The following is a 72,089-nucleotide window of genomic DNA, read 5'->3' on the forward strand; positions in this document are numbered from 1 at the left end:
CAACATCTAAAGTCCAAAGGACTCTAATGTCCTTTCATCTCTTTCCAAGGACAAAGACCACATTTTCATAGTGCTAATCTCTTCCTAAAGAACTTGGCAATTTTCTCTGGGGCATATAAGAGAAGCCTAAACACTTGAGTCCTTCTCCATTAGCACTGAAGTACTCACCCCATCCCCACAGCATTCATTAAGTTCTTGTCTTTAAACGTTGTTGATTCCCCTACTTTTATTCATTTTAGTCTCTCTATCCCCAACTGGATCATAACCTCTCTGAGGACATGGATTGTGTCTTGTCTTGTCTTATGCTGTCGAGTCATCTCTTACCCATAGTGACTCCATGGATACATCTCTCCCAGAACGTCCCACCTCCATCTGCAATCATTCTGGTAGTGTAACCATAGAGTTTTCTTGGTAAAAATGCAGAAGTAGTTTACCATTGCCTTCTTCTGCACAGATGACTTGAGTCTCCACCCTTGACTCTCTCCCATGCTGCTGCTGCCCAGCTAGGGTGAGTTTTGATTTGTAACAGATTGCCTTCCACTCTATAGCCACTGCCCAAGTTAGGAGTGGTGGGCCTCTGCTTGACTTTCCCTCCCATAACCAAGACTGTTAGAGTGCTGGAAACTTTCTAGGTCGGTCCTGAGAGGGGAGGGATTGTGTCTACTTAACTCTATTGTGGTTTCCTAAGCACTAGGCCCAATGCTCTGCACAGAGGAATCGCTCAATGAATACCGCTGATTTGGTTTGATTGTGGGACTAGCTTAGTGTATCATCTGTGATACAGAGGTTGTCAGACCCTGGTCAGGCCAAGCAATGGAGAGGGTGAGGCCATAGTCTGGGATAACTCACAGGTTACTCATGGTTTCTTTCAGTTCTCATTTTGGCAATGGATAAAGAGACTTGGCCTTCACCTGGAGCTCTGGTAATGTAACTCCTGGAGTTACTCTTCCACCTGAGACCCAGTGGGCCCTTCACTCATGATGAGATGTTACAGGCGGATGAGCTGTAGTAAATGAGAGAAAAAATTGAAAAGAAGCAGGCATTAGTAAATTGGTTTTGATTTCAGAAGGGTGTGCTCAGTCAATGAGCAATTTGTGTAATCAAGAAACAATTAAGGAATTAATAAACTCACTAGAGCTGAAATTTACAAAACTTGCAACAACACAAGAGACTGCAAAATGGGGCACTCCTGAATACCAAGGGGTAATTATAGAGGAAATTGAGGCTTGACGGTACATAAGGGTCTGTTTAGAGACACCACATTTGCACTTTTCGATCCTTTGAGCAACCGAAATATGACCGTTCTCAGCCAATCTGTTGAGCATACAGTCCAGGGTTTCTATTTAGGTTTTTGCATTCCAGATGAAAAGCTGTCTATTGGGTGACCATGTCAGGATTTGAATTATCTAGGATGATGAGACTGGCATATCCTGGAAAGAGGAATATAAATAGGCTCATTTCTGATGTCTTCCTACCTCCCAAGTTCTGGAAAAAAACAACATTTCAAAGGCCACATTTTTTTCAGGAAAATACTGAGATCACTTTTGATCAGAAATCCAAATAACTTTTAGAGATTTTGAGATGGGGTATAGAAAGCTAAAGAGGAGTTAAGAACAAAACTGTTCTACTAAAAAGGCCCTTAGGAATCATTTCCCTTTATCTCATGGATCATCAGATTCATTTTAGCATCTTTTCTTGCCATCTTATGTGGAAGAAAGAGAGGAAAAGACCTCTGTATTAAATGAATGCAGCGAAACAACAAAATGCGGCCAAATCCATAAATCCCTTTGCTTAGCGAAGCAATTTGTGCTTTCTGCAACAGGTGGAATCAATCACCACTCAGCTCGCTTTCATATGGTAATATCTGCAGAGTCTCAACTTTTCCCTTGGAGTCTTGGGAACAAGGTGATTGCATGCGATAGAGGGGCTGAGAAATGGTAAAGAATAGGTTGATCTCAGATGGTACCACTGAAACAAATCATTAGATGGTTACCCTGGGGTTGATGATAAACTAATCAGGCTGGGCTGGGATATATTGTGTCACTGGGACCTACTGTCTAGGCAGCAGTGTCTCCACAAAAACCTTATCACTTTGTTTCTCAGTAAGATGGAGAGTGGGGAGCCTGGCGTGCTTTCCTCCCTTGTCAGCTTTTTGTCCATTTTATGAGTCACTGTTGTTCATGATGCAACTTATAGGTTTATGAGGGCTCTGAGCAATGAGAAGGATGCTTGCCAAGGTGGAGTTGCTGCTAGGGAAGACAGTTGGCACTAGAGCCCACCAGCAACCAAGCTTTCACTTGAGCACTAGAAAGTTTCACATTCTTTCTAACGCTGGGGCAAAAGGTATCCCAAGCCATGCTTTCACCTGACACTCCTGGGGCCTGCCTGACTTTAGATATTAGTTCCTTAATAGTCATCAATCATTCAATCAATGTATTTATTGAGTGCCTGCTATGAGCAGAGCACAGTACTAAGTGGTTGGGAGCATACAACACCACAGAAAATAGCTGATAGGATAATGACCTTACAGTTATGCCCAGAATTTCTATCTTCAAAAGAATGTATGTTAAACAATCAGTCGGAAGTAATTTCTGAGTGTTTACCCCATACTAAGGAGTGTACTAAGTGCTTGGAAGAGAAGAATCACAACATGATCCTTGCCCTCTAGGAGTTTACAATGTAATGGGAGAAACAGACACTAAAATTAATTAGAAATAGGGGAAAGCAACCAGGTTTAAAGATATGTAAGGAAGTGCTGTAGGGTAAGCGCTACCTGGGAACTCAATGCTGGGTATGTAGAAGGGGGAGAAACAGGGTGGGGAGATGATAAATTAGTCAGGGAAGGCTCTCAGGAAGAGATGTGATTTTAGGAAGGCTTTGAATATAGGTAGAGTAGTGGTCTGCCTGACTTGAAGGGGAAGGGCATGTTGGGCAGGTGGGAAGACATGAGCAAGAGGTCATTGGTGAGAAAGATGAGAGTGAGGCAAAAGTAGTAGGTTGGCATGAGAGGAAAGAAGGGTATGGGCTGGGTTGTAGTGGGAGCGGAGCGAAGATCAGCAGAGGGAGAATGCTGACTGAGTTCCTTGAAATAGATCCTGGATGAAAAGAGGAGTCAGTGGTGTTTTTTGAGGAGAGTCAATGGTGTTTTTTGAGGAGAGGACATGTACATAGCTACAAAGAAGTACTTCATTTTACCAATCCACACATATGTTAACCAGCCCACCTATCCCTCAAAGGGATCAAGATAAATTGCTGTCCGTTAAGGTCCAAAGGACCAAAAAAGGATTGGTCCCAGAGGGGGTTCTTTTATCACATTCTGCCTGTTGAAGGGATTGCTTAAAGGGATGCTCGCAGGCTGCATCCTCTGATTAGTTCCCTGGTACAGGATCTGATTGGCTGGGGGGAAGAAAACCTTTGCTCTGTAGCTCACTCCCATCATGGACAGTGGACAGCAGCTGCACTAGGACTCCCTGGAGTGGCCCCATATTTCAGACTTGCCAAAGCCAAAGTCCTGGGGATTTAGTCTCTGGAACAAAGTGCTGACTGAGAAGGGTTGAGGGCCAGGGGCCAAGCCCTGATGCAAGTGTCCACTCATCATGGGCAAAGGTCTCCAGTGCAGCCAGCGAATAAACGTATGTGTGTGCTTGTATATGTCAGGGAGGCAGGGATATTTTCACTCAGGGCTTTTGACTTGCTCCCTTTCTTCATTCCCCCTCCCAGCCCCACAGCACTTATATACATATCTGTAATTCATTTATTTATTTACTCACATCAATGTCTGCCTCCCCTCCTAGACCGAAAGCTAGCTGTGGTCAGGGAATATGTCTGTTTATTGTTAGATTGTACTCTTTGAGCGCAGTAAGTGCAATAAATACCATTGATAGATTGAGAGCTTTTCAGTTTTCATTCGCTGAAACTTTATTAAAATCCATATGAAAGAAGTTAAAAGAGTGCAGCTCACCCTCCCCCAGCTAACTCCGTAAGTCACAGGCCTGAACAACTGATGCTGCCAATGCCTGGCTCCTCATAGCCTAGTGATTCCATAAACCATAAAGCAGGAGGTTTGCTCAGACCTTGGAGTAGTTTTCATGGGAGAGAAAGGGCCAGAAACCCAAGAGGCCACACCTAGTCTGCCCTCACCCCACCGCCCTGACAAAACTCTTTTGGAAAATCTTCACAAAGACAGCTTGGTGAAGGAATGGCCAATAAAATAATGTGGCATGTAATCTGATTATTTTGGGGGAGGTGGACCTATAGCAGGATTGCTTCCCATAAAGGTGGCATTACTTCATGGAACCCCCTCTAAAGGGACATTGGACGAAAGATAAATGAATGAAACAATCAGTTGATCAGTGGCATTTATTGAGTGCTTAATGGATGCAGAGCACTGTACTAAGAGCTTGGAAGACTATAATGCAACAGAGTTGGTAGCAAACCATTTAACTTCTTGGTACTGCAGTTACCTCATCTGTGAAATGGGGATTAAGATTGTGAGCCCCATGTGGGACAACCTGATTACTTTGTATCTACCCTAGTGCTTAGAACAGTGCTTGGCACATAGTAAGCACTTAACAAATACCATTATTATTATTATTATTATTTCCTGCCCATAACGCGCTTACAGTCTAGAGAAATCGGATGCCTTTTCCACCCACCCATTCTTTACTTCCCTTCAAAGTGTAAGCTCCATGTGTGTTTGTGTGTTATTTGTTAAATCCTTACTATGTGCCAAACACTGAACTAAGCACTGCCTAGATACAAGTTAATCATGTTGAACACAGTCCATGTCCCACATGTGGCTAACAGTCTTCATCCCATTTTACAGATGAGGGAACTGAGGCACAGAAAAGTGAATTGACTTGCCCGAGATCACAGAGCGGACAGGTGAGAGAGTTGGGATTAGAACCCAGGTCCTTCTGATTCCCAGGCCCGTGCTGTATCCATTAGGCCAAGCTGCTTCTCCTGGTGTGCAGGAAAGTGTCTGTGTTTTTATTATTCTTCCCAAGCACATAATACAGCACTTTACATTCAGTAGACACTCAATAAACACCATTTCCAGTATTCTACTAATCCCAAGGGTGTGGGTGAATGGATAGCAGAAAAAATATTTGAAAACACAGGTTTAAAATATGAGCTCAGATTGAGAAAAGAATGGGATATTTGTCTTTTCATATATTGATTTTCAATTAATTTCCCCTTCTAGGGTTATTGCTGTTTGACATTTCTAAAGAATTTTTTATTTCACATGGTTTTCAGTCATTTCAATTCATTATTTCTCCAAGCTATCCAAGTGAATTAGTTAAAATGCATTTCCCTATTTGACTGAGGACATAACTGAGGCCTAAAGAGCGTGAGAGATTTTTGTTCTTTGAGAAGAATTAGAGCTCATAGAACAACTCTGATCAGCTCTTTTATCAAGCTTGTCCCTCTCTCAGTTTCTCTCTCACATACCCAGTTTCTATGACTTCTATTAGAGGTAATCTTGATCTCCAGTTCACCATGATGGAAGATTTCCTGGATTAGGTGCCCTTTTGGATTCTGATCAATGTTAGAATGGCCATTTAAAGTAACTCTCATTCCTTCAAGTCAGAAAAATTTTATATGGACTGCATTCATTCACCACCATGAGAAAACCTGAGCTCTAGCAATAACTAAATAAATTTTGCTGCCCTGAGAAAGTCATCAAGATCATGAGATTATTCCCAGACAGTATCGTCTGTTGAGTCACATATGGCGTAACTTTGGGATAGTAACAGAATTTGGCAACAAGCAGACATCGAGCGGCATACCAGCTGTAATGGCATTCGGTATAACCTGGAACTACCACTCAAACACATCAGCTTCTTCAGCAGACACAGCAGTGTTACTGCCAAACCTGCATTAGCAAACCTAAGTCAATACTCGTTGCAAGGAAATAGATGATACAAGACTCCCACTCCTCCTTTTGGGTCATTTGAAGATACATACACATATTATAGAATGGGGTGTCAATCAAGCAACAAAGTTTTCAACTCTAACTGTCCAGATGATTAAGACTTCTCTATCACCGTGGATGGCACGACCATCCTTCCCGTCTCTCAGGCCCGCAATCTCAGTATCATCCTTGACTCGTCCCTCTCGTTCACCCCACACATCCTATCCGTTACCAAGACCTGCCGGTTTCACCTCTACAATATCGCCAAGATCCGCCCTTTCCTCTCCACCCAAACGGCTACCTTACTGTTACGGGCTCTCGTTATATCCCGGCTAGACTACTGTGTCAGCCTTCTCTCTGACCTCCCTTCCTCCTCTCTCGCCCCGCTCCGGTCTATTCTTCACTCCGCTGCCCGGCTCATCTTCCTGCATGAACAATCTGGGCATGTCACTCCCCTTCTTAAACAACTCCAGTGGTTGCCTATCGACCTCCGCTCCAAACAAAAACTCCTCACTCTAGGCTTCAAGGCTTTCCATCACCTTGCCCCTTCCTACCTCTCCTCCTTTCTCTCTTTCTACCGCCCACCCCGCACGCTCCGCTCCTCTGCCGGCCCACCTCCTCACTGTCCCTCGGTCTCGCCTATCCCGCCATCGACCCCTGGGTCACGTCCTCCCGCGGTCCTGGAACGCCCTCCCTCCTCACCTCTGCCAAACTGATTCTCTTCCCCTCTTCAAAACCCTACTTAAAAATCACCTCCTCCAAGAGGCGTTCCCAGACTGAGCTCCTCTTCCCCCTCTACTCCCTCTGCCATCCCCCCTTTACCTCTCCGCAGCTAAAGCCTCATTTTCCCCTTTTCCCTCTGCTCCTCCACCTCTCCCTTCCCATCCCCACAGCACTGTACTCGTCCGCTCAACTGTATATATTTTCGTTACCCTATTTATTTTGTTAATGAATTGTACATCGCCTTGATTCTATTTAGTTGCCATTGTTTTTACGAGATGTTCTTCCCCTTGACGCTGTTTATTGCCATTGTTCTTGTCTGTCCGTCTCCCCCGATTAGACTGTAAGCCCGTCAAACTGCAGGGACTGTCTCTATCTGTTGCCGACTTGTTCATCCCAAGTGCTTAGTACAGTGCTCTGCACATAGTAAGCGCTCAATAAATACTATTGAATGAATGAATGAATTAGGATATCACAATAAGTAGTACCCTCTTCAAAAATGAAGGATGTCTGTAGGCAGTCATTTGTAAAATGACTAAAGTAACCATGACCCTACTCAAAGTGGGAAGAACAAGACCTAAAAAGTTCTGGAAGGTATTCAGCTGCGAGGTGCTACAGAAATACTTAGGGGTGTCATGGAAACTCATTTTATGGCATATTTTAAAGTTATTTCAAACCCTAAAGAGCGTATATATTTATAAAAGCCTCTGGTGTTTCTTAATGATGTTCTTTTTTGTTAATAATTTCTTTGAGTTTATAGTGACTACCCTGCTGTTTATTGTTCTCCTACTTTAATTACGCAGTATTTTGAGCACCATCCCCAGGGGTGTGTTGAGGTTTATACACTGCTGTGCACTGTAGGTGGGTGAAGTACCTGGGGTAATGGCTTAACCCAATCAGCGGCCCAGGAGAAGGAGAGAAGGAGGTAAAAAAGGAGAGCTTCGGGAAGACTTTCTTAGCTGCTTGAGTTGGATGATTCTAGAGAATAGTCTGACCCTTGCCCAGTGAACTGCCCTCAGGCACAGTTTCTGGTACCAGGAGTATGTCCAGGAGCTGGAAGAAATGAAAAGTTACTGCTGGGCTCTGCCACTGACACTGATTGGCAAGGGGTGACCCTCCCATCTCTGCCACTGACAGATCAGTAGATCCTTAAAATCAGGCTACTCACACACTCAGGGTGTTGAGGTATGCTGCTGCTTGCTCCCTTATCAGTGTTTGAATGACCATTGCCCCTCATGCCATTTCCCCATGTGCAGTGATGGGCTGGATTGTAAGCTCCCTGTGGGCAGGGATCTATAATGTACTCTCCCAAACACTTGATACAGTATTCCACACTCAGTAAATGCCATTAAGTGATTGATTGATTGCTAATCCTATCCCTGCTCCAAATTCCAGTAACCACCAGCTGGATAGTCTACAATAGCAGCAATACCCTGGGCTTCATCTAGTCCCATCTCTTAGAGATGTTCTTTAGCTGACCTCAGGCCCTCAGAGCTTGGGGTGCCACCATATGACTTGGCATCCTGGAAATTTTCGTACCCAGCTGGGTGAAATTCCCCATTAGCTGGACCCTTTGTATTACTAGGGTGCGTGGGAGGATTGGAGAAGCTTGCAATGTCTGGGCCCAAGAGCAGGCCTGAGATAGTGTCTAACAGAAGGCAGTATGTGCCCACAATGGCTTGCTTCCCAGGGGGTCAGCTCATTTCGGCTGTTTAAGGTGTTCTTGCCTTTTGCAACTCCAGACTGGGGAAGTTTAAAGACTAGAATCACCCACCTCTGCAGTTAGTTTGGGACAAAGAGAGGGAGGGGCGGTTAGGTTCACTGAATCAATCCATGGCTCCAGGGCTCAGTCTGAGGAAGACCTACCTGAAGATGGAGCAGACCTACTGGACCAGCCCTACTGGACCAGCAGGTAGTTTACTGTTATTTGAATTTTCTTCCTTTTTACTTCTCTTCCTCTTAGTGTAGACCTGTGAAGCAATGGTTTGTCCAAGACTGCTGAACTCCTAATGCTGGCCCTATTGTTTAATGGGAAGCAGCATGGCTCAGTGGAAAGAGCCCGGGCTTCGGAGTCAGAGGTCATGAGTTCGACTCCCAGCTCTGCCACTTGTCAGCTGTGTGACTGTGGGCAAGTTACTTAACTTCTCTGTGCCTCAGTTACCTCATCTGTAAAATGGGGATTAACTGTGAGCCTCACGTGGGACAATCTGATTACCCTGTATCTACCCCAGCACTTAGAACAGTGCTCTGCACATAGTAAGCGCTTAACAAATACCAACATTATTATTAATGTGGAAAGGTTTATATGGGGAGAAGCAGTTTGCAGGCTTTTGGAAATGGATCTATTGATATTTTATAAAGAAGAAGGAGTTATTTTGAAATTTAATCCCCTAAAATTTCCTTCTTTGGAAGCCCTATCCAAGGTTGTAATGATTTGTTTATAGTTCTTCCCCAGACATTTCATACCAGTTAGGGAAAGGAGGGAAGATGATATAAAAGAGGGAAATGAAGGTTGTAAGTATATCCCAGGTAATGGAGCCTAAGGTCCCAGGGAATTAGCTTCTCCTTGAATCTAAAATGATGGTATTTGTAAGTACATACTACACACAAAGTACTTTACTGAATAGTGGGATAGATAATCGGATTAGATGCAGTCTCTTTCACATATGGGGTTTACTGTCTAAAAAAATTGAAGAGTTTCTAAAATGCAAGATCCATTAGTAAGGATATAGCCTAAATAGTTTCAACTCCTATAATGGCATGTGATGGGGTAATCAGAGATAAAGCCATAAATTAAAGTGATAAATTCTATTTCCCATAGTTCAAAAATTTTTAAGCTACAAAAATTTGATTTGGTCTTCAAAGACTGTACACACAACCACACCACATAATACACGTTACCACTTCTAGTCATCTACAGTTCCTTCTTCAGTTCCTTTGTCAATTAGGTTGAGAGATTCCAAACATCAGGAACAGCAAATTTTCACAAAGTTCCCCAAAGCACAGATTCCCAGAAAAACCAAGGAAAATATGACTAGAAAGGAAAGGCAGGGCAGAAGGATCACTCCCTGATTTTCTTTAATCCAACTTGTTTAATTTTAAGTACTAAATGAGAGGCTTGGTACTTGTTTTTCCTAGCTGATTTAGGTAACTCTGTAGATTGAATCTGAGACTGTGAACTATTCACAGGAGGAAATTGCTTTCATGGTCTTCTTCATATGTCCCGTCAGGATTGGTCTATTCCCCTCGAGAGCATTTAAACATGTGCCCGGTGGACAGAAGGCATGTGTCACACTTGGCAAAGGAAATGTGGACAATAGCAGCAATACACTGGACTTCATTCATTCAATAGTATTTATTAAGCGCATACTATGTGCAAAGTACTGTACTAAGTGCTTGGAATGTACAATTCGGCAACAGATAGAGACAATCCCTGCCCAGTAACAGGCTCACAGTCTAAACCGGGGAGAGTCCCATCTCTCTTGGAGCTGTCCTTCAGCTGATCTCAAACTCTCAGAACCTAGGACTCCACCCTAAGGCATGGCACCTGGGAATTTTCCCGACTTAATTAATAATTACAGTATTTGTTAAGCATTTACTATGTGTCAGGCCCTGAACAAGCAAATCGGTTTAGACACAGTCCCTGTCCCACATGAGGCTAACAGTCTCAATCCCCATTTCAGAGATGAGGAAACTGAGGCACAGAGAAGTGAAGTGCCTTGTCCAAGGACACACAGCAGACAAGTGGTGGAGCTGGGATTAGAACCCATGACCTTCTGACTCCCAAGCCTGTGCACTATCCACTTCCCAGGGTCCCTAAACCTGGATTGTGAAAGCTAGTTTTCTGCAGAGTTTGGGAATGCAGACAATGTTATAATCCCGTTCATTAAGCAGAGAAACCTGGGTCCCCGGAGAAGGTTAAGAAATAGGGGAGAGTCTCACATGAGTATTAGCTATGGGAAAAGGGGAAAGGATGGAGTGGAAGCTTTCCTCAGTAAACTCGGCTGTAATCTCCGCTAGAATAGGACGGGCAGTTTGAGGATCCCTGCAAAACACTTCCTTTCTTAAAGTTTAGAGGGTCTCTTGTGCACCTAGAAAGAAAGAGGAAAAAAATCTAGCCTAGGTCTTCATTGTCTTGTACATAGATTGGGTCCTGCCTCAATGGGTAGGTTCAGTGGTTAATTCCCACCAGTGTACTCTTTCCCAGGACTTTGTATGATGCTCTGCATAAGGTAATCACTTAATCATTAATGCTATTGAGAGAGTATAAAACAACAGAGTTCCCTGCCCACAAGGAATTTACCGTCAAGACGACTAGTGGCTTAATAAATACTACTACTAACGTACCTTAGCCTAAACATCACAGAAGGATCCAAGTCAACAACCAACTTTCTGTAGGAATCTTTGCATTTTTATATGAACAATTTATTTAATGATGTCACAGAGAAATGTTAACTAATTTCACTTTTAATTAGTTTCTGAGTGTTGAGGAATTAAGGGGTTATATTTAGAATGCATTTAATTAAAATGGATAAACCATATTTCACGTGCATAACATAGATAATCTTGGTAAGTTCCGCTCTTGGATATACCTCTGATTTAATTAATAGGAAGAGTTGCAGCATATTAAAAGAAAAGGCAAGAATTACTTTCTTCCTTTATTGTGATCACAAACCGCCCCGATGCTCTAGATGTTTTATATAAATGGATAGTTGATATGGTAGGCAGGAAATGTTTATTATTCAGTGCAATATGCCATCCTGACATTTCTTATCATTTCAGCAAAGCTGTGCCAGAGGGTCTGTAAATAGTATTTGCCGCTGGCAACTTTACACATTCATAATATTCTTTGATGCCTGGGCTTTGCCCAGCTGACAGGGCCTCAAGGCTATCTCTGTACTTCCAAAAAGTTGATAAACCTTTCTGGGGCTTATAGAAAAATCAAAACAAAGCAGAAGAATTGCATTCAATAATTACTGAATTCATTTTGTCACAAGAAGGGAAGGATAACTGGTTTGAAGGTTAAGGAAAAGAAGTTCAGAGGAGGAAAACATCCAGTCTGTGGCCTTTTGGAGGATTTACTTTTTTTATGGTTTTCATCCCTTGGTGAGGGGAGACACCTTTTGAGAGGGAGGAGTCACACTTAGGAATACAGCTTACTCCCAATTGCACTGATTTTCTATCATTAATTCCAAGCCAGTGACAATATTTCCAAAAACTTAGCAGGATCTGGGGAGCTTCTGTTGAATGATATGACATAAATTAAAGAGTATATTATAGGTTAACTGTTGGCTGCTTTTACTAATGGTAACCAGCAACAATTTTACTAATTGTTAAAATATTTGCTTAAGATTTAAGCACCAATAAGGTTGAGAGATGTATTATGAACACTGGTGTCCATGCCATCCACTGAGCCACATTGCCTTCCTGTTTACATTATTGAAGTAATTCATTCATTCAATAGTATTTATTGAGCACTTACTGTGGGCAGAGCACTGTACTAAGCGCTTGGAAAGTACAATTTGGCAACACAGATAGAGACAATCCCTACCCAACAATGAGCTCACTGTCTAAAAATGATAGACAGACAGCAAATACAAATGAGAAGCAGTTGTGCCTAGTGGGTAGAACATGGGTCTGGGATTGGGAAGGTCCTGGGTTCTAATACCATTCTGCCACTTGTCTACTGTGTGATGTTGGGCAAGTCACTTAATTTCTCTCTGCCTCAGTAACTCCATCTGTAAAATGGAGATTAAGGCTGTGAGCCCTATGTAGGACATGAACTGTATCCAACCTGGTTTAGCTTGTACTGAGTGTTAGGGCAGATACAGTGCCTGTTTCAGAGTAAATGCTTAAATACTATAAAAAATACACATACAAGCCTCTGATTTCTTTAAGCAAAACCTTCATTTTCTCAGACAGTATCAGGCACATCAAAATGTTATTATTGTCATTGTTATTGCATTTATTAAAGGCTTACAGGTGTTCCATGATAGTAAGGGAAAATATTTAAAGAGGCTAGATCCTGCTGAATCTGCTAACTCAGAGAAAAAAGAAATGATCCAGTTAAGGGACTGGTAATCAGGCTACTTTTCTCTTACCTTGGATGGAACTCCAAGAAGCAGAATGACCTAGTGGAAAAATGTAGGCCTGGGAGTTAGAGGACAATACAGCAATAAAGAGAGAGCAGTCATTGCCTACAATGGGGTGCCTATATTCCTTCATGGTGTACTTGGCTATATCATACTTAACTGTAACTCCAGAAGATAAAATCTGTTCCCTATTGTCATGTGTGTACTTTGTACACACCAACCACTTAGTTCAGTGCTCGGCACACAATAAGAACTGAGTAAATCTGATTGATAGCAGCCCTGAGACATCAAAAGGAGTCTCATAGAGTGGTGTGTGGAAAATGGAACATGATATTGGAACTGGTGTCCAGTACTCCAATACAATCAATTGAAAAGTGTCCCTAATTTCTTTAGTAGTAGAAACCATAGCATTTATTGGCATGGTGCACACAGTTTCAGGCATTTTGGGAAGTTTGGAATGAAAAAGTGACACTTTCTCTGACCACAAGTACTTTACACAGAATCATTCATTTAAGTTTTGTGTATTCAGCTGTTTGCTTTCTAAGTTTTTGAATTTGTAACAAAAGGTCAAAATGCAGTGACTGAAAAGCTCCTACTTAGATTGTGAGCTCCATGTGTGACAGGTACTGTGCCCATCCTGATTACCTTGCATCTACCCCAGCACTTAGTACAGTGTTTGTCATATGGACTCATGGAGTCTATGGGAGGTCATAAATTTGCATTTTGGGGCCTTTGCCTAGAAGTGATCTGAAGTTCATTCACCTCAGGAAGAATATTTTATTTTGTGTTAGCACCTTTCATTCATTCAATAGTATTTATTGAGCGCTTACTATAGGCAGAGCACTGTACTAAGCGCTTGGAATGAACAAGTCGGCAACAGATACAGTCCCTGCCGTTTGACGGGCTCACCTAAATCCTTAGTCAAATAAGCACCTTGTAGGCCGGTAATGTGTCTATCAGCTCTATGTTGTACTCTCCCAAATGCTTCTGCAGTGTTTTGCACACAGTAAGATTTCAATAAGTATGATTGGTTGATTGAAGTTGATTGTAAGAATTAACTTTAACTTATTAATTGGCTTGATTTTCCAATAAATGCAGTGTTGCAAATTCAATCCTTCAGTTTTAGAAACATTTTAAAAAATCACTCAAATTGGCTGGTTGCCTAGCAAGTTTCTTTAAAGAGAAATGCCTTCGGTAGCTGAGAATAAGTATTTTCAACCCCTTGAAAACTAACAGCGAAAACGTTGTTCTGCTATTCTTCCTCCCCAATGAATATTAAGCCTCTTTTTCTTGTAAGGAAAGAACAAATCAAGCACAATATTTTTCATTTCTCAACTTCATGTTAGTGGCAATAGCAGGTCTTAAAAGTGTCTTTAGGGGCAGTCTTGATACTTGTTTTTCTCTCTGAGAAAAACTGTATTAGACAAAAAAATGCCCCTGAGATTTAATTATCTTTCCATATTATTTTTCACTACAAAGACACTTAGTCTTTTATTATGTTGCTCTGCTGGAGGAAAAAAAACTTTAGTAGATGCATCTTTTTCCTAATGGTAAAGGCATAGTAAGTTCAAAGATGATGAATTCTTTCTTTATTTCTCTTTGGGACGAAAGGTTGTTCGGTTGACAAGTTTCAAAGGACGTGGTCTCAGGAAGGACAGAAGCATGGAACTGGAATATCTACTTTTCTCAATTTATATTGATCCGAAAAAGCAGGGAAATGTTTAAATAGGGCATAGCATGAGAAGCTTAACTGTTTTCTGATATTTATTTTTATTTTATGTAGGTATTTGTTAAGCGCTTACTATGTGCCAAGCACTGTTCTAAGCACTGAGGTAGAAACAAGATAATCAAGTTGTCCCACATGGGGCTTACAGTCTTTATCCACGTTTTCCAGATGAGGTAACTGAGGCACAGAGAAGTTAAGTGATTTGCCCAAAGTCACACAGCTGACAAGTGGCGGAGCAGGGTTTAGAACCCATGACCTCTGACTCCCAAGCCTGTGCTCTTTTCACTGAGCCATGCTGCTTCTCATAATAATGCTTCTCATTGATTAATAACTACCTTTGATAATGGTTTCCTTATTATTATTCATACAACAGATCTCTAGCAAAGCCCAACACAAGTAATCATCACATGATTTTGGTTATTTTGTTCTGAAAATCAATCAGTGGTATCAAGCACTTACTTTGTGCAGAACACTGTGTAAGTGCTGGGGAGAGTATAGTACAAGAGAATTAACAGTTACATTCTCTGCCTATAATGAGCTTACAGGCTAGAGGGAGGTAACAATATTATCCAACAATACCTATTTAGAAATGCACTGGGAAGCAGTGTGGCCTAATAAAAGGAGCCTGCTCCTAGGAGACAGAGGGCCTGGGTTTCTATCCCATCTCTACCACTTGCCTGCTGTATGACCTTGGACAAGTAACAACTTAGTTTCCTCATCTGTAAAATGGGAATTAAATACCTTTTCTCCCTCCTATTTAGACTGTGAGCTCCATACATGACAGGTACTGTGCCCATCCTGATTACTGCCCATCCTGATTACCTCCCATCTACCTCAGCACTTAGTACAGTGTTTGTCATATAGAGATGACATCACAGCCCTGAGCATAATTAGAGTGCCTTAGACTAGCTAATAGTGGTAAATAATACTAACTATGCATTTAAGTGCTAAGTACTGTACTAAGTGCTGGGCACATAGAAATTTTTCAGGAATGACACAGTCCCTGCCCCAACCTGGGTTCACTGCTCAGGTATGCGGGAGAACAGGTGTTGAATCCCCATTTTACAGATGAGGAATCCAGGGAGCAGAGAAGGTGTGACTTCCCCAGGGTCACACAGGAGGTAAGTGACAGAGCTGGGATTAGAACCCAAGTTCTCTGACTTCCAGGCTTGAGTTCTTACCTCTGGGTTCCTTTTAACAGTTTGCAGACCTAGGTCTTTTAATTAGAGAATGACTTGTTCTTAGTCTTCCAAACTTATCCAAAGGCATTAATGTTGGTATTTGTTAAGCGCTTACTATGTGCAGAGCACTGTTCTAAGCGCTGGGGTAAACAGAGGGGAGTCAGGTTGTCCCATGTGGGGCTCACAGTCTTAATCCCCATTTTACAGATGAGGTAACTGAGGCACCGAGAAGTTAAGTGACTTGCCCAAAGTCACACAGCTGACAAGTGGCCGAGCCGGAATTCGAATCCATGACCTCTGACTCCAAAGCCCATGCTCTTTCCACTGAGCCACGATTAGTGATCTTCACATCACCCAGTGCTTAATCCTAACACTTAAATAGAAGCAGTATGCTAATACCTGCACATAAACTAATAGTCTGATGGACTCATTCATTCATTCATTCATTATGTTTATTGAATGTTTAATATGTGCAAAGCACTTTACTAAGCACTTAGACGAGTACAACAGCAGACACATTCCCTGACCACAAAGAGATCACAGACTAGAGACTCCAGTGAAGGAAGATCTACATTGATCTCAAAACAATGATGCTTAGGTTATCATGTTGGGAAGTTTCAATACATGTGTAATAATGACAAGAATTGTGATTTTTTTAAGTGCTTACTATATGCCTGACATTATCCTAAATGTGGATAATCAATTTGGACAGTCCCTGTCTTACATGGGGCTCATAGTCTAAGTAAGAGGGATAATAGGCACTGAATTCCCATTTTACAGATGAGATAACTGAAACACAGAGATGTTAAGTGACTTGCCAAAGGTCACACAGCATCCAAGTGACAGAGATGGGATTAGAATTTAGGGCTTCTGACTCCTAGGTTTGTGCTCTCTCCCCTAGTCCATGATGATTTTCTAGCAAGCAATATTGAAACTTTGGAGAGAAAAAAAGTCATTGGACCACATGAGAAGGGAAATTTATTAATAGTATTTCTTGAGCATCTTTTGGGTGCAGAGCATGGTATTAAATACCAGGTTAAAAGACAAACAGTTTTTCATTTTACTGTGTAAGAGAAAGCATCTTGGAAGCACCCTGGAGCTAAGCAGTGACTATATCATTGTACACAATGAGACCAGAAAGATGTTCATATTTCTGTGGCTAAACATGTTGCTCAATGCTGGACTGATTGCTTCTTGATCTTTCCAAAAATATATGAATGCTAAAAACAATATACCACAAAATGACATCCAAACCATCCAGAAAGCTTAATGTCAGAATCTCAGAGAGTAAAGATATCTGCAAGAAGCTTGGCTATAGTACTGAATCAGCTATATTGGCAGAGGAAATCCCATCTGTTTCTCCCAAGGCCATGAGGAAATGTTTCCTCTTTGAAATACGTTCAGGCTGCAGTTAAGGCTATTAGCAGACTACAACTGGACTGGCTTGATGAGAATGTCTCTGAGCTCCCACAAAGTAAGGATGCATTGGTTTCACTGATGCTAAGGTGTATGCCTAAAAGAACTGATGATAGCATATTAAATGAGTTGAGTTCCATTTCTAGTAAATAAAGGAGAGTCAAGGTTACAGAGACCAAAGCTAAACAAAGAACTCCTCATCATCCCAAAATAGTCTATATATTTGTTATATTCCCTTGCTAACAAGTGTAAGGGGCTCCACCCATATCAGAGAGAAGGCAGTGGACCTGCCCTTGGTTTTGAATGTTATATTGCTGCCTCCAACTTTTAATAGAGTCTCCACTGCAGTTAGGAAGAATGGTGAAGTCCCCAAATTTGATGGCCTGCTTCCAAGATCTATAAGCAAGGGAGAGTACCTGATCAGACTCATCTTCAACATACAGAATGCTGAGGAAATGTTCAATCAATCAGTCATATTTACTAAGTATTTTCTGTGTGCAGAGAACTGTACTAAGCACTTGGAAGAGTACAGTAGGACAGAGTTGGTAGCCCACAATGAGTTCACGGTCTAGAGGTAAAGACAGACATTAATATAAATGAATAAATTATGGATATGCATTTAAGTGGTGCGGGGATGAGGGAGGAATGAATAAAGGGAGCAAATCAGAGTGGACAGAAGTGAGAGGGAAAAGAGAGAAGACCTCGAAAGTGAAGAGAGTAATTGTCTGTGACATGATTAGTGAGGGCATTCCAGGCCAGAAAAAGGATGTGTGTGAAAGGTCGGCGGTGAGATAGACAGGACGGAGGTACAGTGAGTTGGTTAGCATTAGAGGAGTGAAGTGTGTGGGCTGGGTTATAATAGGAGAGCAGTGAGGTAAGGTAGAGGTGCTTTGAAGTCAATGGTAAAGAATTTCTGTTTGATGCATAGGTGGATGGGCAACCACTGGAAGTTCTTGAAGAGTGGAGAAATGAAGACCAAATGTTTTTGTAGAAAAGTGATGTGGGCATCACAGTGCATTATGGACTCGAGTGGGGATAGAGAGGAGGCAGGGAGGTCAGCCCGGAAGCTGATATAGTAATCAAGGTGGGATAGATAAGTGCTTGGTTGAATGTGGTAACATAATTTTACAATAAACCTATTAACATCTTTAAGAAAAACGGGGATGAAACTGGCAATTATTTGGGGATCTCCTCACTCTCCAATCCTGGCAAGATTATAGCTGAAATTTTCCTGGATCATTTACTAAAGCTCACTAACCATATGCTTCCAGAACTGTAATATACTTAGATCACATCAGGGTCCAGGAGGAATGATTTTTGCTGCAGGAGTAATAAAGGGGAAAACAGGATTCCTACATAGTGTCATAGAGCTTACAAAATCACTTTGTAAGTATAGTGTAAACTCCTTGTGGCAGGGATCACGTCAATCACCTCTATTTTACTGTACCTTTCCAAGTGTTAATCACCTCTATTTTACTGTACCTTTCCAAGTGATTAGAACAGTGCTCTGCCCACAACAAGCACTCAATAAATACCACTGATTGATTTGTTTGATACCATCAGCTGGACTGGAGTATCTGCCTATCTTGGAAGTTTATATTATTCTAAAGATATTCCACAGTGATATAGTTTGAAAATTTTCAATTTTTTTTTCCAAATTTGAATACATCTTTTCTGTTTTCCCAATAATTAAATAAAATAATGTTGTGTATTAGGTCTAGACCTAAGCTCATTATGGACAGGGAATGTGTCTGTTATATTGTTCTTCTCTCCCAAGCACTTAGGACAGTGCTCTGCACACAATAAGCACTTCATAAATACAATCGATTGACAGATCTTTCCTTATTCAACATATGCTATGTAGCCATGCTTTAGAACCCACTAAAGAATCTTAAAGTTTGGCTTAGAATATGATTCAGGTCCTCTGGGAAACTGTTTAAAATCAACAAGCTAAGACTATAATTGAATGCCCTTGAATTAATCATACACAAACTCCTACACACTGATGACTTTGCTGCAATAGCACTCACACACAAAGACCTACAGATGAACAGCTTTTTAGAATTAGCAAACTCTTTGCCTTGATAATTGGTCTCAGGATCAAGGTTATGTATCAGGTAGCCCTTGAAAAAGTGTGACCCACAAACAAAGATCTCCATTAGTGACCTAGAGTTAAATGCCATGACTGAATTCTGCTATCTAGGAGCCCACCATCCAGTGAGAGAGAGGTAGATGAAGAAGTAGAAATTGAAATCAAGGAAGACTGCAAGCTCTTTAGAGGCTGACAAAGTACCATTCCATTTTGACATCAGGCCTCCAACCAAACTGAAGATCTACTGAGCAGTTTAGAGTTTGTTCGCTTATCAAACCTAGACTTATGGCAGACTCACATCTGACTTGTTGTGAGACACATCCTGCCTTCTCTGGGGTGGAATGTTTGGAGAATGAATGACAACTGGATACCCAGATAGTGGCTGAGCAGTGAACTGAAATGTTTGGGAGGAAAATGAGGGTAGAAGGTATATTTTTAAAACATAGTGAAGTGGAGCTCATCATACGGAGTCATAGAATCCAGAAAGCAATGACAGGAATCAATTAGGAGACATGATCTTTCCAAAGCTTCAAGGAGCTCAAGTCAGCAAGTGCAGGAAAAGACTGTCTTTGATGAGTCTCTGATTGGGAATAATGGATGAACCTTAGTCCTGGAACTTTAGAACAAGTAATCCAAGTGAAGGAATTGGCAACTGTTAGAGTTGTTTGTGCAACATCATTCCCACTTTCTTGTCCCCTTGTGAGTGGGGATCACATCTATCAAATGTCTTGTACTGTACTTTCTCAAGGGCTTAATACAGTACTCTGCACACAGTAAAATACCTTTGATTGATTGATTGTCCCTGCTATTCAAGTTCCCACAAGGGCATGGAGTGCCACAAAAGAGTAGAGGGACAGGAGTGCAGCACATTTCAGAGTTCATGAAAAGGTTTTTTATTGATTTGTTTTGTTTTGTTTTACATGCAAGACCCATTTATGGCCAATATGATTGCAGCAAAGTGCTGACGCATTGATAGATCACCATGACCCAGTAGGAATTGGCTTTAGGAGCAGCAGGAGTCTCCAACACTCTTGATAGTTTAATACTTTTCCTGGGTCTGTCCCACTCACTAAATGATCTAGGTTCATCTATCCAAAGGCTTTGCTGTGGATGGCAGAGCCCTAGCAGACACTCCCCTACCCTAAGTACCAGGTTTAGGCTATGGTCTGAGTCCCAGATCTGTGCTCTCTCTACTGGATCCACAGCAAACAGAAAGAAAAATCTTAGCATGTGCCTTGAATGAAATTATGATGGCATTTGTTAAGCGCTTACTATGTGCCAAGCACTGTTCTAAGCACTGGGGGGGATACAAGGTAATCAGGTTGTCCCATGTGGGGCGCACAGTCTTAATCCCCATTTTATAGATGAGGTAACTGAGGCACAGAGAAGTTAAGTGACTTGCCCAAAGTCACACAGTTGACAAGTAGTGGAGCTGGGATTAAAACCCATGACCTCTGACTCCCAAGCTCATGGTCTTTCCACTGAGATGTTTTGTAGACTGTAGGTGCCTTGTGGGCAGGAATTGTGTCTACTAATTCTATCATATTTTACTTTCCCAAAATTAGTATAGTGCTCTGAAAAGAGTAAGCCCTCAATAAATACTATTACTTGATTTGTTGGTAGGCCATATGTTGGTCTTATGAGCCACTTCACACACACAGATAGAAAATCACTACCAGTAGCATCAAGCTCATACCAAAAGGACAGTTTGTGTATATAATAAGTCTGGTATTTAAGTGCTTATTATTCATTCATTCATTCAATAGTATTTATTGAGCGCTTACTATGTGCAGAGCACTGTACTAAGCGCTTGGGATGAACAAGTCGGCAACAGATAGAGACAGTCCCTGCCGTTTGATGGGTTTACAGTCTAATCAGGGGAGACGGACAGACAAGAACAATGGGAATAAACAGCGTCAAGGGGAAGAACATCTCGTAAAAACAATGGCAACTAAATAGAATCAAGGTGATGTCCAATTCATTAACAAAATAAATAGGGTAACAAAAATATATACAGTTGAGCGGACGAGTACAGTGCTGTGGGGATGGGAAGGGAGAGGTGGAGGAGCAGAGGGAAAAGGGGAAAATGAGGCTTTAGCTGCGGAGAGGTAAAGGGGGGATGGCAGAGGGAGTAGAGGGGGAAGAGGAGCTCAGTCTTGGAAGGCCTCTTGGAGGAGGTGATTTTTAAGTAGGGTTTTGAAGAGGGAAAGAGAATCAGTTTGGCGGAGGTGAGGAGGGAGGGCGTTCCAGGACTGCGGGAGGACGTGACCCAGGGGTCGATGGCGGGATAGAGACCGAGGGACGGTGAGGAGGTGGGCGGCAGAGGAGCGGAGCGTGCGGGGTGGGTAGTAGAAAGAGAGAAGGGAGGAGAGGTAGGAAGGGGCAAGGTGATGGAGAGCCTTGAAGCCTAGAGTGAGGAGTTTTTGTTTGGAGCGGAGGTCGATAGGCAACCACTGGAGTTGTTTAAGAAGGGGAGTGACATGCCCAGATCGTTTCTTCAGGAAGATGAGCCGGGCAGTGGAGTGAAGAATAGACCGGAGCGGGGCGAGAGAGGAGGAAGGGAGGTCAGAGAGAAGGCTGACACAGTAGTCTAGCCGGGATATAACGAGAGCCCGTAACAGTAAGGTAGTCCTTTGGGTGGAGAGGAAAGGGCAGATCTTGGCGATATTGTAGAGGTGAAACCGGCAGGTCTTGGTAACGGATAGGATGTGTGGGGTGAACGAGAGGGACGAGTCAAGGATGACACCGAGATCGCAGGCCCGAGAGACGGGAAGGATGGTCGTGCCATCCACGGTGATAGAGAAGTCTGGGAGAGGACCGGGTTTGGGAGGGAAGATGAGGAGCTCAGTCTTGCTCATGTTGAATTTTAGGTGGCGGGCCGACATCCAGGTGGAGACATCCTGGAGGCAGGAGGAGATGCGAGCCTGAAGGGAGGGGGAGAGGACAGGGGCGGAGATGTAGATCTGCGTGTCATCTGCATAGAGATGGTAGTCAAAGCCGTGAGAGCGAATGAGTTCACCGAGGGAGTGAGTGTAAATGGAGAACAGAAGAGGGCCAAGAACTGACCCTTGAGGAACTCCAACAGTTAAACGATGGGAGGGGGAGGAGGCTCCAGCGAAGGAGACCGAGAATGACCGGCCAGAGAGGTAAGAGGAGAACCAGGAGAGGACAGAGTCCGTGAAGCCAAGGTGAGATAAGGTATGGAGGAGGAGGGGATGGTCGACAGTGTCAAAGGCAGCAGAGAGGTCAAGGAGGATTAGAATGGAGTAGGAGCCATTGGATTTGGCAAGAAGGAGGTCACGGGTGACCTTAGAGAGAGCAGTCTCGGTAGAGTGGAGCGGACGGAAGCCAGATTGGAGGGGGTCTAGGAGAGAATGGGAGTTAAGGAATTCTAAGCATCGATTGTAGACGACTCGTTCTAGGATTTTGGAAAGGAAGGGTAGTAGGGAGATAGGATGATAACTGGAGGGGGAAGTGGGGTCAAGAGCGGGTTTTTTTAGGATGGGGAGACGTGGGCATGTTTGAAGGCAGAGGGGAAGGAGCCCTTGGAGATTGAGTGGTTAAAAATAGAAGTTAAGGAAGGTAGGAGGGCAGGGGCGATGGTTTTAAGAAGGTGAGAGGGAATGGGGTCCGAGGCGCAGGTGGAGGGGGTGGCACTTGCGAGGAGGGAGGAGATCTCCTCTGAGGATACTGCAGGGAAGGATGTCCGAGGCGCAGGTGGAGGGGGTGGCACTTGCGAGGAGGGAGGAGATCTCCTCTGAGGATACTGCAGGGAAGGATGGGAAAGTAGGGGAGGGGGTTGGTGGAGGGGGAGGGGAGAGGCGGAGGGGTGACTTTGGGGAGCTCAGACCTGATCGTGTTGATTTTCGTGAGGAAATAGGTGGCCAGATCATTGGGGATGAGAGATGGGGGAGGGGGAGGAACATGGGGCCTAAGGAGAAAGTTAAAGGTCCGGAACAATCGGCGGGGGTGACGGGCATGGGTGTTGATGGTGGAGGAGAAGAAGCTTTGCCTGGCGGAGGAGAGGGCAGAGTTAAGGCAGGAAAGGATAAATTTGAAGTGTGTGAGGTCGGCCTGGTGCTTGGACTTTAGCCAGCAGCGCTCAGCAGCTCGAGCATAGGAGCGTAGGAGGCGGATGGAGGAGGTGATCCGGGGCTGTGGGTTAGTGGAGCGAGAGCAGCGGAGGGAAAGGGGGGCGAGAGAGTCGAGATGAGTAGAGAGGGTGGAGTTGAGAGCGGAGACCTGATCGTCGAGAGTGGGAAGAGAGGACAGGGTGGCAAGGTGAGGAGAGATGCTATTGGAAAGACGGATGGGATCGAGAGAGCGGAGGTCTCTGTGGGGCAGTAGCGAAGATTTGCAGGGGGAGGGAGTGTGAGAGATGAGGCAGGTGAGAAGGTTATGGTCAGAGAGAGGGATTTCAGAGTTGGTGAGGGAAGAGATAGTGCAGCGGTAGGAGATGACGAGATCGAGGGTGTGACCGAGTCGGTGAGTGGGCGCGGTATGGTGGAGGAGGAGGTCGGCAGAGTCGAGGAGGGATAGCAGGCGGGCGGCAGAGGAGTCGTCGGGTACATCCGTATGGATGTTGAAGTCTCCGAGGATCAGAGTGGGCAGAGAGAAGGAGAGAAGGAAGGTGAGAAAGGGGTCAAGGTGGTTGAAGAAGTCGGAGGTGGGACCGGGAGGGTGGTAGATGACGGCGACAAGTAACCGGAGTGGGTGGTAGAGGCGAATGATATGGGCTTCGAAGGAGGGGAAGGAGAGGGAGGGGGAGGAGGGATAGTGCGGAAGCGGCAACGGGGCGAGAGGAGGAAGCCGACGCCTCCTCCCTTACCGGTGAGTCTGGGGGAATGGGAGAAGGAGAGGCCTCCACTGGAGAGAGCGGTGGCGGAGACCGTGTCTTCGGGAGAGAGCCACGTTTCCGAAAGGGCGAGGAGGAGGAGAGAGCGGGAGAGGAAAAGGTCATGGATGAAAGGTAGCTTGCCTGTAATAGAGCGGGGGTTCCAGAGGCCACACTTGAAAGTAGCTGTGGGTGCAAGGGGGGGAGGGGGGGAAGGGCGGAGGGAGGGGAGGGTTTGGATGGGAAGGAGGTGGCGGGGCCCTGGACGGGGAGAGGGGGATGAGGGATGGCGGTGGGACAAGAGGACTGGGATGGGGCATGGGTGGGGAAGAGAGAAGGGGGGAGGGGGTGAAGAGGGGGTTTGGTGGGGGGAAGAGTAGGGGGAGGGGGAAGAGGGGTAGCGCTGGTAAAGTGGGGTTCTAGGGCGGGCGGGGGGGGAGGAGACAGAGGAAAGAGCGGGAAAGAGCTGAGCGAGAGAGGGGAAGGGGAAGGGTAGGATAGGAAGGAGCGGGGGGGGGGGGAGGAGGGACATGGCGAGGCCAGAGAGGTGGGTGGCAGCACGACCGCCACAGGGTTATTTGGTCATGAGCTCTGGGACTCTCTCGGCCGCTGGCCGCTTGACTTTGAGTCTGATCGGGTAGGGTCGGCTCGTCCCCCGACCCTGGTCATCGCCTGCTTATTAACACTATTGTAGGGTGCCTTACTGTAGCATGTTGCTATATTAGCGATCTCGCTTGTTATTGTTTATTGTCGTCAGACTTTGAATTTGATCAGGTCGCCCCTTAATCGAGTCTACCCCCGACCCTGATCATCACCCCTTTTATTAACATGACTATATTGTATCATACTGTATCATGTTGCTATATTAGCACTACTGTATTGTATCATACTGTATCATGTGCTTATTATGTGCCAGTCACTTTACTAAGCACTGGGGTGGATACAAGCAAATTGGGTTGGACACAGACCCTGTCCCATGTGGGGCTCACAGTTTCAATCCATGTTTTATAGATGAGGTAACTGAGGCACAGAGGAAGTGATGTGACTTGCCCAAGGTCACATAGCAGACAAGTGGCAGAGCCAGAATTAGAATCCATAACCTTTTGACTCCCAGGTCCGTGCTCTATCCATTATACCATATATGCACTCAGAGATGCATATGAACTTTAAAGGGATGTTTAAGGTCCTTAATATACAGAGTTCTTAATTTTCAAGCAAGTATTCCACCATTTCTATATACTGGACTATTCAATCTGTCAATAATTTCTGTGATTCACAGAATCATATAAGTAGAAGAACCCAGCTCCCTTAATCTTTCCTTTATAGATCCATTACATCCATGTCTGTTGCTCTTTTCCACACTCAACACCAAAACTAGAATGGAGATAATGAGAGCCCGACGGTGTTAGGAATATTGTCTCAAATCTGATCTCAAATGATTAAACACTGACAAAGCTAAATATTGGGTTTAATCCCTCAGCTGGTGGTTCTGTCACCCCTAGTCTGGAGCCCTGGTTGTTTCCAGGTCAGGATAATAGACTTAGTTTCCTCTCACAGTTTGACTGTTGATACCCTCCTTGTCTGTTCAAGAATTTCAATGATTTCCTTGGGCAAGGTAAGACCAACAAAGCTAAAATTAGGTACCACAACTCCATCAATCATTCTATCAGCTTCCAAAAAACACCTTCCACCACAGTTAAAATAAGCAGTTCTAGCTTCCTGATTATAGGCCTAGAGTCTTAGGGGAGACTTCTCAAATCTTTGCCTTAGTGTCTCAGTGCAATTTGGATAAAAGGGAAATGGAAGTCATCTTGGGAGAGCAATCCTAAGCTTTTTCTGTGCTGGAGGTATTGGTAGTTATTTGTTGCCATTGTTGTGTAGATAGTTGGAAAATTTTGAAAGATAAATTTTACTCTTTCAATACTGCATTCTATATCTCTTTTTTCTCCCTTTGCCTTGAAATGTTGAGTAGGAAACTTAGTGGGAAATATATTTTTCAAACAAATGCATAAAGGATAAAGACCTACAGAACAGAGAAAATAATTTTGCTTCTAGCTGACAGTAGCATTAGTTTATGTTAGTAATGCACTTGGTAACTGAAAAGCTCCACATAAATGCTAATTGCTATTATTAGAGTTTTACATGAATGCTGCAAATCTTTGTATTAACTCCCAGGTGTAAGTCGAAAGTGCTACAGCTTAGTCACTTAACTTTGTGAAAGAGATGATGAAACACTAAAAAAGAAATCCCTTCGGCTTCAGAGGTTAACTCAAGAAAGATAGTACCAGATTGACCTTCCACTGTAAAATACAATGCAAATCCACTATAACATCTATTTTGAGGGAAAGGAAAATACCACCACCACTTCACTTGGACTTGACTTTTTTTTTCCTTAAAATGAAAATGGTATGGCTGCATATTTAGTAGCCTGATGTTTTTTAAGTTCTCAACCCTGTTGTGCTAATGAACACTTTTATCCTTAAAATAGGTTTAAAAAATGCAAAGAGATAAGTGCTCCATTCACAATTCAGTTACCTTCCTATGGAGGGAATTCTTAACTTGACTCAGGAGGTCCATCTCTATATTTTACAGGAAGTGTCATTTTTCACACTGTATTGCTGTCTACTTGCCTCCTAGAGAAGACAACACTGAGGCACGGGTGTTGAGTGCAAATACTTGCCTTCTACAGTTTCAGAAAACAGTGGGAGTCAAGCTGAAGAAATGAGATGGAAGCAAAGAATAGCAGTGCGTGCCACCAGATACTCTGTTCTTGTCTTCCTACCCAGCCCAGTAGATTAGGCAGATGACAATAATGACAATACTCTTCTTGGGCAGACTGGTATTTTATAAAAGCAAAAAATTTTTTATCAGAAAATGGAGAGTGGATACAAAATGATGGTAGAGGAATAATAGAGTATTAGGGCTCTTTGAGGACTTTTTTCATCCATCCCAGATGTTTGTTTTCCCTAGTCTTGAGGATCTAAATTCCTTTGGTAACTCTTCCCAGTATTGTTACATCACTTCAGGTCACAGTGTTCTTTCATTACATCTACCTTAGGACCTTTATGCTGTTAATGCAATTAAATTTCTTCAGTAGAGCTTAAGAACACATGGTTAACACCCATCTTCCTTCCAGTAACACTTTAAGCCCTTAGAGGTACCTTAAAGGTGCTCGCATTAATTGCCCCTCTTTTTTGGCACACATTTTGTACCATTAAAATAGGTATTGGGCTATTCTGTGGGGCACATAAGAATTCGGTCTAGCAGTGAAGGCAAGAGAAGTAAAAAAAAAAAAAGAAATGCAGGAGGGAAGGAAGAGGAAGTTAGCACTTGAGACTGTTTATCTTCTGTTTCAGTTTCCCAAGTGCTGCATACAAATGGCATTACACCTCCCTCCCATTTTCCCATCCTTTCCACTCTGTGATGCTATGTTTTCACTCTCCTTGTCCCCAGATTCACGGCCATCATTGCTAAAATTTAGTGGTATAAAAAAAATACTCCTTTCCTTTTGAAAAATTGAAGTGGAGCATTATGCAAGAAAATATGGTAGCTACTAAGTTTTTGAGATTTTTTTTGGTAGGCATACACTGTGACAGAGTTCTAGGATCTTGATTAATGGGAAAGATACTTTAAAGTGGTCAGGACTAAGGGAGCAGTGATGTAGAAAACCAGGCAGAGAGTATCCTTCTACTTTTGTTTTTATTGTATATATGCAATTTGCTTCTGCCTGGGTCCTCTTTTAGGTTGTGAGCTCCTTGAAGGCATGAACTACTCTTTACTTCTAGGATATGTTCCCAAGTGACTAATAGTACAGTGCTCCATAGGTAGTCATGGGAGCAAGGAAGATATTTATGTTATAAATACTGTCCCCAGTGACATCTCCAAACAGTTGTGTTGATCCTTTCTTTCCTACTTCCTCTCCCCGACACCCCCTGGGGTGCAGACATGTGCATACATGCACACACACACACAAAAAAAAAGGGAGGGAGAGAAAGAGGGAGAGAAAGAGGAAGAGAGGTAGGGAGAGAGAGAGAAAGAGGACACAGAGAAACACACCTCACAACCATGCTCAGACCAGGAAATTAGTAATTCCAGGACTTTTATGTAGGAAAAAAGTCAATTTTCTTTATTGTCTTTCCTTCAAGGTAAATATTCCCTTTTTCTTGAACCTTTTCTCACAGTTACCCAATCTATTAATTTCACTCTACTGAGAGTCACTTAAAACATCCCTTGTGTTAATTACTATGGCTCTGCATCTTAGCTTTTTGAGAGGCAGTGGGACAGAGAGATATATTGTGACCCAAGAAAAGGCCTTAATTCTTTGTTTTTAACTCATGGAGTTGAATAAGAAATGGACACAGGTCCTTCTAACTGTGATTGTGGTTTCGAAAACATTAGGTAAGTGCCTGGAAGCAATGTTTACCTAATAGCCACTGGGTGTGTACCATGGGAAAATTCTGGAGGGTTTCAGGCATTTACTTTGTGGGCAGTGTCTTTCCACACTACTCATGCCATCCTTTGTGTAGTTGGCACAGAGGACTGAGCTTGACTATCAAGTAGTTAAGACTGTGTCTGCTTACTGGCAGGAAGGAAGTCATTAGCTAGACTGGTAAAGAGAAGATCAGTTCCCTCTACTTTTGGATGGGACTTCCTGGGTGCTTCTGTCACCTTGGGCTCCTCCATGGCATGATGCCCTGCCTCAGGAAACTTGGAACATGGTGATTTGGGGGTTAGGTTCAAGATGAGCAGGAATGGGGTTTGCCTTAATGTACCAAGAGGTCTTATTCATCAACATTTGTTTTGGTGTATAAGATATTTATTTTTAAAGTATTCATTTATAAATCTGGTTGTATCTTTGGTTGCCTCCTGGGCCCCAGGTTGGGAGTGACTTACTGATGGGAATCGTGTTTGATTCAACTTTGCTTTGTTTATATCCAAATTGCCTGGTTCGGAGTTCCACACATAGTTTGAGCTCAGTTACCATTCATAATGATGATGATTGTGACACTAATGCTACTGCATAGGTTTTCTCTTTACCTTTTTCAAGAAATTCATAGATATCTGAAATACTATCTTCCATAACTTATTTTTTCAAAGAGTTAATAGTTCTCTAAGATGCCCAGTTCTCATTTGCAGTCCAAGCATGGAACCTGGGAAGTTGTGGAACACCATGAAAGGGTCGAAGGTGAGATTCAGGACATCACTCCAGGCTTATGAAAGAGACACTTCCCTCTCCTGCAACCCTGGACTCTTTTGGAAAATAATTTGTTTTGTATCCACTTCTACTCTTACCCTTTGGCTGCAGGAGAGGAATATCATCATTAAGAATAATAATAATAATAGCATTAGTTAAGTGCTTACTTAATGTTAAGTATGTTTTAAGTATGCTTTAAGTATGTTAAAGCATTGCGGTAGATACAAGGTAATCGGATCAGGCATTATCCAAGTCCCACATAGGGCTCACAGTCTAAAAGGAAGGGAGAACATATTTTATCCCCATTTTACAGATGATGAAACTGAGGCAGAGAGGTTATAATACTGTTGGTATTTGTTTGTTAAGTGCTTACTATGTGCAGAGCATTGTTCTAAGCGCTGGGGTAGATACAGGGTAATCAGATTGTCCCACGTGAGGCTCACAGTTAATCCCCATTTTACAGATAAGGTCACTGAGGGACAAAGAAGTGAGAACATGACCTCTGACTCCCAAGCCTGGGGTCTTTCCACTGAGCTGTGCTACTTCTCTATGTGACTCTCCTAAGGTCACACAGTACAAGATGAGGAAGCCAATCTCAGAACCCAGATCTCCTGATTCCCAGTCCAGTGCTCTTTCCACTAGGCCCTGCTACCTCTCTATAGTATATAAAGGTGAAAGAAAATTCAGATCCTAAAAGATTTAAATAGCTGACATTCAGATATGAGAGTTTATACTATGCATTTGCAGCTGCCACTTCCGATAGAGATTGTGTCAAAGTGGGAGTGTGTAACTGATGGAGCAAATGGGCTCAACCAGAATGCATTCACATAAAGGTTTCCTTCAGTCTTTATCTGCTGAATGTGTACTCTGTGTCTGTTGAATTGGATGTTTCCCCCAAGCTGTTTTTTTTTAGCAATCAATGAAATACTAAAGAAATAAAAAGATTTCAAAGCTACCTTTATCACCATTTTTAAGAAGAATGGTGAGTGTGCAGTTGCCTGTGGGAGTGTGCAGTTGCCTATTGTGGTATTTCACTGCTTGCCATTGCAGGCAAGAGCCTCACTGGCAACCACATGTTCGTAGAATCATAATGAGACTTTAAAGCCACAGCTGATATGATCTCTGCAGTGAGCAACAAGAAGCCCTAAACCAGGAGAAAGTTAATGGCTAATGGAGTCACTGTAAGTGGTGCATCGTTCGTGCTTCTGTTCAGCTTAATCACTCTACCTTAATATTGTCTCTCTCGTTGCTGACTCCTTCCCCATGTCCTCCATCTGGCCTTCACCTCCCTCCTCACTGTGACAGACTACCACTTTCCCTACCTAAAATCACATCTCCTCCAAGAGGCCTTCCCCAACTAAGCCCTCATTTCTTCTATGTCCTCTCCCTTCTTTATCATCTTTGTACCTGGATCTGTACTCTTTAAACACTTGGTAGCCACCCCACCCTCATCCCTGCAGCACTTATGTATATATTTATAATTTATTTTCATTGGTCACCTCCTCTAGTCTGCGAGTTCCCACATTCCCTTGTGGACTGGGAATGTGTCTACTAACTCTGTTGTACTCTCCCAAGTGCTTAGTATATTGCTCTGCACATTGCCACCACTCTAAACATTGTTGATCGATTGATCAATCTTTTCTCCTCAACATCATTTGAGGACACAGGGAGGACTCTGGAGGCCAGTGTTAGGATATAATTTCAATATATATATATAGTCTGAAAGATCTATTCTTAAATGTTGATTTTTCACTGTCATTGCTTGTACAGTGTGTCCACTGGTTAGGTAGACCCATAGAAAAATTTGTGATCTGGTTAAAAAAATGTAATTAATAGCGTTTTTAATATCCATGAGGTTGAGCTAAACCTCTCTTGAATAATGGCACTGGACATTTGTCTAGCTTTGTTCTTGGGCAAAGACCTTCCTGAATATAAACATGGAACCTTGGGCTGGGAGGGGGCTTACAAGGTCATCTCAGTCATTCTCCTACCTTCCTCCCAAATCACACCCACACCATTTCAGGTAGCACTGAATACTCTCTCAGAAAGAGAGACGCTCCCTTTAGAAGAAAAAGTTCCTCTGTCTCTCAGCCCTTCATGTGTGGAAGTTCTTCATAATGGCTGATATATTTATCCTACCTTGCTAAAGTTCTCTGGAGGAAATTATGCTAAAAGAGAGGGGAAATAGCATCGCTAAAGTGTGATAATGACCAAAAGATGTGACCGCTTACATGCATCATCTTGGGCATTATTCTTTGTACTGATGCTCTATGTGTTGATTTCTCTGACAGAAACAAGATTTAGTTTTCACATCTGTGCCAGACTGATTCAGCTCTGGAAGAGCCAAGAAGAATTCCGTTCTTTCTCACATCTCATCAATCTGCCCATCAACTAAGTTATGAATGTGGGACCTAAAAGAAATCATTGTATAAAAAGCTGAAGGGGAACAGATGGATTTTTAGATCTCAGGTTACATTTGTGAGTCTGGGATTCAAAAGAGGAAACATCTCTTTTCCTAGAGATTCAGCCCTTGACTCTGAAAGTCAGTTAGAGCAAATCAATATGGAACCTCATGGAGGTTTCTGCCCATTTCCATTCCTTAAGGGATACAGTAGCTGGTTCTCCTAAGAGAAAATTTGAAGCAACTTTCCTCCCCCACACTTAAAGCAAATTCAAACAATGCTGGCTTGGGCATAATGTCATTTAAAATTGACATAATTAAGCACCCTTCAAAGAAAAATAGACTCTGATGTCTCTCGTGCTATTAAATATTTACAGCGCATATCGTTGCAGTAAATTTCCTGACAGAAAATAATTTTCCCAAAGTAGATCAAATGAGAACATCACAGCCCCTTGTAGTAAGTGATTCCAGCTCTCTAAATTATTCATCACTATATATCTTTATGCATAAAAAATACATGGAGTCACTGCACAAAGTAAAGGCTGAGTGAGTCTGTGAAAGTATGTCTGGAATATGTTTCACAATACCCCAAATCTCAGATCAAGCATAAAACTCACAGTACTTATCTCTTGAGTTGGGGATTCCCTGATAGCAAATTGTTTCTCTGAGCTGTGATCAGAAAAAAATAATAATATGTGATTGTTTCCCTTCATGTGGAGGAATTCAAATTAAACTAAATTGAGAAAAAACACTGGTTTTAGAGAGCACCAATTTTGGATTTAATGTCCTAACACGGTCAGACATGACATGAAGACTAAATTGAAATGGGCAGAGGTTCAAAAAACATAGTTTTACCAACTGGTATCCAGGATGGGTAGCCCTGTTAATGAGACTGAGCAAGCAAGGGCATTTGGAAAAGATTATGTTTGCTGAGATGGCATCTCTATTTTCTGTTACTTTTGTGGGCCACTGAATTCCAGATGGGAATTGATCAGAGTAGCCAGGCTTTTCACTAAATGTTTTATTGGTGTGCAATTTACAAATCTCTTTTAAGATTCATGATGTTTAGAAAAGATAAAGGAGGGAAGTCTGGAACAATGCATCATCAGGTGGTGTGAGCTGGCTTGAATTCGTCACAGCTTAGCGTCCTCCAGTGAGTCAGAGAAGTTGCATAAGGTACATGCTCTTCTTCCAAGATATCTTTAATGTTATATGGTCAGCACAGTTTAGGGGCAGTCCTTTTTGGAGCCAGAGAAATAACCTAGCCAACACTGGAATCCTCCAATAGTCCTCTGATTCTTCAGTCTGTCAATCAAACAATCAATAGCATTTATTGACACTTACTCCATGCAGAGCACTGTATTAAACACTGGTGAGAATACATGAAAAGTGGTGCAGTCTAGTGTAAATAGTATGGGTCTGGAGTCCGAGGACCTGGTTTCTAATTCCAGATCAGGCACACTTCTGCTGTGACACCTCGGGCCAGTCACTTTACTTCTCTGTGTCTCAGTTCCTTTATCTGCAAAGTGGGGATTAGACTGTGAGCACCACATAGGACCTGGTTATCTTGTATCTACCCCAGGGTTTAGTACAGTGCTTGACACACAGAGTTTAACAAATATCATTATTATCACTATTATTATTACAATAGAGTTAGTAGATTCAATCACTACCATCAAGAAGCTAGTCAAGGAGACAGGCATTAAAACAAATGACATGTAGCAACAGAATTTTAAGTTATGTACCTAAGTGATTTAGAGTGTGTTCTGGGGGGCGGGGGAAGAAGGGATGAGTACCCAAATGCTCAAGTGTTTAGAGGTGCTGAAGTGGCAATAGGAGAAAAGTAGAATGAGGAGATGATCAGGGAAGTCTTCCTGGAGGAGACTGAATCCTGCAGATGACCAAACACTTTCCACCGGCCACTTTGATAGCACTGAAGGTGGCTTGGCTGAGGATTTATAGAAATGATCCCGACCCAGTTGGTCTTGAAATTTCACACCTTGCCTGGGGAAAGATAGTGGAAGTCAGGCACTGATTTAGCCTCATGTCATAGCTGACCTACCTAGACACAAAACAAATATGAGGACAGAATGTGGTGACTGGACAGTCATTGTCTTCTTCAATCATTTAGATGACTTGAGTGTGTATGAGGGTGACAGATAGAGTCTAAGAACCATGACTCTCCTCTTCACACATATGAGTACTTTATGACCAGCAGTTACTGCATGTCACCTTCACTTTCTCTCCCACAACGAGACAATATCATGCAACATGTCAGTGAAGATTTATAGCTCTTTGAGGTCCCTTGTTTTTTTTTCTTCCCGAGAGCTAATGTGAGCAATAAAGTACACAAGCTCAGGAAATGACATAACTCTTTTTGTCAGCTGTGTCACTTGTGTTCGATATATTGTGGTTCAAGAAGATAGCAGTATCTGTCACTATGTAATGGGCTTCCCCAAATCCTAAATCCAGAACTCACAGGAGCATGTTTCCTTTATGTCCTATTCTCATCTTTCCTATAACAAATAAAAAATAACTGTGTAGGAAGATCACTATCTTCCACTTAAGTCCAATTTGCCAGATTTAACTTCAACTACCAGCAGTTCTGTCATAAGTGCTTTTAATATGTCTTGGCTAGGATGTGACTATGTAATTAAGGGATGTTTGTTCCAGCAACTTGAGCCTATTTGGATTGGACATCCCATGTAATAGATCAAACAACTTGAGAAGAAGCATGGCCTAATGGGTAGATCATGGGTCTGAGAGTTAGGAGGATCTGGGTTCTAATTCCACTTCTACCACTTGTCTGCTGTATGACTCAACTTCTCTGTGCCTCAGTTACCTCATCCATAAAATGGGAATTAAGACTATGAGCCCCAGGTGGGACCTGGACTATGTTCAACTTGATTAACTTGTATCACCTCTGTGCTTAGGAAATAAATACCATGAAAAAAACCAACAAACCTCACCCCCACCAGCTTTTAGGCATATGCATGGTGTTGGAATGAGTGAGTACAATAGCACAAGTTTTAATCCTAACTCAACCATCCTCTGATAGGAGGACTAGGGACACTAGAAGGCACTTGCTTACTGAGGCCCCTCAGTTCTTCTGGCACTTTATTCTCCTATAAGAGGATGGAAAAAGCAGCCATATGTTGGGAGTTCATCAGCCCTGCCTGATGATTTCCTCTCCTGCCAGTGAAATAAGAAACATCCTAAGCACTGTGTAGGCATTATGTACTATCACCTGATGATAAAACGATAAACTTAGAATTTTTGAAGATGACTCAGAGCACATTCTATGCCTCAGGATGGAAGTTACTATCCTCGTGACATTTGGTGAGAGCTGATCTATCAGGATTTTGTGGGGAGAAAACAGAGGAAATAACATAGAGAAGCAACATAGAGAAGCAGCGTGGCGCAGTGGAAAGAGCATGGGCTTTGGAGTCAGGGCTCATGAGTTTGAATCCCAGCTCTGCCACTTGTCAGCTGTGTGACTGTGGGCAAGTCACTTAACTTCTCTGTGCCTCAGTTTCCTCATCTGTAAAATGGGGATTAAGACTGTGAGCCCCACGTGGGACAACCTGATTCCCCTGTGTTTACCCCAGCATTTAGAACAGTGCTCTGCACATAGTAAGCGCTTAACAAATACCAACATTATTATTAACATGGTCCTGCTAAACATTTCCTGAGTCCAAAGAAGGTTTATGTTATGCACAAGGAGAGAAAAGGGGGAAGCTAAACCATGGCCAAATGTCTATATACTCCCTCCCCAACCACCAATATTTGCAGGCTTCAGAACATCCACCAACTTTTATAAATATTTAATCAAACTATAGTGATAACAATCCCAAGTGTATGTACTCACAAGCAGCACTTTGGGACAGGAAATTCAGCAAAGCTAATAACAATTGTGGTATTAAGCACTTACTATGTGCCAGGCACAGTTCTTAGTGCTGGGGTGGATGCAAGCAAATAAAATTAGACACAATCCCTGTCCCATATGGGGCTCACAGTCTCAATCCCCATTTTACATATGAGAGAACTGAGGTCCAGAGAAGGGAAGTGACTTGTCTAAGGTCACACTGCAAACACGTAGCAGAGCCAGAATTAGAATCGATGACCTTCTGACTCCCAGGCCTGTGTGCTATCCACTATGCCATGCTGCTTTTCCCAGCATACAGGGGGGGAGTGTCATCCAGGGTATCCTCTCCTGAATTTTAAAAGCTACGCTCAGCTTTTCAAGGACAGGAATGGAAGAAGACAGATAAGGATGGTCATGGTGGGGTCCAGAGAAATCTTTTTTTAGAATGTTCTTGGTGTAGATATGCTTATTAGTATCCAAAATATAGTGGTGAGACTGTCTGTGATGACCTCCACTGATTATTTGCAAGAGTTTTCGGCTAAGTGAAGATTTAGAGAAGAAAAAAAGCAAATCAAAGGCAAGTTCTCCAAAATATATATTTAGGTTAGAATTCTTCTTTGGCTTTTAGAAGAGCTACATCCAGGAAACTCTGGCTTATGATGGAACTGAAAAGAATAGCAGTGGCATAAGTGGCCACGTTGGGAATGAAAGGACAGCTGTGACTTGTAGAGTTCACCTTCTCTTCTTGGCCACTGTGAAATCAGGAAATAGCAGTTGAATCAATTTCTGTGGAAATCAATTCTCTCAGTTGTTTCTCCTGTTGTTGTTGTGTTTAAGTGAAATTATTGCCAATTTGGGAAACATAGGAGAGGTAGCATTTAACTTTCTCGAAGAAGGGTCAATTGGCTAGGTATTCTTTTCTTCTGACATTCTTCAACATTACATCAGAATAAAGGACCCAGACTCTCCCACTTCGGCCATAAATGAGCTTTTTACATAAAATCCTCTCATGCTTTTTGCAATGAAATGCACTCCTGTCCACCTATTTACTTCTTGCACTCCGTGCTTCAGCAGAAACTTACCTAACAGGATGTGTGAGTGATACCAACTACTAGTGTTATAACCACTTCTTTCAGGCAGGTTTTTGTTACCAAAATCTTCAAGACTGGACCGAGGTTTGCCTGTCATTTATAACAGGAAATTCCATCCAAAGGCTTTAGAGGAACCACAAAGCTGTGTGAGAACAGCGAGAGTAGTTGACTAGAACTTTTTTTTTTTAATGGATCAGGCAGGTATGTTGTCTCCTTCTGTCTCTGTGTTGAGTGGTTTGCCAAAGTAAAACAAATTGTGCAACATTTAATGTGGTTGGAGTTGCAGATATCTGATTCAGTCCTGGAAAGCAAAATTGTATCAGGAGCACACTGAAGGAGTTTTACTGCTCTTTTTCTCCCCCTCATCTTGACAGCTCCTATCGATGATGATCAATTGTTTGTTCATCTATTTCCCTTCTGGACCCTGATCTCCAGCTGACATTGGCACATTTTATACTCTCTCCCTTAGGTGACTCTAGTGAATGATGCCTTAGGTTTCAACAAAATTACTCCAGTCTTGAGAGATCAAATTAGATAATGAAAACTCAAGAGAAACTGGAGGAGGGGATGAGGAAGATTCTACACCAAGTGTCAGTAAATTTTCAAATGGTTGAAGTGATTTCTTAAATGCTTGATGCCTAATGAGCCAAGGTCTCTCAGTAAAGAAAATGAGTCCTGGAAACAAATTGGAAGATGGATTGGGTAATCCCAAGTAGAATTATCCACTTGGAGAATCCAGCTCAACCTTTTTAAAAGGCAAATAACAGAAATGGGGAGGGAACAAATAACTATCTAATAAACAATATAGTTGAGTATACTTATATTTCAACAAAGGTTACTTTCTAACTCTAAAACCTTATTTACTGGCTCAAGAGAAGGCTTGGCAATCTTTCAGTTTAGCATTAATATCTAAATCTTACATGCTTTGGTTCCCTAAATCTTACATGCCTTGGTTCCCTCTGAAGGATCTACCTTGAAACATGCTGAAGTTAAAGAATGGTCATTCATTCATTCAATAGTATTTATTGAATTCTGACTTTGTGCAGAGCACTGTACTTAGCACTTGGGAGAGTGTAATGGAACAGTAAACAAACATATCCCCTGCCCACAATGAGTTTACAGTCTAGAGGGGGACACAGACATTAATATAAATAAATTACAAATATGTACATGGATCTCTCCTGAAACCTCATCAGGATCCTTATTCCAGGTAGTTGATTTCTACTTTCTAGGGAATTTTCCCATTGTGCATTTACTTTCAAAGAAAATATACACATTCGACGTTGTAAGACTGAAGGCTAAATCACCAGCAAGACTTTGTCCTAGAGAATACAGGTGATGAGAGAGGAAAATAGTAACTGAATTAACAGCTGTGACAACAAAGATAAATCTGGGGTTAGGCTGTTAGTCTTCAACAATGTTCATTCATTTGATCATATATACTGAGCACCTACTGTGTGCAGAGCACTGAACTAGGCACTTGGAGGGTACACATAGGCTACAGAGCCTATAATAATAAACTAATGTAGACACATCTAGTGTTCAGCTACTCCTAAAAACTTTAAGCCAAAAGGGTGGACAGAAAAATTGGTTAAGTCCCAGTGGTGAGAGCATAAATAATTTGTTTTGGGTACTGACAAAATTAGAGTTATGGAGTCATTCATTCAAGTTAATAGATTTCAAACACTCAATTGACCTTTAATGCTCTAGATGGTACTAGCAAACCAATGGCATTTTCCCTCTTAAGAACTAGGGTAGAGTAGTTCAGGAATCATTTGTCTACCTCATTCAGGCTCTCTCTAATATCAGTAGTGATGCTTAATTGGCAAAACACCAATTTAGACCACCTTGGTGGACACCTATCTGTAGAATTCATTGTTTTATTGACTTGAACTTTAGCCTTCACTTAAAATATTCAATTCCAATCCCATATTAACTAACTTGCTCCTGAAGCCAGACATTGAAGGATGAAAAGTAATGCACTTAATTTCCTGAAGTTCCATCTTTTGCTCACCTGCTGACATGGTATAAAAATTCAAGCTTCCCTTTTTCATTTTCAGCCCCGAGTTTCCTCTACTCTCACCTCCCCGGACCAACAGGCAAAGCCAGGCTGGACTCCCACTGGGCTGGTATCCATGTTGGCCAGTGTGGGCTGCCTTGACTTGTCTGGTTAAGTAGCTACTTGTTTGCTCTGAGCAAGGCTTAGAGCCAGTTAGGAAGATGTGGTGGATGGAAGTCTAGGAGCTTCTACTTTTCAAACTGCTTTTTCTCCCTCCACTTCCTCCTTTCTCCCTCCAATCAATCTCTCACTTGGCTTTCCCAGTAAACATTTCAGAGGCAAGCCAGCCTCTCCATCAGTCTGTTCTCTCCATCTTGGAAAAATGTCTCCCTTTGGTTCCGGTCAGAATTTTCTACTTGAAGGAGTAGTGTCCAGGTTTTTTGTCTCTTGAAACAGGAGACGAAAATAAGTGGGTATAGCTGTGGGAGTGATGGTGGCTCTTGTGCAATCAGTGGGATATAAATTACTTCTGGTCACAGACTTTACCAGACCCCAGTAAATCCCTTTTAAACCTACAGCTTTAGGAAATGTATACCCAGTTGTGTTTTTGATGGTATTTGTCAAATGCTTCCTATGTGCCAGACACTGTACTAAGTGTTGGGGTAGATCCAAGATAATCAGGTTGGACCCAGTTCATGTCCCTCATGGGTCTCATAGTTTTAATCCCCATTTTACAGATGAGGTAACTGAGGCACAGAGAAGTAAAGTCACTTGCCCGAGGTTACACAGCAGACAAGTGGCAGAGCCAGGATTTAGAACTCAGGTCCTCTAACTCCCAGGCCTGTGCTCTTTCCAGTGGCACAACCTCAAATAAAACCCCAGAGTCTTTATTTGAGGTTCTTTCCCTCCAAAATGGATCACATATAGCTCTCAAGTCAGTTAAAGATGTTGGGCAGATGTTAGAAAATATGGTACAATAAGATGGGGACATAAAACCCTGAAGTCATATGTGCCTCTAAATGTCAAGTAACTAAATTGATATTAGGAAACAGTTCCTTCTGACTCCTAGACCCATACATATCCACTAGGCCATGCTACTTCTCAACAGTTGCTCCCATTCATGTGCCCAGGGGAGAGAGGATTGAGTTCATTCATTCAATCGTACTTATTGAGAGCTTACTGTATGCAGAGCAGTACTAAGCACTTGGAAAGTACAATTCAGCAACAAATAGACAATCCCTACCCAACAACGGGCTAGAAGGGGAGAGACAGACAACAAAACAAGTGGACAGGCATCAATGGCATCAATATAAATAAAATTACAGATATATACACATCATTAAAAAAATAAATAGAATAATAAATATGTACATCTATACACAAGTAGAATCTTCTCTCAGGGAACAGAGAATCGGGGCCAGGATATATTTTTCTTTTAAGTTGACCAAGCATGTTTTCCTCCTTTGTCCTCATAAATATCTCTTGGGCCCTTTTAGATTATTTTTTCTTGCTTCCAGTTCTCACACTTCTTCTGACGCAATGTTCTCTTTCACTTCTGCAAGACTGAAAAATATCATCTGACAAGGTAACTCTCTCACGATGCATTCATTCATTCATTCATTCATTCATTCAATAATATTTTATTGATGAAGAGAGCCCCCCAAAATACTCATAGCCTCCTCTTTGCACCAATGCCCTCAGCTATCTTGTATTGAAAACCACAGCATAGTATCTACTGATGGAACTTAAGCATCAAATAAACCTATATCAAATAAACTTGACCAGCAGAAGAAGATCATGTTTCATCTCCCCTGGTGGGATTATGTTAGATTTAATGCACTGGTTAAGTGTTCACTTTGAAAATCAGTTCAGTGCAATTGACATGAGTATAGCTTCATACACCCCAGTCAACATTAATAAAAACACCAACATAACCATCCTTGGGTTTCCCTATTCCCTGGCAGCAAAGAATGTCAACGAGCTACAAGTTCACTGCTCTTCCTAGCCCCTTGTCAGGCATAATGCATTGCATTCATGTTAATGGATGGTTAAACCGAGTACCTATAATACAGAACAACAAAAATCAAGGCATGACTGTGAACATCAGTCCACTACAGTGAGCATCAGTATGTGAAGAGAAAAATCAATAGCCCTCAGTGAATACCAGTACAGCACAAAAAGCACAGCAGAAATAAACCTCAGTGAGAGGAAGGGTTGTTTTTTTTAAAACCCTCTCTATAAACATCAATTTGAAAGTGGAAAACACACACACACAAAAATCAGTAGATAAGTAAGCATTTAGTTTAATTAGCAAGCAGCGATCTGCTATCCACACAGAAAGGAAACCTTGACAAAAAAGGTATGACTTCACGAGTCCCTAGACGAATGCAAACCAGAATTACCACTGCTATTTAAGACAAAGTGGAAAATCAGCACAAAGAAATGGGAGAAGAGGGGAATGGTCTGAAAACTGCTTCTTCGACAAAGTTGTAGTGATGGAGGGATCATGCTGATATAAGAGACTCCCCAAAAGATGTTCCCTGTTGGGAAGGTGGACTCTGTCTCATCTGATTAGCTTGTATCTGCCCCAGTTCATAACATAGTGCTTTTGCACAAAGTGCTGAACACACATTATTATTATTATTACTGATTTTACTCATTATATGGATCTATTTTTATGTTATAAATAAATAAAATTCTCTCCATTTCCTTTAGGACCTTCCTCTGTCAGAGTGTAAAGTTTTTTGAGGGCGGAGACCAAATGTTCTACTCGACCCTCTAGACTGAAAGCTCGCTATGGGCTGGTAACAGTCTGTTTATTGCTATAGTGTACTCTCCCAAATGCCTAGTACTCTGCAGTGCACACAGTAAACACTCAAAAAATATGATTGAATGAATTAATTATACCCCAAGGGCTTAGTTCTCAATGCCCTGCACCTAATAGATGTTCAGAAAATACTATTGATTGATTTTTGGCCTGAACAGCTTCAGAAAGGTTTTGAAATGGAAAATCATGGAGGAAATTTAAAAAAAGACATCCCTCTTCTAGTTCTAATAAATCAGAACAACATTCCACTTTTTAGGGTGACTTGCAAGATTTACTGTGTGCTTTGAACCGTTTGAAGAAAGGACACAAGGAAAATACAAGTAGCTTCAATCAGAATAAAATGAATAAATTGATTTAAAGTACAGCAAGAGAGCTCACCTTCTCCAAGAGGACTTCCCGGACTGAGCTTCCCCTTTTCCCTCTGCTCCCTCTGCTGCCTCTCTGCCCCCCCTTCACCTCTCCCAGCTAAGTCCCCTTTCCCCCCTTTTCCTCCACTCCTCCCCCTCTCCCTTCCCCTCCCCTCAGCACTGTGCTCATTTGTATATATTTTTATTACCCTATTTATTTTGTTAATGAGGTGTACATCCCCTTGATTCTACTTATTGCGATTAAGTTGTTTTGTTTTTGTCCATCTGTTTCCCCCGATTAGACTGTAAGCCTGTCAATGGGCAGGGATTGTCTCTATCTGTTGCCAAATTGTACATTCCAAGTGCTTAGTTCAGTGCTCTGCACATAGTAAGTGTTCAATAAATACTAATGAATGAAAATACTATTGAATGAATTTAGGTTAGATAGAAGGAAGACCTTTCTAACAGTAATAGGTTATAGACACTAAAACAGGTTACCAAGAAAATGCCTTGCCTTAGTGTTTAGTACAGAGCACCGCACATGGTAAATGCTCAATAAATATAATCGAATGAATGAATTGCCAAATGGAAAATGAACAGACCTGGGAGTGAGAGGATCTGGAGGATCTGGAGTTCTGGTTCTGTCACTCATCTGCCTTGTGACCTGGGCTAAGTCACTTAACTTCGCTGTACCTTAGTTACCTCATCTGTAAAATGGGGATTAAATTATATCCCTTCCTACTAGTTACCTAGTTAAAATGGGAATAAAAGTGCCACCTACACAGGAATGGATGGGAAGTTTGAGGGTAAGAAAAGATACCATACAAGGATAAGTTATTATTCTGGGCTCTAGGGAAAGGAAGTTTCTCTACCCTCCTTGAGACTGGGTTAAAGAGGTCCATGTGGGCCAGGGACTGTAACCAAACTAATGATCTTGTATCCACTCCAGTGCTTGGTACATAGTAAGCACTTAACAAGTTATTAAAAAAAAACCAAAGCAAAAATGAGGATGCTTAATCCCTGGGGATCTTTAAAAATGAGGTAGGCAGGATCTAAAGTCCTCCATAGAATCAAGGGACTAAGCTTGAGTTAATTCATTCAATCGTACTTATTGAGAGCTTACTGTATGCAGAGCAGTACTAAGCGCTTGGAAAGTGCAATTCAGCAACAAATAGACAATCCCTACCCAACAATGGGCTAGAAGGGGAGAGACAGACAACAAAACAAGTGGACAGGCATCAATGGCATCAATATAAGAAATAAAATTACAGATATATACACATCATTAATAAAATTAATAAAATAATCAATATGTACATCTATACACAAGTGCTATGGGGCAGGGAGGGAGATAGAGCAGATGGGAGGGAGTCAGTGCGATGGGGAGGAGGAGCAGAGGAAAAGGGGGGCTCAATCTGGGAAATCTTCCTGGAGGAGGTGTGCTTTCAGTAGGGCTTTGAAGGGGGGAAGTGTGCTAGTTAGTTTTTGAACTACTGAGTCCCTTTCCACCTCTGGGATCTTGAGAATATACAATACGGTGACAATATGATATACTTTTCTCAGCAGCCAGGCAAGAGCACACAAACAAAAATAAAGTTTCCAGCTAGCTAAGGCACTGAGGGCCCAAATATATGGCACTAAGGAAATCAAAGTCAAGAGTAACTTGAACTATTGGCTGATGTCCCAAAGTGACATATCGGAAAAGATTTATATCCCACTCAAATGTGAATACAGAGGTCTGCTATGTGCTGCTTCCCTATTTGTTCAGGTGATTTTGATAAATGTAGCTAATTGTTTTATTGCTGGTATCTGTTACCAATTGCCTAATAAGTCTTCATTAAATGCCTTGGGGATGACATTACCCTTCTATCCTATGAAAGGACACTATAAAAAGGAACTATTAGACTATTCCTTTGAAGTTTCAGACATAAGACCGATAACCAGTGAGGTAGGAACATAGGCCAAATACCATATTTTATTAGATGAAAGAAGGATCCAAGTTTCAAGCATCGATGCCTCAAGGGAGAAGGCAGAAGAGGAAACTTTTCTTCATCAAGAAAAATAAAAATTTAGGCATTAATGAGAGAACCTACCTAGCAGTAGCCCATTTTTTGGGAGAAGTTTCTCTAACCCAGCCTCAAGGAGGGTAGAGAGATTTCCTTTCCCTAGAGCCCAGAATAATAACTTGTCCTTGTATGGTATCTTTTCTTATTCATAAACCCATCAAACTTCCCATCCGCTTCTGTGTAGGTGGCACTTTTATTTCCATTTTAACTAGGTAATCAACGGGATATGGTGAGAAAAAGGGGCTTCCCTCAGATCCTTTTTCTTTTCCTTTTTTTATAACGCTATTTGTTAAGCGCTTACCTCATACCAGACACTGTTCTAAGTGCTAGGGTAAATATAAAAAAGCAGCATGGCTCAGTGGAAAGGGCACGGGCTTAGGAGTCAGGGGACATGGGTTCTAATTCCGGCTCCACCACCTGTCAGCTGTGTGACTTTGGGCAAGTCACTTAACTTCTCGGTGCCTCAGTTATCTCATCTGTAAAAAGGGGATTAAGACTGTGAGCCTCACATGGGACAACTTGATTACCCTGTATCTCCCCCAGTGCTTAGAACAGTGCTCAGCACATAGAAAGCGCTTAACAAATACTAACATTATTATTATTATTATTATTATTAAACTGTACACAGGCTAAGCCAGAGGGAGTAGAATTTGATGCCCATTTTAAAGATGAGGAGATAAGGCACAGAGAAGTGAAGTCACTTGCCCATGCTCACACAGCAGACAAGTGACAGAGCTGGGATTAGAACTCAGATCCTCTGACTCCCAGCCCCATGCTCTTTCCATTGGCACAACCCCAAATAAAACCCCAGAGTCTTCATTTGAGGTTTTTTCCCTCCTCACTGGATCACACATGACTCTCAAGTCAGTTAAGGATGTTGGGCAGATGTTAGAAAATATGGTACAATAAGACAGGGACACAAAACTCTTAAGTCATTTGTGCCTCCAAATGTCAAGTAACTAAATTAATATTTCCATCTGTTAAAGCCTAGCTGCAAAAAAGGAAAATCAAAAATGAGAATCCTCATTTGGTTCAAAGCTACTTCAGTGTGCTATCATGCCAGGGACATCTATTTTTAATGTTTTAAGTTTAGAAAGGGGAATAGATAACTTTAGAGTTGCTTTAAAATTGCATTTCTTTGAAGTGTCAAATTATTCTCATCACCATATCCCTATTCAAATGAAAGCAAAAGCATGTTGTTTTTTAGGCTGAAACATGACTCTAAGCCTGATTCTACCCTGAAACTAGGTCCTCCCTGATAGTATGCTAGGTGGTAAGTGAGGCCTATTAACTCTCAATCTGCTGAAGCATCATATGCTGGATTATTGCTCAAATGGGTTGGTGAGGTTGATCTCTCTTAAATCATTTACCAAGGAGTGACTTTCACTCCAACAATACATGATGGAGGTAAACTTGGCAGGAGGGACTGGGACTTTCTAAATTTAAACTTCATTCTAGGGGAAGTTGCCCATGGAATCACTGTCTAGCCAGGGAAATTCCCGAGAAGAAACTAGTTTCACAGAGAATATTTGCAAACAAACAGTGGACGACAATTTGAAGACTACTGCTAGTTAGGATCCCAGCTGTTATTGGCCTTCACTGATGCCTCATTTAACACTCTGGATGTGACTTAGGTACTGTGGAGAACCTAGTCTTGTATCTGACTGCTTCTGGGATTCTTAGGTTCCAAGGAAAGAAATGTCTATTTGAGATGTAATAAGAGTCTCGAAACATCGAATCCAGTTTGCCGTGCCGGGAAACGGAGAACGGTGGAAGTCAACTCTCTACGGGCTTACATTTGGGGGAAGTGTTTTACACAAGGGTTTACAGATACCATTTTAAAAAAATGTCTATCTCACTCTGTTGTGTACATGAGCTCAACCAATGGTTCTAATTTAGGGGAGAAGTTGGGGCAGGCTAGATGTGGGGCTGTGACTTTCTGTGAAACATATCAGTCCAGTGATAGGAAATGGATCAACCAATAGAGGTTACTGAGTACAGTAGAGATGAGGTTGCCTGGAATATTGAAACATTATAACCCTACAGATTGAGGAAAGCCAAGGGGAGGGTGATGGGGAAGGAAAAGAAAGGGAAGCTGGACATTTTTGTACTAAATCCTAGTCACATGAGTCTCTAATGAAAATGAAACTCGGAATCCCTGTGACCTAAAAGAACGAGCATGGGCCTTGGAGTTGGAGGACCTGGCTTCTATTTTTGGCTCAGATACTTGTAAGCTGCGTGACCTTGGGCAACCCACTTAATTTTTCTGTGCCTCAGTCTCCTTATCTGTAAAATGGGGATTAAATCCTGCTCCTTCTGGCTTAGTCCGTGACCCCCATGTGGGACATGGACTCTGTCTAATCTGATTATCTTGTATCTACCCCAATACTTAGTACAGTGCTTGGCAACTAGTAAGTGTGTGGCAAATAGTATAATTACAGTTATTAGGTGACAGTGGGTTTTAGCTGTCATGGGTTCCAGATGCCTGCTTTTGTACATTCTTCTAGCATAGGCACAACTGCTGTCCTGATAGTTCCTAAATGCAACTCTAAGATGTGTGCATAGTTGTTGACTTCTGGGCAGCAAGTAATTAATCCAAATCATACACGAGCCCATTTTAACAGAGAATCAATAATCATTGGTGTTTACTGAGCATTTACTGGGTGTAGAGCACTGAGAATTGTGTAGAGCACTGAGAATTGCAGGAAAGGAGAAGAGGGGAGAAGGAGAGAGAGGGTGGATGAAGAATAAGGAGAGGGAAGAATGATTTTCCCTTCCTGGGTGCATTATTATATTGTTATATGCTTTAGGCTTCATATAGGAGAATTCAGTTCAGTGATTCCCCCTTCATTACTTACCAAAGCTCAAAAGTTTAAGAGTGACAATTCCTGCAAACTGAGGCATATTGGTGGGGGTGGCAGAGCTGTGCATGGATTCATGAATAATTGAGGATTCAAGGTCGAGGGAACTTAACCTGATGCTTTTCTTGTAAAGTTTGCTTTTTGAGATGAGTGCATGTTTGGATAAAGAGTAGTATGTTATTTTAGCAAATGGTATATGCTTATTGTCTTCTGATCCCATACAGAAACCTTCCAGGAGGACAAGAGGTGAGGAAAACAGAGGTACAGAAATCAATCAATCATATTTATTGAACACATTGCGTGCATAGCACTGTACTAAACACTTGGGAGAGTACAGTATAAAGAGTTATTGGACATGTTCCCCGTTCACTACAAGCTTACAGTCTATAGAAGGAGACAGACATTAATATAAATAATCATCACTGGTATTTATTGAGCATTTACTATGTGCAGAGAACTGTACTAAGTACTTCGGAGAGTATAACAGAGTTGGCAGACGCATTTCCTGCTCACAACGAGCTTACAGTCTAGAGGGAGCTTAAAAGTCTAATATCTTGTCCAAAGTCACATAGCAACTCAGTAGGGAAGCCAGACCATGCTGAAAACATTGACAGAGGCTACCTCTAAACCCTACCTCAATCACACTACACACACACAAAAAAACAAACCAACCCCCAAAAAACCAACCCAAGATCAATGGGGGTTTCATTTTCGAAAGGTGATGCCTCTAGAGTTAAGGTCATTGTGGGCAGAGAATGTGTCTACCAATGCTGTTACATTATGCTCTCCCAAATCTTTAGTACAGTGCTCTGAAAATAGTAAGCACTCAGTAAATACCATTGATAATGATGACGGCTAATATGGAAGAGGGTGATGGTGAATAATGTTCCTATAGATGATGGCAGATTTATGACACCGGAGTGGGTTGATGTTTTAAACAAGATGCAATATAGAAACTGTGACTGTGGCTTGCAGATATGTTTCTGACGACCTCACTTACTAATCCTTTCCTTTCCCATAGTGAAGATTCACCTACTTGGCTTCCAGGGCTACTATGTAGACTTCAAGGGCTCTTCATTGCTGCTCTAAAAGTCACTGCAGAATTGGGATCCAAATGGTACTCCACAGAGCATCTCTGCTCAGGTAGATGAAACACAGCCACAGTGGGCCAAATGAGGAAGAATTCTGACCTTAGTCCTTTAGCAGGGTCTCCGATAGGTGCTGAATCTCTTTTTGGAGGTGGAAGAAGGATAAAAAGGAAAGTGCCTTCTCCAGAGGGAGCTTAACCCAATAGGAAAGGCTGAGAGGAGGTTGCAATTACTATTATTTCTCTTTTGCTACCATGCAACAATAAAAGGGAAATAAAGCAGTGTTTCACTCTGCTTACTACCTGTATGGGATGAAATTTGGTAATAGCAGCATCTTTCATTAGAAGACACAATATTACAGAAAGTCCCTGTGCTGTTAAGTTTGTACCAAAATGGATCATTGATTTGCTGTCATTTTGGCCAATTTTCCATGCTAATAGAATCTCCCAATTGCCAGTGACCTCCAGCAGACATCTTCCTTTGCCACTTTATGCCTCTGCAAAGCAGTATTGCAGTAGAGGTAGGGAGGGTTAATAGAGAGAGGGTTAATGTAATTCCATAACAGCTGCAGTTAGCTTCTGGGGCATGCTATAACCTGTTACAGGCCCTGGCTGCCTTTTTTTCAAATTTTTTGAACACTCACCTTGCCTTCCATCCACCCACTCCCCATCCCAACCCCCACTTGTCCTTCCCTCCTTTAAACATTGGTTTCCACTGTTCTCCTGAGCCCCCTAAAATTTCCTTCTTCCCCCAGGCACTTTTATTCCCATTGCTGTTCCATCCATAGGCCTCCATATGGACCTGCTCAATGTCCAGGGCCTAAACCTATGGCACACTGGAAACAAAACCAGGATTGGATGGTTAAGACAGAGGAAAATGTGGGTGGGGTTCTTCCAGGGGGACACCAATAAAGCATACAGGGAGTAGGGAAGCCTGAAGCAAATGGGGAGACAGGAAATACAGGAAGATGGACAAGGATAATGTCTTGTCTTATCCTGAGTCATCTCTGACCCATAACATCTCCATGAACACATCTCTCCCAAAATGCCCCACCTCCATCTACAATTGATCTGGTAGTGTATCCATAGAGTTTTCTTGGTAAAAATATGGAAGTGGTTTACCATTGCCATCTTCCATGCAGTAAACCTGAGTCTCCACCCTCAACTCTCTCCCATGCTACTGCTGCCCAGAACAGGTGAGTTTTGGCTAGTATCATATTGCCTTCTACTGGCTAGCCACTGTCCAAGCTAGGAATGCAATGAGTATGCCTCTGCTTGACTCTCCCTCTCGTAACCAATTCTGGTAGAGTACTGGAAACTCTCCAGGTGCAATCCTGAGAGGGGAATGGAGAATGTCTACTAACTCTATTATAGTGTTCACTTCCAAGTTCTTAGTACAGTGCTCTGCAATCAAGAAGCACTCAATAAACACCACTGATTGATAAATGGATGGGGTAAGTTGGGAGGGGGAAGTGGGAAAGGGAGGTGTATATAAAGAAAATGAATTAAAATGATTTACCTAGGTGACAGGTAGCAGTGACAGGGAAGATTTACTTTGCTCTTGCCAGTGACACAAGCAAAGTCACCCCTCTGTTACTCATCCATTCATTCATTCAATAATTTTTCCTGAGCTCTTACTATATGCAGAACACCATACTAAGTGCTTGAGAGAGTATGATATAATAGTAAACAGATACATTTCCTGCCCACAACAAGCCAACAGTGTAGAAGAAAAGAAGAGGAAGGACAGAGGAAGGATAAGGGAGGGAAAGAGAATGATCCCTTAGTGGGAACAAGCTGACTTTTAATCACTGATGGGTTTCAGTCCCTCTAACGTACCTAGTGCCATTCAAGCAGCGGATGCTCAGGGGTTGAAGATAAAGGACCATCTAGAATTTCTGTATTGGACCCAGAGAGTGAGAGCTGACTACACAAGCAGGAATAGAGTAAGAGTCTGTACCTTGCTTCCCTTTCTAGCCATTCTGATTTGAACCACTGCTCCCCCTGCTTTTTTACAAATGGGAAGAAAAAAACATTTTCTTTGTTTCATTTATAGAGTCAAATGTGCTGGGTGACGAGGAAATACATGGGGCAAAAACCAACAAGCATTTCCAAAAAAAATACCAAACCTCCACAACTGTCAATTCCCCTTTTCACTCAAAACAAAAGGGGATTTGTGAATATGAATTGTGGCATAATAATTTTGAACTTTAGCCCAAAAGTTGTTTTAGCCTTTTGCTGACCAGGGTGCTTGACTGTTCAAGTTCCAGCCTCCAGCCCACCTTCTGGATAATTAGGGTAGTTTCTTGACTGATAACTAAGTGCTGCCTAGTAAGGCTGAAGGTGCCCCTTAACCTCAACAAGTCTGCCTGGCATTTGGGGATGGCCATGGGGCTCCTCAGAGCAGAGGCCTTGGGGTGGTAACTGAAAAAGACCAATTTGCCATCTGCTAATCATGCACACGTGCTCATTTCAGGGTTCCCAAGGCAACCCCAGAGTGGGAGTAGTGGTCTGTAGCCCTCAAAATGGTATTCATATCAAACAGCACTTTTTCTGAAAGGATTGGTTTGGCACTGAGAGTTAGAGTCGGGTCATAAAGGGAATTTTTCAATTAGAGAGATTTTTCTGAAAGCACACCTGGCTCAAGGCTGTTGCAGCCAATGTCTGTGTTTGGTGGGGGTGGGAGAGAAATAGGACTGACAAACTGCAAGAGCGGGGATTAGCATTTTTTTGTGCAAGATAGCCAAAAGAAAGAAATCTTTGAGTCACTGGTTTGCCCAGAGCCAAACATACAATTTAAACACACTACTTACAGTGGGGTTTTCAAATGAGGTAGAGAGAAAAGGAGGGAGAGAGAGTATATGTTGCTTTCATCCCCGGAAGTGATCCCCCAGTCTTAGTAGATGGACCCAGAAGCTACAACCTGGAAAAGCAGCCCTTGTTACCTTCCTCTTTGACTCACCCAACTCCATGTGCCCTTTCCCCACTCTGCATTGGGCCTCCCACATCCCACCAGCTTCCTACATTTCCTACCATTCAGCTCTGGGGTAGATGTGACCTCACCTCTGCACAGACCTGCAGTTACATCAATCTCTGCTTTACCTGGACACCGGCCCACAGAGTAGTTTTCTCTGGAGCAGATTTGGGGGGAAAAAATCCCTCCTTGAACTAACAGGAGAAGCTGGGTGAGGCTGGTGCAGTAGGATTTGGTAAGGCCGAAATGTGATCTACCTTGCTGGTGACAGAGAGTGAGGGAGGAAGGGAAAGGAAAGAAGGAGGAGGGGGGAGAGAAGAACTTACATCTAGTTGTTTCCCTTTATCTCTTCTGTTGCTGCCATGTGCTGCATCTGCTCCCAGACCTGCAGATGTAAGGATCTGCAATAAGTTACTACGGCACTTAGCATGGGACTGAATTTGCACTCTGATGGCCACTATCAGTATGTTGTTACTTGAAGCCCAGCACTCTCCTCTCAGGATCACACCTGGAGAGCTTCCAGTACTCTACCAGTCTCAACTACAAGAGGGAGAGTCAAGCAGAGGCCTACCCAGTCCATTCCTAGCAGACAGTGGCCGCAAATGGAAGGCAATCTTCTACAAGACAAAACTCACCTGTGTTGGGCAGCAATAGCATGAGACAGAGTCGAGGGCAGAGACTGAGGTTTACTGCATCTAAGAGGGCAATGGTAAAACACTTCTGTATTTTTACCAAGAAAACTCTGTGGATACACAGGAGAATATTTGCAGATGGATCTGGGTCATTCTGGAAGAGATATGTCCATGGAATTGCTATGGGTCAGAGATGACTCGACAGCATAAGACAAGATGAGAAGCCCAGCACAAGGCCTGCTCTTGTCCCAGAATGCAAATGTGTGGGAGAAATTAATGATTCCCTTCCCTTCCTGATTGTCCATTTTAATAATGTTGGTATTTGTTAAGCGCTTACTATGTGCAGAGCACTGTTCTAAGCGTTGGGGTAGACACAAGGGAATCAGGTTGTCCCACGTGGGGCTCACAGTCTTAATCCCCATTTTACAGATGAGGTAACTGAGGCACAGATAAGTTAAGTGACTTGCCCACAGTCACACAGCTGACAAGTGGCAGAGCTGGGATTCGAACCCATGACCTCTGACTCCAAAGCCCATGCCATTTCCATTGAGCCATGCTACTTCTCTGTGTCCCTGCTGCTTGGAGCATGGGCCTAGGAGTCAGAAGGACTTGGGTTCTAATTCCACCTCTACCACATATCTGCTGGGTGACCTTGGGAAAGTCAGTTAAATTCTCTGGGCCTCAGTTACCTCATTTGTAAAATGGGGTTTAAGAGCAGGAGCCCCATGTGGGCTAGGGACTGTGGCCAACCTGACTAACTTGTATCTACTCCGGAGCTTAGGCCAGGGCTTGGCACAAAGCATTTAACAAGTACCATAATAATTATTATTATTGTAGTGTGGGCAGGACAGCAGCTCAGAGCGCAACAGTAAGAATCCTTCCACCTCACCATGCCACCTGGGGAGGAGCTAAGCTATCCCACTAGATTTCAAGCTCTTTGAGGGCAGAGATCATATCTAGCAGCATTATTGTAGTATACTCTCCCAGTTGCTTAGTACAGTGCTCTGTACACAATAAGCACTAAATAAATACCACTGATTGAGTCACTGATCTTGGCTCTCACCCTGTCCCTTTCTAGTCCAAAAGGAGGGACAGCGTAGCTACTTCCTTCCCAGCTTCCTGCTGTGAAAGGTGAAGCTAGCAGAATTTCTCACAGTCCACAGGCGCTGAGGCCTTGCGTGGGTGCCTGTGCTTATGAGCTACATTCGTTTCCCAAATGAGCCAGATATAGCTCAGGAACCATAGGTTGCCAATCCCCATGCTAGAGGTTGAAGGGGTATATAACTTAAATATCGGCTCCTCTACAAATTTGAAAATCAAATTTAGGCATTTGCAATCACAGTATTTTCTGGCTCATGATTCTTTATCAAAGCAGAAAAGATCATAGCTTTTCAAATATCCAACCGCTACCAACTAGTTTTCCCCCCCGATGGACCCCAGCGACCATGACCATTAAACTCTTGGCCATTAAAGCCCATTGTCAGGAATTGAAAGGAGTCGGGATATTTAGTTGCTCCTTAAAAAAAAAAACCCTCTCCTTTTTCCAGTCCCCAAATATTTGGTTAAAATATCTCCTATCATGTTTTTTTTTCTGATTTCATACTCCTTTTTTTTTTCCTTTGCATTTAGAGATTGTGTCATTTTCTGAATTGCACCAGGAGTTTTTAGCCAGATTCTCCCAAGGTATAAACTCCCCCCAGGGAGTAAAAGAGACAGTTTGGGAACCTGCCTTAGCTGATTTTAGCCACCTGTAAAACAAGTAGCAGATTAGCAGATTGTCTTCAGGACACTAAATGGAAAAACAGAGATTCTGCCTCATTTTCTAATTTAGTGGTTGATATGATCTCTATATACATCTGCCTGGTTATCCAATGTCCCTTAATCTGTGTCTGAAACTAGCAAATCACAGCCATGCATTCCTCATTAGTGGTATTTATTGAGCATTTAGCAAAGCCCAGTACTGAGTGCTTGGGAGAATACAACGGAGTGGGCAGGCATGTTTCCTGCCTCCAGTGAGCTTAAAGTCTAGAGGGAGAGATTCATGTCACATGTTTTATTTTGAAAGATTTACTTTAAGGGGAAAAAAATCAAATGAAGGCACCCAGTTAAGGGGGACGTTCAGGTCACTTTTGTTTCCTATAGTGTGGATTGGTTTTATCACAGATCTGAGAGGTTTTCAATTGATTCTCTCTGGGGAAGAGATTTATTGAAATCCGCAGAAGGTATAGGAGCTGTAATTCATCAGTGCAATTCAGTTGGAGAGAGATCAGATGTGGGGGGAGAAGGGGTGAGGGAAAGCCTTAGGAATCACTGCAGGGCACTGGCAGCACTGGGATGTGGGAAAGGTTCTACATGCCACCTACTGGAGAAATACGTCAACATTGTCATCTGTCACAGATGTTCCTAACTATTTTTTTAAAAAAACAAAAAACAGAAAACTTCAGAAAAATAGGCTCTTGGCTCCTGCTTTCCCTTTAACTTTTCCTAGAAAAGTAGAATGGTAAAATGACTTTTTCCCCTTTGCAGAATTTGGATAAATTGGTTGTGGGAATTTAATAAAGCAGGTATCACTTACGATTTGGCCTAACGTGATTTGGGAAAATGGGACCCCTCAGTGATGGTCTTACTACTGGAATAGTCAGATAGATAAAATGATTTTCTTCTAGCTAAAATGATCCACTTCTTTTTCCTCTCAAATATTTTGGAATTCAGAATTGAAAAAATCCCTAATGTGATCATTCAGCATTTTCATCATTGTCTATTAAAATTGTCACATATGATTACTCAAAAGAAGCAGGAATTATTAACCCCATTTTGAAAAATGGGAAGTAGAGACAAGTAGGGAATTCTTCCAAGAACTTAATAATACACCCAGCTGAGTGTTTCAGTAAGTCACAAACCCAAAGGACAGCTTCCTAAAGCAAGTTTTGAAAAGCAGCATGTGGAAAATAGAGTATGGGTCTGGGAGTCAGAGGACCTGGGTTCTAATCCTATCTCTTCCATTCTCTGCTGTGTGGCCTTGGGAAAGTCACTTAATTACTTTAGACCTCACTTACCACATCTCTAAAATGGGCATTAAGACTGTTGACCAACATGATCGTCTTCTCTCTATCCCATTGATTAGTGTAATGCCTGGCACATAGTAAGCTCTTAACAGATATGATCTTTTTTAAAAAAAATACGGTTTTAGAGGATACTATTTTGGTAGACCAATTTAAGGATCAATTCTGCAGTGGGAAAATCTAAGATTAAGTCCCAAACTAGTATTTGAATGGACTGTACCAAGCCCAGGTAGTACACATAGCTGGTTCCACCTCCAAATTCACCCCAACAACTCTAATGATAAAAGGCCTGTCCAAATGAGATTAGAGAAGCAGCGTGGCTCAGTGGAAAGAGCCCGGGCTTAAGAGTCAGAGGTCATGGGTTCAAATCCCAGATCTGCCACTTGGCAGCTGTGTGACTGTGGGCGAGTCACTTAACTTCTCTGTGCCTCAGTTACCTCATCTGTAAAATGGGGATTAACTGTGAGCCTCACACAGGACAACCTGATTACCCTGTATCTACCCCAGCGCTTAGAACATTGCTCTGCACATAGTAAGCGCTTAACAAATACCAACATTACTATTATTATTATTACTCCAGACTTTTCTACCTACCGTTTTGGTCACCCACTTTACCGCTACTATGTATCTGGTGGCCTCGGGATCCTCTCCAGGGTTCAAACAGGATGACTGTATGGTCCAGGACTGCCAGTATCCCTGAAGAGAAGCTATCAATCATATAGCAATTTCTGGAAAAACAACAATCATCTCTGAAGAGGTGATCACAAAATTATTCCCTTTATGCACCCTCTCAGCATGTTGATTTTCAACCCTGTGTATCGCATGTTGAATTGACAAGGAGTTCCGTCAGCAAATTCCTTATCACTAGCTTGATAACCTGACCAATACAAGTCAGGTGGAGCCTCTGCTTTTTTTCAACTTTCTATCAGTTTGTACCTTGCAGGCTCAGGGAGCCAGTGCTCTGATCTCATGATCAGAATTTTTCTGCACTTTTGCAACATCTCCCATCTGGACCCAAGTCTGACTGGAACAATTACTACTGTGTCTGTTTTCAAAGAGGCCCAGGCCTAGGACAAAAGGCAGCAAAGTTTGAGAGCCAGTGACTGAAGTGCCCAGGCCCGTAGAATAGAATAACAGGGACGCTGCTGGTTGAAGTCAAAGTGTGTTAGTTCAACTGTGCAGGCACCTCAAGCTTGGGAAATAGCTTCTTCAGAAGGTGATCATTTTTCTGGATGTCCCCATCCAAGCTATTTAGGTTCTGGTAAGTGAGATAGGCTTTCCCCATGCTTCCTGATTCTGACCTTGAAGAAGAGCATTTTTGATAGTCCTTAAGATGTCTGGGACCAAAGATAAATGACTCTAAAGCTAAAAGTAATTACTCTCTACTAAGAGACATGCTATGTAGCTTCACCTCAAAGCAGGTGGATTTTTACTTCTTCAGGATAATAATGGTTAAAAGAAGAAGTGGCTTATTTCTGGAGGTGAATTTCTCTTTAGGTGGCAAGCTCCTAGGGGGCAAGGAACGTTTCTACCAACTCTGTTATAGTGTACTCTCCCAAGTACTTAGTCACTGCTCCACAAATGGTAAGCACTCAATAAATATGATTGATTGATTTTGCCTTATGACATTTGCATAAGAGTATTTAACTCAGATACAGCAAGGCCAGGCGTTTGGATACTCCCAGGTAAAAAGATCAGCAGGAGACTTGATGTACTTTGGTGATTACTCAGACCTAATAAGGGCAGAAGCTGATTTTGAATTTCAAAGCTAATGGAGTATCCCTTTCAAGAAGTGTATTTCTAGTATTGCAGATTCAAGATTATATTTCCTGCTTTTCTGGTGCAAACCAGTCAGTACCTTTAGTTTTCTCGGGTGACCATAGATAACCTAACCAAGTAGGTCAGAGAAGGAAACTATTCAATTATCGCCCACCAGCCTAGTCCAAAGAATCTTTGAACCTCTCAAACTGCAAGCATGGTCCTTGCCCAGCTGTTCTATCAGGTCAGTTCTCCAGAGGCACTCTAATGATGTGTTTGGTAACAGGAAACATAATTAACATAAAGAAACACCATTTTTGTGCTGGAGGTGACATTATTGAGAAGAAGCGTGGCTCAGTGGAAAGAGCCAGGGCTTGGGAGTCAGAGGTCATGGGTTTGAATCCCTGCTCTGCCAGCTGTCAGCTTTGTGACTGTGGGCAAGTCACTTCACTTCTCTGTGCCTCAGTTACCTCATCTGTAAAATGGGAATGAAGACTGTGAGCCTCACGTGAGACAACCTGATTACCCTGTATCTACCCCAGCGCTTATAACAGTGCTCTGCACCTAGTAAGCGCTTAACAAATACCAATATTATTATTATTTAAATTTTTATGGTATTTGTTAAATGCCTATTATGTGCCAGGTATTGTTCTAAGCTCCGGGGTAGATACAAGGTAATCAGGTTGGATGCAGTCCATGCCCGCATCAGACTCCAAGTCTTAATCCTCATTTTACAGATGAGATAACTGAGGCACAGAGAGTATGCTGAGGTCAAATGGCATGCAATTAGCAGAGCTGGGATTAGAAACCAGATTCTTCTGATTCCCAGGCCTGTGCTCTATCCACTAGGCACTGCTGCTAAATTAAAATTCTTATCCCAGGTTGATTTTCCACAGGCACAGTGTAGTTTTGCTTCAGTCCTTGTCCATGTGGGCCAGTGCTACTTTGCATGGCAGGACTAGTTCATCCCTTGCTGCTTTTCTGGGTCTTCTCTCTGCCTTTTGGTACAAACAGTATAATCATGCCTCCACTTTCATTTCATTCATTTCTTAATGATTGCATCTTGATGAATTCCTTTTCTGGAACTAAGTAACCATCCTTTTCCCTATTACATTTCATGATATTACAATCATTACAAGGGTGATATTTAATAAACACTTTCTCTGTGCCAAGCACTGTGCAAAGCCCTGGGGAAGATACAATACAATTCAATACCATCATAACAGACACAGTCCATGTCCCACATTGAGATCACAGTCTAGGAGAGTGTGTTCATTGCTGTGGAGAGTAGCAACCTACCTATCCAATTTTCCTTTCCCCCTTAATATTTAGAGTCCCATTGTGATGTTTACAGTTTGGGAGAATTTCAGTAAGTGCTCCAGGTATGCATTTCATTTCTATTAACTTGGCTTGTTTTAGCTGATGATACAACAGGGGCCTGATAGAATTGTATATGTGTGGGGCTTCCTGGTATAAAATGAAATCTCAGCTAGATTCCTGTCAGTGATGAGACCTGTGTGCAAGGGATAAGGTAAAGCTAGTAAATCTTTACCCTGCCCCCCCACCAGGAATTGATAAATAAGAATGGAATTAAGCACTTACTATATATGCTCTAAAACCATCTTACTGTGCCTTAGTCTCACTTTTTCTCTGCCACTCCCTTACAGATACCTTCATTTCTTTGTGGAACTCCCTTCTCCTTCCTAACCAGCAGACCCATTATCAAATTTTTTCCAGGAGGCATCCTCTGATTCATATCTCATCTCCCCAGCCTACTTACCCCACTCATGCCATTTCACATCACCCAAGTATTTGGGCACCTACCTCCTTTATACCTACAAATACACACACATCTTTTTCCCCCTACTTATAGATGACTTTAGTACCTGTCTTACCTATGAGACTGTAAACTCCTTGAGGTCAGGGATCACTCGACTTGCTCAATTGCAATCTGTCATACAGTTGTTTCATACATTTCTCTGAACACAGAGAGTGTTCAGTGTATACTACTGCTTTGCTGACTTATTATGTACCAAGCACTCTGCTAAACATTACATTAGATGCAGGATAGTCAGATCAGGCAGAATATCTATCTCATATGGGCTTCAGGATCTAATCCTGTTCCTGCCACTCTAATCAGTGAAACGGTAACTTTTATTGAGTTCCTCCTATGTGCAGGGAAAGACTAAGCACTTGGGAGAGTTCAAAATAAATAGAAGCTATGATACCCTCCCTGAAGGAGCTCTTACAGGCTAGAGGGAGAGGTAGGCAGAAATAAAATAGACAGGGGGAGGAAAGAATTCTTAAGAGATGTACATGCATGCCACGGTGCTTATGGTAACTTAAGTGCTAAAATAGTGCTGAAGGGCAAAAGTGGCATTTGGGAGATAAAAAATGCGGTGATTTGAAATTAGTCAGGGAAAGCCTTGTAGAAGAGATTTGATTTCAGGAGAGCTTTGAAGATAGTGAAAGCAGAGGACTCCTGGAGATGAAGAAGAAGGGAGCTCCAGGAAAGGAAGTAAGATTTAGCTAGAGGTCGCTGGCAGGAATGATGAGAATGAGGCACAGTGCAGTCTCATATCTGTCCATCAAAATAGCTCATTTGGACCAATTTGCTCCACAGATATCAGGGCTGCTACAAGCTCTGGGACAATCTGGCTCCTGTGACACCCCCCTTCCCCTCCAGCCTAGGAGCTTCCATATTCAATAATGAGATAGCCTAGGCAGGGGGTATAAAGGAAAATTAGAACAGCCTGGGATGTGGAGGGAGGAGGAGAGGAGTTTACCTTAACCTAGCCTCTCTGTCACACATTGGTCTTGGCAGCAGAAGACTCCTGCAATGCTGCCTCTAGGTCAGTGGGCCCCACAAGGACTTAAATTGTCAGACTGCCAATGCAACCAATAGAAGATTAAGGAGCAATACTAATTTTATAGCTGCTGAGCTCAGAGACACTAAGTAGCTTAAACCTGAAACATGACTAATTGGTGGTTAAGCTGATAGAAAAATGTACGACAATTATAGATATTATCATTGTGGATTTTTTTCTTGTGAGACTAAATGAGTGTTACAGAATTTTTAGAACTCCAAAAGATTACACTTCCATATTATACACCTTAGACTTTAAATGTGGTCTCAAAGAAGTATTTTGTATGCATTATGAAATATTTAAATTGTCAAAGCATCGTAGGTCAGCGTAATACCTGTATGGAGTTTGAATAATGTCAGGCTTGATGTAGAATTGTTAATTGCCAACACATTTGTCTTGGCTTCAATGAATTCAAGTCTTCCCTTCTTCAACAATAAGAGAGTGACCCTCCCTGTCACCTCCCTCCTTTCTTCTTCTCCTTTACTGAAATATAAATGGTTTCACTAGGGCAACACTTCAAACTGCAACTAGGATACGCAAGCACATCTAAAAGCATTATGCGTAAGAAGACTGACAGAAAAGGTATAATTCGTGCCATTAACAACTGTGATCCATCCCCGTTTAAAGGAAGAGAAGGCATTGATACAATGCAAGCAAAAACTGAGAAAAACAACGACATCTGTCAACCAGGTGATTCAGTGAAAACGTCTAATCTCTCTCTGAGTGATGTAAATTTCCCAGGAAAGACTTAGGGTCACAGTCTAGGAGACAATAAGCGGTGTGTGAAAGTATCTGGCGGACCAAGAAGCAGCTCCATCAGGGTAGGCGTTCAGAGAAAAACACTGTTCCCGCTTCAGCAATGAAGTCATGGAAAGTTACAGTCAGGTTCTGCATCCGTATCTGTGTATGCAGTCATTTGAAGCAAGTCACACTCCCTTATGCAGAGTGTTGTATTGATGCTCTCCCTATAGCTGGCATTTCTAGAATAGGCTTGTCTCGGTATTGTGGGTAATGACCTACCACTTTTCCACAACTCCTGCATCTTAAATGAAATTTTAAATATGAAACTAATCATAAAGAAAATGTGGTATTTGTTAAGTGCATACATTGCACCAAGCATAGTGCTTAGCGCTGGGGTAGTCAAAGGATAATCGGGTCAAACACAGTCCTTAGCTAAGGGGAGGGGAAACTGGTGTTTTTCAGTTCAGTTGGCAGAAGTAATGACTACTTGAAATGACTCAAAATCACTGATTTAAGGGTCAGTTAAGGGGCAACTACAATTTAAATCAACCTACTGGGTTTACGTATGCTAGATAGGGTGTTACTTATTCATCTCTTCAACCCCACCTACACATGCAAATAGTGATTCACTTCAGAAGCATCATCCCTGAATGTGACGGCAAGCTATAGATATAGAACTGTTTGTTCCTGATTGTGGGAGAAGAGCATTCCCATGAATATATACCAGATATGAACTTGCCAAAAATATTCTTGTCCTCATCTGCTCTTTACATAGCCCTCATTCTGATCAATGGGAAGAGGTGTGGGCTCGTAACCTTTTCCTTGACACTTTCAAATTTAGATGTCCCATTTTGTTTATTTCTGTCATCTTTTTCTTTCTCAAATATTTTGAAGTGGGAGATGGAAGAGGATGGATAACCAAAATAACAAGCTGTCTTCTGTGGGCCTCCTATAGTTCCATCACAAATACAAAACTCGATTGTTTTGGAGTCCATGGTTTGGGACAAGATGTACATGTGTGACATGCATGCACATGGATGTTCACATGTATTTGCACATATGTATATACAGGTCTGTGGGTGTCTAGCTATGTTTCCACCGGTGAATTTAGGGGTGCAAGAGCCTGGTGTGGTGTCTTGAGTCCCACAGTGGAGAAAATCAGAGGTTTTCCTGGTGACCTTTCAGTTGAGTTTTGACTGAGTCTTTCAGCGATTCTTCTCCTCTATTGAACACATCTACAACTTTAACAAGGGCCAACGGGTTAATATTATTCAATTTGCCTATAGGTTATGATGAAATAGCATCTCTGCTGATCATCTCATGGATAAGTGCTCATGGGTAATCTCATCTCAGGGGTAATCTCATGGGTAAATATACATATAAGTGTGAATATATATATATATATATTTAAAATGTTTAAAAAACAGAAAGAATGCATTGCCAGATTTCCAGATTACTGAACCTCTCTCCCTTTTCTTGGTAGAAGTCTCACAGCAGAGATAGGTTTAGCCCCATTGTTTATGCTAAATGTAGACAATAACAACACATTGTGTAGGGGAATTTAGTCAGCAGACATTTACAGTGTTCAGTGTACAGTGAAAGGAAAAGAGCTCAGAAACAACAGGGGAAAACAGGGTGTATATTTGGGATCAATCAGTCATATTTACCGAGTGCTTAATACAATGTTCTGTTCAGTGGTAGAGTACACCAAGAGTTGGTAGACATGTTCCCTGCCCACAGTGAAGATGATAGAGGGTATAGAGTATTAGGTCACAATATATCTGGCAAGAGGGCCACACACCCCTGCTGAGCCCAGACTATTCCAGGAGACAATTACTCAATTCTTAGGCAATGGGGAGAAAGGTCCACCCAAAATCCCACTCCCTCTTCTCCCCACATTGCTGGGGACATAGCTGAGCTCTCCCCAGTGCTGAGTGAAGAGAAATGAGGAAATTGAAACTAGTTTTACTGTGTACTGCTGGCTCCTCTCCCTGAAATCCAGCCAGAAGAAATCTGCATTTGATAATGTTTCAAAGGAGCTTGAGTGATTTAATATGGTTTTCAGGTAGCGAGCCCCTGGGGGGGGTGTATGAGTGTTGGGGGGAAGAGGGGCCATATCTTGGGAAGAAGCATGGCCTACTGGATAGAGCATAGGCCTGGGAGTTGGAAGGGCTTGGGTTCAGATTCTGACTCTGCCACTTGTCTGCTGTGTGACCTCGGGCAAGTCATTTCACTTCTCTGTGCCTCAGTTTCCTCATCTGTAAAATGGTGATTAAGACTGGGAGCCTCATGTGGGACATGGACTCTGCCCAACCTTATTACCCTATATCCCAATATTACTTAGAACAATACCTGACTCATAGTAAGCGCTTAACAAATACCATGAAAAAATCTTATTCCCACCTCCATATTCTTTTCCAGGGCTCTGTAATGTGTATTCTATACACCACAAGCACTTGAAACATATTATTACTACTTATATCATTACTACTTCTTTTCGTCTGGGGTTATTTTAGACTAAACTCTGTTTCCCTGGCTTTTCCCCAGGCTAAACTTTTCAGGCAGCCCACAGGTTGCATTGCATGATTCTGGTTAATCAAATCCTCAGCTTGGCCCTGGCAGTATGAAGGCAGTGGTTGTAAATATTACTCACCAAACCCTGCCTTTACTATCTTCTGTTGCGATCTTTCCTATTAGTACTACTAATCAAGTCTTAATTTTGATCATTATCTAATTTGGGAGTTTGTTTCTGATGTAGTCACTGGGGACTAAACAAAATTCTTTGTCTGGCCTTGGTGGGAGTTTTCAATCCCCTCTCTGCCTTAGATATCTTGAACATAGAATAATAATAATAATAATGTTGGTATTTGTTAAGCACTTACTATGTGCAGAGCACTGTTATAAGCACTGGGGGAAAATACAGGGTCATCAGGTTGCCCCACAGGAGGCTCACAGTCTTAATCCCCATTTTCCAGATGAGGTCACTGAGGCACAGAGAAGTTAAGTGACTTGCCCACCTACAGTCACATAGCTGACAAGTGGCAGAATCGGGATTTGAATCCATGACCTCTGACTCCCAAGCCTGGGGTCTTTCCGCTGAACCATGCTGCTTCTCTAATGATCAGTAATTTTAGCCTGAGTTTGATGTCCGTTCTCTCCTGTTGTGTCTGTCTCCAATCCCTTCTCCTCACTTAAAAATTTATATTGTTAGCCTCATGAGGGGAAGGGACGGTGTTTAATTCCCTCCTGCATATTCTTTCCCAGTGCTTTGCACACAGTAAGCCCTCAATAAATATTTGGATTTAACTGAGGAAGTACTGTTAGGAGAGGCAAGTTTCAAGAGAGACTTTGAATATGGGGAAAGTAGTGGTCACTTGGATTTAGGGTTGTGATGAATGCCAATTGTGAATGAATATTATGGCAAGAGATGGGTACAGAGCGAGGACACTTATGAGCAAGGTACCGCTAGAAGGTTGGCTTGGAAGGAATGAAAAGAGTTGGAATAGAGCAACTGAGGAGAACAGATCTTTAAGTCAGGGTGAGTCAGTGGGCAGCTTGAAGCCAATTGTGTGGAGTTTATAGTGAAGGGACACTAGAAGTAAATCCACTAGTGGTACTTTTTGTGTGCTTTCTGAGTGTGGAGCACTCTACTAAGTGTTTGGGAGAGTATAACACAACAGATTTGGTAGACACATTCCCTGCTCATAACATGCTGACAGTCTAGAGAGGCCAGTGAAGAGTTTTTGAGGAGTGGAGAGATGTGCACTGAGCACATCTCTTGACTGTAAATCCATTGTGAGCAAGGAACATGTCTACCAATTCTGTTGGATTGTACTCTCCCAAGAGTTTATTGCAGTGCTCTGCCCACAGCACTCAATAAGTACCATTGACTAATTGATAATCAACTGGAGAACTCGGTGAGGCCTAGCAGAAAGAACTCAGGCCTGGGAGTCAGAGGACCTGGGTTCTAAACCTGGCTCCAGAACTTGTCTACTGTGTGACTTTGGGAAAGTCACTTCTCTTCTCTGTGCCTCAGTTCCTCATCTGTAAAATGGGGATTATGATTCTGAGCCCTCTGTGGGACAGGTACTGTGTCCAACCCAATTATCTTGTATCTACCCCAGCATTTAGTACAGTGCTTGGCACAAAGTAGGTGCTTAACAAATACCATTTTTATTATCATATTATTTTATTTTAGCAATGCTTCAGGAAGATGATCCTTGCAACAGGATATATTATAGATTGGAGAAGGGAGAGACTGGAGACAGAAGACCAGTGTGGATTTTGATATGATCATCTAGTCTTGATATGACCAGAGCGTGTATCAAAGTAATGGCTATTTAGGTGGAGAAGAAGACATAGCTCCAGAAGAACTGGTAAGATTTTGCAGTAGATTGTGAGAATCAGAAGATACGAGAAATCTAGGATGATCGGTTGCAGGATGACAATGGTGTTTTTAAACAAGATCAAAAAGTTAGGAGAAGTTGATTTAGGAGGGAAGATGAGTGGTTTTGTTTTAGACTTATTAAGTTTGAGCTCCATTTGGGACATCCAAATGGACCTGTCTCAAAGGCAAGAGGAGATTTGAATTTAAATGAAGGATGATGCGGGTCAGGCTACAGAGGTTGATTTGGAGGGGGGTAGCTGAAGCCGTATGTGGAGAGGAGCTCACCAAGAGAGCATAGAGCGAGAGGAGTAGGGACCCAGAACAAAGCCTTGTTTCCAGAATAGCACACAAACAGTGAAGTGTTGAGGGGCAGAAGAGGAGCCAGAGGAAAAAAATGAGTGGGAGCAAGCCAGAGAAGTAGAAGGAGTGCTAGGTTAGTACTGTGTTACTTAATTGATCCTTAAAAGGGTTTGAAAGAATACTGAGAAGCAGCTTGGCCCAGTGGAAAGAGCCCAGGCCTGAGAGTCAAAGGACCTGGGTTCTAAACCTAACTCTTCTACTTGCCTGTTGTGTGAACTTGGGCAAGTCACTCAACTTCTTTGTGTCTCAGTTCCCTCATTTGCAAAATGGAAATTCAATATCTATTTTCCCTCCTACTTAGACTGTGAGCCCCACGTGGGACCTGATCATCTTGTATCTACCCCAGTGCTCATTGTAATTCATTCATTCAATTGCATTCATTGAATGCTTACTTTGTGCAACGAAATGTACTAAGCACTTGGGAGATTACACTACAACAACAAACAGACACATTCCCTGCCCAGAATAAGCTCACAGTCTAGAGGGCAATGTTTTACACATAGTAAATGATTAACAAATACAGTGACTATCATTATTATTACTACTCAGTATCTTTTTTGGGGGGGTATTTAAGAACTTATTATGTTCCAGGCATTGTACTAAACCCTGGGGTAGATACAAGTTAATGAGATTGGACGCAGTCCCTGTCCCACAAAGGTTTCATAGTCATTACCCCCATTTCACAGATGAGGCAACTGAGACACAGAGAAGTTAAGTAACTTGCTCAAGGTCACAAAGCAGACAAGGGGTGGATCAGGATTAGAACTCAGGTCCTTCTGACTCCCAAACCCATAGTCTATCCACTAGGCCATGCTGCTTCTTAAAGTAACAAAGGTAATTGAGAGGTCAAGAAGGATTAGAACAGAATATAGCCCATTGGACATGGCTATAAAAAGGTCAGTTAACTGAGAGAGTGCAATTTCAGTGTAAATAAAAGGGACTGAAAACCTGATTGTAATAGGTCAAAAGGAGAGTTGATAAGGAATTGAAAGCATGATTGATTGAAGGCCTTGGGCATAAACGACTCATTTCGGAAGTCATTTTTTTGTTGTTTTTGGTATGCTTACTATGTGCCAGGCACTGAACTACATCCTGAGGTATCAGGTTGGATACTGTCCATATCCCACAGGGGGCTCACAGTCTTAATAAGGGGTTTGGCTTGGGACTGGGGACGGTGGGCTTGAGAGCGTCTTTTTAAGTTGAGAGGAGACTTGGAGATCTTTGAAAATAGAAGGAAAGGAATGAAAAGAAAGTGACGGGGTGAAGACCATAGGGAGGAAAGGGAGAAGAGTGGGTGCAGCTCTTTTAGGTGGTGAGAGGAAACTGGGTCAGTGGAGCAGGCAGAGGGAGGAGATTTGAAGGCTAGGTAGGACAACTCCTCTTGGAAAACAGCAGGGAGGAAGGGTTGTGGGCAAAGGATTCAATAAGGAAGGAATAAAACTGTGCTCACGTGGAAGAGAGAACTGAGTTATAGCCACTAGCATATGACAGAAATGAGTGCCATCAATCAATCATTGGTGGCCATGTGGATAGAGCACAGGCCTGGGAGTCAGAAGGACCTGGGTTCAAATCCCCGCTCTGCCACTTGTCTGCTGTGAGACCTTGGGCAAAATTTTCTGTGCCTCAGTTACCTCATCTATAAAATGGGGGTTGAATGTGGGCCCCGTGTGGGACAGGAACTGTGTTTAGCTTGCATCTATCCCAGCACTTAGAACAGTGCTTGACACATAGTAAGTGCATAACGAATAACATAATTAATTAATTGAATGTTTACTGTGTGCAGAGAGTACTGTATTAGTGCTTGGGAGAGTACAATACTAATAGAGTTGGTAGAGATAATTCCTGCCCTCAAGTAGTTTGCAAATTTCAGTGAGACAGTTATGATTTTTAGCATTCTGCCCACCATCCAAAAGGCTTAAGGCAGCCCGTCTGAATCATCCCAAATTTTGCTGGATGAGAAGGAATAGACCCCTTAAGCCACAACAGCCATGATGATGATGATGATAGTATTTGTTAAGCGCTTACTATGTGACAAGCGCTGTTCTAAGCACTGGGGGAGATGCAAGGTAATCAGGTGGTGCCATGGAGGGCTCTCAGACTTAATCCCCATTTTACAGATGAGGTAACTGAGGCACAGAGAAGTTAAGTGACTTGCCCAAGGTCACCCATCTGATGAGTGGCACAGCTGGGATTAGAACCCACGACCCCTGACTCCCAAGCCCGTGCTCTTTCCACTGAACCACAGTGTTTCCCTAATCAGAACAGATGTTGTTACCGACACCAAAGAAAAGGAAGATGAGGAGAAAGAGACTTTCCTCCTATTCTTTTTCAGTAATAGTCATAAAAGCAGTGGATTTAGCAATGGCCTCCATCCCCATTGCCACTATAGCTGAACATTCTTCCAGTCTGAGAATGGAAGTTTCAGGCATAGCCAGAATATGGGACTTTTGTTAACAAGCGGTTTTAAGCAAGAGGAGCTGGAAGCTCAGCTTCTCTAGACACGATATCCAATTGGTTTTATTGGGTTTATCATTGTCTTTGTTGTTGTGTGCATCTGGGCATGTGTGTTTATTGTTTTATCCTTCTTTGAATCTACATACATAGGCAACTGCATACATGGGGCTTATTAGGGCAGAAGGGCACTGCTGAATTGTCGTGAGCAAAGTATGCAAGAAATTGTTAAAGATGTTCTCATTCATGGACGCCATCCATCAATGGTCCAATCAGTGGTATTTATTGAGCCCTACCTATGTGCAGAGCACTGTACTAAGCACTTGGGAGGGTACAGTACAACAGAATTAGGGAACACCTTCCCTTCCCACAATGAGCTTACAATCTAGAGGATGCCATCTCTCTGTTGGCAGCACCAACTTTGAAGAGAAGGACAACTGTATTATTGTTACTGTCCCAAACCAAAATACAGTTGTCATATGTATTTATTTACAATATACTTTAGACTCATACTTGTACTCATTCTGTACTCGTCCTCTCAACTGTATATATCTTCATTACCCTATTTATTTTGTTAATGAGATGTACATCACCTTGATTCTATTTATTTGCTATTGTTTTAATGAATGTTCTTCCCCTTAATTCTATTTATTGCCATTGTTCTTGTCTGTCTGTCTCCCCCGATTAGACTGTAAGCCCGTCAAAAGGCAGGGACTGTCTCTATCTGTTACCGATTTGTACATTCCAAGCGCTTAGTACAGTGCTCTGCATATAGTAAGCGCTCAATAAATGCTACTGGATGAATGAATGAACTCATGGGATTCCAAAGAGCTATGCATTCTTATAAAGAAAAGAATCTATTTCGTGGATAGAACATGATCCTGGGAATTGGCGGGATCTTAGCTCTAATTCCGACTCTGCCACTTGTCTGCTGTGTGACCTAGGGCAGGTCACTTCTCTTCTCTAGACTTTAGTTACCTCATCTGTAAAATGGGGATCAAGACTGTGAGCCCTATCTATGTGGGACATAGACTATGTCCAATCTGAATAACTTGTATCTACCCCAGTCCTTAGTACAGAGCCTGGTGCATAGTAAGACCTTAACAAATACCATTAAAATGAAATAAAACAAAATTTCAATATTTGATTGGCGTTATTGGAATTAACCCTTCAGTTTCTTGGAGGGAGTTACAGAACAAGCTAGACAGGGAAGTGGCACGGCCTAGTGGAAAATACACAGACCTGGGTGTCAGAAGACCTGATTTCTAATTCTAACACCACCCCTTATCTGCTCTGCTACCTTTGTCAAGTTTCTAAAACTTCTCTGTGCCTCACTTTCCTCATCTGTAAAAATAGGGATAAAATATTTCTACTCCATAGAATGTGAGACCCAAATAAGGGAAAGAATGTGTCTGAATTGCTTATATTTTTTCTACTTCAGTGTTTAGTATAGTTCTGGAGAAGTGCTTAACAAATGCCTTGTAGGACAGAGACAGGTGGAGAAGCCTACTTTCATTTATTTAGCCCCAGTGACATCGCCATGGGAGAGGACAGACCACTGGAAACAAACAAAAAAAACATGGACTAGAAAAGGTTGTGAATTTATTCATACTGGAAGATGGTTGTAACGTATTCAAGTCCCTCTGGGAAAGAGCATCTTCCTCCCTACATGATTTTGTTCTTTCTTTCTAGGCTTTATTAAGCTGCAGTATTTCACCAAGAAAACTTGCCATGTAGTGAGCACCTGACGTACTTTACCAGGTATTCTATTCTTCCTTTGATTTAATTAGTTCTAGATAGGAACTGATGGAATCATATATTATGTAACACTTCAGCAAACTATGTATTCATTCCCTTGAGCTGCTATCATAAGAAGCCTGAGATCCAGAGTTCTCAACATGATCTCTTCCAGTAATGAGCTGTTTCTAACTTTATCCACATCACAGAAGCTCAGCCCATTAGTTGGTTCTGAAGAGCTGGTTGGGTTACCAAACACTATTATGTGTGAACATAATTTTCTAAAAGAAGCATCATGGGATTATCAAGCCAGCAAACAGCAAGATGACAAACACTGGATTGCTTTCTTCAGTTGTGAAACAAAATAATGTTAGTCTTTTGCAGGCCTAACAAAATGGCAGCATTTTCTTTTTAAATCAAAAGCAGCCACTTCCCATTCTCTACAAATTACCTGCAATACAGGGGAATGAATGTTTCAAAATTGTTTGCAAAATAACCTACATCCCTCTAGACTGTAAACTTCTCCACTAGACTGAAAAACACCTTGTGGGCAGGGAACATGTCTACCAACTATTTTATAGTGTACTCTCCCAGGCACTTAGCACAGTGCTCTGCACACAGTTAAGTGTTCAATAAATATTGATTGACTGCAAAAACTGGGCAACATTCAACAGCAAAAAGTCTGAAAAAATATTTTAACAGCAAGATCCAGCTGTCACAGAGCATCACTTAAATTTCTGGGGCATATTTCAAATATTTAATCTCCTTTCAAAGAAAGTTCCCTGGTAGAGGAATAAATGGTTTGAGTGTAGACTTCCTTTCATGTTTGAGATCTATTGAGTGCTTCTAAGGATTGGAGAAATGCTCATAAGATTTGTATGGGTCAGGGTGGTTAAAATTAGAACAGGAGAAGCCAATTTGGAAAACCATCTTCCATTTTCATTTTATGCTACCCTCTGTCAGATGTTTCCCAGAATCAGATCTGAGCTAAATTTGTTTCTCTCTCTTAATACTTATAGCAATTGTTAAGTGCTTACTATCTGTTAAGCACTGAGATAGTTATGAGATAATCGGCTTGGACACAGTCCCTTTCCAACGTGGGGTTCACAGTCTAAGTAGGAGGGTGTACTTTGAAGAACATTCTTTCCCCTCCCTGATCACACAGGGATTGCATTAAAACTCACAGTGCAGAAGTGCATATTGCTGTGTAGGAATGTACATGTCTATTGATATATTTCAACATACATTCATTTTCCATAGCCTTGTTTTTGCTAGATACCTCAGAAGAAGTCAGAAGGACCTCTGTTCTAATTCTGGCTCTGCCACTTGTCTGGTATGTGACCTTGGGCAAATCACTTAACTTCCCTGTGCCTCAGTTAACTCATCTGTAAAATGATGACTAAGACTGTGAGCCCCATGTGGGACAGGGACTGTGTCCAACCTGATTATCTTGTACCTATCCCAGCATTTAGAACAGTGCCTGGCACCTAGCAAGTGTTTAACAAATATAATAATTATTATTTACTACTATCAGTGTTTTTGCTCTTGTTGCCAACATTTGTATACAGCATCTGCCTGTCTCCTCATTTGCCCGAGAAGTTCTTGAGGGCAGGACTTTTCATTTTTATTATACTCAGTCACTATAGTACAATGCTCTGCAGAGAAGAGTAGCTAATGAATTAATGAGTGTGGGATCACTCAGTTGATTTGTGTTGATGATGATAACTTTGTAGCCTTATTTTCATTACACATAGGGACAATTCTGTTGGTTTCTGTACATTCTTAATCTATTTAGAGTGATGATAATCATCTCATAGCCCTCCTTACACTAATAGGGAGAGGAAGGCCCTTATGGAAAGGTGTCTTGTCTTGCCTTATGCCGTCAAGTCGTCTCTGACTCATAGCGACACCATGGACACATCTCTCCCAGAACGGCCCACCTCCATCTGCAATCATTCTGGAAGTGGATGCAGAGAGTTTTCTTGGTAAAAATACGGAACTTGTTTGCCGTTGCCTCCTTCTGCGCAGTAAAATCGAGTCACCGCCTCAACACTCTCCTATCCCTGTGCTGCCCAGAACAGGTGAGTTTTGACTTGTAGCAGATTGACTTCCACTAGCTAGCCACTGCCCAAGCCAGGAATGGGTAGGCCTCTGCTTCACTCTCCCTCCCATAGTCAAGACTGGTAGAGTACTGGAAACTCTCCAGGTGTGACCTGAGAGGGATATGGGAAGGTAGAGAAGGTCAGAAAAAAGGTGGTGATAGAAAATACATGGATTCAGGGCACTGGAACTCGTCAAATTCAAGGTCAATGAATAAGTCCCCAGGTAGAGGATCATAGAACGCACTGGGGTAGGCAACGTGGAGAAAAAATGTGTATTTGTTCAATCCAGGCAATTGTTTCTGTTGTGGTTCCAAGCTGTTTGAGGTAAACTCGAGAATGTAAGGCAAAAGATGGAAACAAAAGGCAGAATTCATGTTACCAAATGTTCCTTCAGGTTTTCCTGCATGAGGCATGTTAGGTGACCTTCTTATTTGCTGCCCAGTCCATCAAACAATCTATTGTACTTATTGAGTGCTTACTAAGCACTTATAAAATGTAACACTGTTGGTAGACACACTCCTTTCCCACAGTAAGCTCACAGTTTAGAGAGGAAGACAGACATTAATTATGTATATGTACATAAGTGCTGTGAAGCTGAGGGAGGGGTTGCTAAAGAAAGCAAATCAGTGCAACACAGAAGGAAGTGGGAGAAGTGGAAGATCAGTGAGGTTAGGTGGAAGGGAAAGAATAGATTGTGGGTTTTAAAGTTAAGTAAGGAGTTCCTGCTTAATGGAGAAGTATATGGGCAACCACTGAAGGATTTTGAGTAGTGGGGAGATATGGTCATAAAGGTTTTTCAGAAAAAAAGATCTGGGCAGCAGAGTGAAGTATGGACTCAAGTGGGAAGAGATAGGATGAATGGAAGTCAGGGAGGGGCTGATGCAATAATCAAGGTGGAATATATAAATCAGAGTGACACAGAAGGGAGTAGGAAAAGAGGAAATGAATGCTTTAGTGAGGAAAGGCCTAGTGGGGAAGCTGTGCCTTCAATAAGGCTGTGAAAGTGGAGAGAGTAGTTGTCCAGCAGACAGGAAGAGGGAAGAAGTTCCAGGCCAGAGGCAGGATGTGGGTGAGAGGTTAATGGTGAGATAGACAAGATTATGGTACAGAGAGTAGGTTGGACTGGAGCAAGGTGTCTGGACTGGCCTGTAGTAGGAGAACAGAGAGGTAAGGTAGGAGGGGGCAAGGTGATTGAGTGCTTTCAAACCAATGTTAAGGAATTTCTGTTCGATGCAGAGGTGGTTGGGTAGCCATTGGAAGTTCTCAAGGAATGAGGAAATATGGATTGAATTTTTTTTGAAGAAA

This window comes from Ornithorhynchus anatinus, chromosome 3 (genome assembly GCF_004115215.2).
Source record: "Ornithorhynchus anatinus isolate Pmale09 chromosome 3, mOrnAna1.pri.v4, whole genome shotgun sequence".
In the NCBI taxonomy this organism is placed as follows: Eukaryota; Metazoa; Chordata; class Mammalia; order Monotremata; family Ornithorhynchidae; genus Ornithorhynchus; species Ornithorhynchus anatinus.